This window comes from Dendropsophus ebraccatus, chromosome 1, assembly GCF_027789765.1.
Source record: "Dendropsophus ebraccatus isolate aDenEbr1 chromosome 1, aDenEbr1.pat, whole genome shotgun sequence".
Lineage (NCBI taxonomy): Eukaryota > Metazoa > Chordata > Amphibia > Anura > Hylidae > Dendropsophus > Dendropsophus ebraccatus.
In genome coordinates, this window is record NC_091454.1 from 231,392,150 (window position 1) to 231,464,238 (window position 72,089).

The 72,089-nt window shown below is 51.4% G+C and overlaps 4 protein-coding genes across 5 annotated transcripts in view; 2 read left to right on the forward strand and 2 right to left on the reverse strand.

The window, feature by feature from the left end:
• LOC138786494 (uncharacterized) overlaps window positions 1-2,293 on the reverse strand; it is a 17,132-nt gene extending 14,839 nt beyond the window's left edge. The window contains exon 1 of the mRNA XM_069963480.1: window positions 2,166-2,293. Coding sequence (XP_069819581.1) covers window positions 2,166-2,293 — 128 coding nt within the window. The remainder of the gene's footprint in view (window positions 1-2,165) is intronic.
• TMEM102 (transmembrane protein 102) overlaps window positions 1-4,727 on the forward strand; it is a 5,795-nt gene extending 1,068 nt beyond the window's left edge. Inside the window, exons 2-3 of the mRNA XM_069950727.1 lie at window positions 2,795-2,995; window positions 3,615-4,727. Of these exons, the coding sequence (XP_069806828.1) occupies window positions 2,824-2,995; window positions 3,615-4,630 (1,188 nt within the window). The 5' untranslated portion in view covers window positions 2,795-2,823 and the 3' untranslated portion in view covers window positions 4,631-4,727. The remainder of the gene's footprint in view (window positions 1-2,794; window positions 2,996-3,614) is intronic.
• A 3,977-nt stretch (window positions 4,728-8,704) lies between these two features.
• Window positions 8,705-10,183, reverse strand: LOC138786498 (cell surface glycoprotein 1-like). Its single transcript, XM_069963484.1, has 2 exons — window positions 9,197-10,183; window positions 8,705-9,088 (listed from the first exon to the last, which is right to left on the reverse strand). The coding sequence occupies exons 1-2, from the start codon at window positions 10,181-10,183 to the stop codon at window positions 8,705-8,707; spliced, it is 1,371 nt and encodes a 456-aa protein (XP_069819585.1).
• Window positions 10,184-17,191: 7,008 nt separating this feature from the next.
• FGF11 (fibroblast growth factor 11) lies at window positions 17,192-48,705 on the forward strand. 2 transcript variants are annotated; one of them, XM_069950907.1, is made up of 5 exons: window positions 17,192-17,653; window positions 27,695-27,805; window positions 45,471-45,574; window positions 47,574-47,772; window positions 48,198-48,705. In XM_069950907.1, the coding sequence occupies exons 1-5, from the start codon at window positions 17,461-17,463 to the stop codon at window positions 48,296-48,298; spliced, it is 708 nt and encodes a 235-aa protein (XP_069807008.1). In that variant the 5' UTR covers window positions 17,192-17,460; the 3' UTR covers window positions 48,299-48,705. The 2 variants fall into 2 exon arrangements, with proteins under 2 accessions (XP_069807008.1, XP_069806931.1); XM_069950830.1 differs by lacking the exon at window positions 27,695-27,805.
• Window positions 48,706-72,089: the final 23,384 nt, after the last annotated feature.

Genomic DNA, 72,089 nt, shown 5'->3' on the forward strand with positions numbered 1-72,089 from the left:
CGCTCCTTAGTTGTCCCAGCTGTGTCTCCTCCTTAGTTGTCCCGGCTGTGTGTCTCCTCCTTAGTTGTCCCGGCTGTGTCTCCTCCTTAGTTGTCCCGGCTGTGTGTTTCCTTCTTAGTTGTCCCGGCTGGGGGTCTCCTCCTTAGTTGTCCCGGCTGTGTGTTTCCTCCTTAGTTGTCCCGGCTGTGGGTCTCCTCCTTAGTTGTCCCGGCTTTGTGTTTCCTTCTTAGTTGTCCCAGCTGTGTCTCCTCCTTAGTTGTCCCGGCTGTGTGTTACCTCCTTAGTTGTCCCGGCTGTGTCTCCTCCTTAGTTGTCCCGGCTGTGTGTCTCCTCCTTAGTTGTCCCGGCTGTGGGTCTCCTCCTTAGTTGTCCCGGCTGTGTGTTTCCTCCTTAGTTGTCCCGGCTGTGTGTTTCCTCCTTAGTTGTCCCGGCTGTGTGTTTCCTCCTTAGTTGTCCTGGCTGGGGGTCTCTTCCTTAGTTGCCCCGGCTGTGTGTTTCCTCCTTAGTTGTCCTGGCTGGGTGTCTCCTCCTTCGTTGTCCCGGTAGGGGGTCTCCTCCTTAGTTGTCCCGGTAGGGGGTCTCCTCCTTAGTTGTCCTGGCTGGGGGTCTCCTCCTTCGTTGTCCCGGCTGGGGGTCTCCTCCTTAGTTGTCCCGGCTGTGGGTTTCCTCCTTAGTTGTCCCGGCTGTGGGTCTCCTCCTTGGTTGTCCCGGCTGTGTGTTTCCTCCTTCGTTGTCCCGGTCTCCTCCTTAGTTGTCCCGGCTGGGGGTCTCCTCCTTAGTTGTCCCGGCTGGGGGTCTCCTCCTTAGTTGTCCCGGCTGGGGGTCTCCTCCTTAGTTGTCCCGGCTGGGGGTCTCCTCCTTAGTTGTCCCGGCTGTGTGTTTCCTCCTTAGTTGTCCCGGCTGTGTGTTTCCTCCTTAGTTGTCCTGGCTGGGGGTCTCTTCCTTAGTTGCCCCGGCTGTGTGTTTCCTCCTTAGTTGTCCTGGCTGGGTGTCTCCTCCTTCGTTGTCCCGGTAGGGGGTCTCCTCCTTAGTTGTCCCGGTAGGGGGTCTCCTCCTTAGTTGTCCTGGCTGGGGGTCTCCTCCTTCGTTGTCCCGGCTGGGGGTCTCCTCCTTCGTTGTCCCGGTAGGGGGTCTCCTCCTTAGTTGTCCCGGCTGTGTGTTTCCTCCTTAGTTGTCCCGGCTGTTACTGAGGGAAGGAGGCTGTTGGTGATACATGGTGTCCGGGACCCGCGGGCCAACCTGCACCAGCCTGACCGTCCCGTGACAAGGGGGAGGAGAAGCTTAACCCAAAACAAGGGGAAAGGACCTAAACAAGGATCAAATGGGGGAGAGGACACAAGACAAGATCAGAGGAATTTGGGGGCTCTGGACAGGGGGGCCCGGACATGTGCCGTGGTGTGAGCAGGGGGGCCCGGACATGTGCCGTGGTGTGAGCAGGGGGGCCCGGACATGTGCCGTGGTGTGAGCAGGGGGGCCCGGACATGTGCCGTGGTGTGAGCAGGGGGGCCCGGACATGTGCCGTGGTGTGAGCAGGGGGGCCCGGACATGTGCCGTGGTGTGAGCAGGGGAGCCCGGACATGTGCCGGTGGGAGCAGGGGGGCCCGGACATGTGTCGGTGGGAGCAGGGGGGCCCGGACGTGTGTCGGTGGGAGCAGGGGGGCCCGGACGTGTGCCGGTGGGAGCAGGGGGGCCCGGACGTGTGCCGGGGGGAGCAGGGGGGCCCGGACGTGTGTCGGTGGGAGCAGGGGGGCCCGGACGTGTGCCGCCGGGGGGACCAGGGGGGCCCGGACGTGTGTCGGTGGGAGCAGGGGGGCCCGGACATGTGCCGGGGGGACCAGGGGGGCCTTGTGTCTCCTGCAGGATTATAATCCATGACGGTGCATTGTTAGGGCCCGATCGCACCAACAGATTATCTGACAGATTCTTTCAGCCAAAGCCAGGACGGCTATGAACAGAGAAGAGGTGATAAAAGAAAGACTGAGATTTCTCCTCTTTTTAAATCCATTCCTGGCTTTGGCTGAAAAAATGTGTCAGATGTCTCTAGGTGTAATAGGGCCCTTAGTAACAGTAACCTATGAGACTGCGGGCCAGCTCTCTTCGGGTCAGTGACCAGCTCCTCCCGTGTAGATCTGGACTGATTCCTGACCTTCCAGAATCCTCCTTACCCCACAGGGTGAGATCCTTCATGGAGCTCCAGACTGAAGAAGACTGCGGTCATGTAGCCCATCCCAGCCTTGTGCAGGTCTGCAGTGTTGTCCCTGTTGTCCTTAGACAGCTCTTTGGTCTTGGGCATGGTGGAGAGGGTGGGGTGTGATGAGGACAGGTGATTGTTATACAGGTAACGAGATGTCATGTAATAAAACAGTGATGAATTCCTTATAAATCCTACAATGTGATTATCCGGAAGGTTCTACAGATTCTGTCTCACACAGGTGACGTATTACATTATTACACCCCTGACCTCTGCAGCACATCGCTCTGTCCATTCCTCCTGCAGATTATTACACCCTGACCTCTCTGCAGAACATCGCTCTGTCCTCTACTCCTGCAGACTATTATACCCCTGACCTCTCTGCAGCACATTGCTCTGTCCACTCCTCCTGCAGATTATTACACCCCTGACCTCTGCAGCACATCGCTCTGTCCTCTCCTCCTGCAGATTATTACACCCCTGACCTCTCTGCAGAACATCGCTCTGTCCTCTCCTCCTGCCAGATACACAGTGAGAGATGGTGCAGATTACTGCACCTCTGCAGAACATTGCTCTGCTCCTAACGTCTGCCGCCCTCTTCAGGTTGATGGTCACATGACACTGGCCGCAGGATGGCGTCTCCCGCACGACCTCTGACTGATCTGGATTTCTGCTCCGGGTCTCGCATTGAGGAGCTGAATAAACTTCTGGAGGAGCTGGAGCGGAGGGGGAGCATCGCTCTGCAGGGGAAGGAGGTCGTCCAGGCCTGTGCACAAGCCAAGGACCTCGTCTTCTCCCTCGTAGGTAGGTACCAGAAGAATACGTCCTCTGAGGAGGGAGGAGATCCAGGGGCGGCCGCAGGGGGAGGGAGGAGATCCAGGGGCGGCCGCAGGGGGAGGGAGGAGACCCAGGGGCGGCCGCAGGGGGAGGGAGGAGACCCAGGGGCGGCCGCAGGGGGAGGGAGGAGATCCAGGGGCGGCCGCAGGGGGAGGGAGGAGATCCAGGGGCGGCCGCAGGGGGAGGGAGGAGATTCAAGGGCGGCCGCAGGGGGAGGGAGGAGACCCAGGGGCGGCCGCAGGGGGAGGGAGGAGATTCAAGGGCGGCCGCAGGGGGAGGGAGGAGACCCAGGGGCGGCCGCAGGGGGAGGGAGGAGACCCAGGGGCGGTCGCAGGGGGAGGGAGGAGATCCAGGGGCGGCCGCAGGGGGAGGGAGGAGACCCAGGGGCGGCCGCAGGGGGAGGGAGGAGACCCAGGGGCGGCCGCAGGGGGAGGGAGGAGACCCAGGGGAGCATAGTCAGGGGGAGGAGAGGAGTTCCAGCGGCGGGGGAGGGGAGATCCAGTGGCAGTGGATGATGGGCAGTAGTAGGGAGGGGTCTGTGTAACATGATTTGGGGGTCTTATCCCTCATTCTCTCTCTCTTCCAGCTCAGGTCCATCCTCTGCCGTCTCCCAACGTGTTTCTCCTCCTGTCTGGTGGTCTGTGTTCCGGTTCCCTGGACGTCTCCCCCACGGACCTGGGGTCCAGCACCCCCTTTGTGTGTCCCTCCATATCTTACACCTTGTTAGTGCCCATCATGCGTCTTCCGTCTGCCGAGCTCCTATGCCAGTGCGGCCCTTGCCACTACCTGGTGCCCGCCTCAGCCTGGGAGCCTGCCCCCCTGCAGCCGCCCGGCCCTCACCTCTCCTCCCATCAGGCATCCCTGTGGTTTGGCACTGCCCTCCTGTCGGTGGTGCTGAACCTCTCGGAGTCTTCTCTGCCCCTGACCTTGGAGCGGGCCGAGCCCTGGGGTCACAGCGTCTCCATCCTGCTCTCAACCCCGACTCTCTTCATCCGCTTTGACCTTGTTCCTGTGGTGGAGGTCCAGGGTTGGCCCCCAGGGGTCCAGTACCTGGATGAGTGGGTAGCGGAGGACGGGCTCCCTCCTAGGGTCTTCCACCTCTTCCCCTGGGGTCCTGGTGGGCAGTGGCGTGTGGGCTTCCCGGGTGTGGAGCTGTACATGAGGAGGTCCCTTCATCCGGCCCTCTCGCGGGTGCTCCGAGCCTCCACCGCTGTCCTGGAAGAGATCCTGCAGAAGGAGGGGGCCCCGGGGCCCTACATTGTGTGGGTGACCCTTCTGCAGGCCTGTCAGAGGTTGCCCCGGGGTTACCTGAGTCAGGGTCACAATGCAGCCCTGTGCTTCTTGGGGCTCTTGGAGGAGCTGTCCCGCTTGTTCCTCAGGGGGGTCTGTCCTAACCCCTTCCTGCCCGGCTGCGACCTCCTCCTGGGCAGCACCCATGGGCCCTGCCTGGCACGACACATCTCCGAGGTGAGAGCCCACCCGGGCCGGTACCTGCGGGCCGTCATCAGGCAGGCCAAGGAGGTGGTGAGAGGAGGCGACAAGGGGGAGAAAGAGGAGACTGAGGAGAAGGAGGAGAGGGGCTCAGGGTGTTACCCCAGCTAGCTGCAGCCTCCATGTTCTTACAGTGATGTAGCAGAGCTGAGCGGGTGCCCTTGTATCCATCCTCCATGTTATTACACTGATGTAGCAGAGCTGAGCGGGTGCAGTTGTATCCATCCTCCATGTTATTACAGTGATGTAGCAGAGCTGAGCGGGTGCGGTTGTATCCATCCTCCATGTTATTACACTGATGTAGCAGAGCTGAGCGGGTATGGTTGTATCCATCCTCCATGTTATTACAGTGATGTAGCAGAGCTGAGCGGGTGCCCTTGTATCCATCCTCCATGTTCTTACGGTGATGTAGCAGAGCTGAGCGGGTGCCCTTGCATCCATCCTCCATGTTATTACACTGATGTAGCAGAGCTGAGCGGGTATGGTTGTATCCATCCTCCATGTTATTACAGTGATGTAGCAGAGCTGAGCGGGTGCCCTTGTATCCATCCTCCATGTTCTTACGGTGATGTAGCAGAGCTGAGCGGGTGCCCTTGTATCCATCCTCCATGTTATTACAGTGATGTAGCAGAGCTGAGCGGGTGCGGTTGTATCCATGCTCCATGTTCTTACACTGATGTAGCAGAGCTGAGCGGGTGCGGTTGTATCCATGCTCCATGTTCTTACGGTGATGTAGCAGAGCTGAGCGGGTGCCCTTGTATCCATCCTCCATGTTCTTACGGTGATGTAGCAGAGCTGAGCGGGTGCCCTTGTATCCATCCTCCATTTTATTACAGTGATGTAGCAGAGCTGAGCGGGTGCCCTTGTATCCATCCTCCATGTTATTACAGTGATGTAGCAGAGCTGAGCGGGTGCGGTTGTATCCATCCTCCATGTTATTACACTGATGTAGCAGAGCTGAGCGGGTGCCCTTGTATCCATCCTCCATGTTATTACAGTGATGTAGCAGAGCTGAGCGGGTGCCCTTGTATCCATCCTCCATGTTATTACAGTGATGTAGCAGAGCTGAGCGGGTGCGGTTGTATCCATCCTCCATGTTATTACAGTGATGTAGCAGAGCTGAGCGGGTGCCCTTGTATCCATCCTCCATTTTATTACAGTGATGTAGCAGAGCTGAGCGGGTGCCCTTGTATCCATCCTCCATTTTATTACAGTGATGTAGCAGAGCTGAGCGGGTGCCCTTGTATCCATCCTCCATGTTATTACAGTGATGTAGCAGAGCTGAGCGGGTGCGGTTGTATCCATCCTCCATGTTATTACACTGATGTAGCAGAGCTGAGCGGGTGCCCTTGTATCCATCCTCCATGTTATTACACTGATGTAGCAGAGCTGAGCGGGTATGGTTGTATCCATCCTCCATGTTCTTACAGTGATGTAGCAGAGCTGAGCGGGTGCGGTTGTACCCATCCTCCATGTTATTACGGTGATGTAGCAGAGCTGAGCGGGTGCCCTTGTATTCATCCTCCATGTTATTACAGTGATGTAGCAGAGCCGAGCGGGTGCGGTTGTATCCATCCTCCATGTTCTTACACTGATGTAGCAGAGCTGAGCGGGTGCCCTTGTATCCATCCTCCATGTTCTTACACTGATGTAGCAGAGCTGAGCGGGTGCCCTTGTATCCATCCTCCATGTTCTTACACTGATGTAGCAGAGCTGAGCGGGTGCGGTTGTATCCATCCTCCATGTTCTTACACTGATGTAGCAGAGCTGAGCGGGTGCGGTTGTATCCATCCTCCATATTATTACAGTGATGTAGCAGAGCTGAGCGGGTGCCCTTGTATCCATCCTCCATGTTATTACAGTGATGTAGCAGAGCTGAGCGGGTGCTCTTGCATCCATCCTCCATGTTATTACAGTGATGTAGCAGAGCTGAGCGGGTGCCCTTGTATCCATCCTCCATGTTATTACAGTGATGTAGCAAAGCTGAGCGGGTGCCCTTGTATTCATCCTCCATGTTATTACAGTGATGAAGCAGAGCTGAGCGGGTGCGGTTGTATCCATCCTCCATGTTATTACAGTGATGTAGCAGAGCTGAGCGGGTGCCCTTGTATCCATCCTCCATGTTATTACACTGATGTAGCAAAGCTGAGCGAGTGCGGTTGTATCCATCCTCCATGTTATTACAGTGATGTAGCAGAGCTGAGCGGGTATGGTTGTATTCATCCTCCATGTTATTACAGTGATGTAGCAGAGCTGAGCGGGTGTGGTTGTATCCATCCTCCATGTTATTACAGTGATGTAGCAGAGCTGAGCGGGTGTGGTTGTATCCATCCTCCATGTTATTACAGTGATGTAGCAGAGCTGAGCGGGTGCGGTTGTATCCATCCTCCATGTTATTACAGTGATGTAGCAGAGCTGAGTGGGTGCCCTTGTATTCATCCTCCATGTTATTACAGTGATGTAGCAGAGCTGAGCGGGTGCCCTTGCATCCATCCTCCATGTTATTACAGTGATGTAGCAGAGCTGAGCGGGTGCGGTTGTATCCATCCTCCATGTTATTACAGTGATAGAGCTGAGCGGGTGCGGTTGTATCCATCCTCCATGTTATTACAGTGATGTAGCAGAGCTGAGCGGGTGCCCTTGTATCCATCCTCCATGTTATTACAGTGATGTAGCAGAGCTGAGCGGGTGCCCTTGTATTCATCCTCCATGTTATTACAGTGATGTAGCAGAGCTGAGCGGGTGCCCTTGTATCCATCCTCCATGTTATTACACTGATGTAGCAGAGCTGAGCGGGTGCGGTTGTATCCATCCTCCATGTTATTACAGTGATGTAGCAGAGCTGAGCGGGTGTGGTTGTATCCATCCTCCATGTTATTACAGTGATGTAGCAGAGCTGAGTGGGTGCCCTTGTATTCATCCTCCATGTTATTACAGTGATGTAGCAGAGCTGAGTGGGTGCCCTTGTATTCATCCTCCATGTTATTACAGTGATGTAGCAGAGCTGAGCGGGTGCCCTTGCATCCATCCTCCATGTTATTACAGTGATGTAGCAGAGCTGAGCGGGTGCGGTTGTATCCATCCTCCATGTTATTACAGTGATGTAGCAGAGCCGAGCGGGTGTGGTTGTATCCATCCTCAATGTTATTACGGTGATGTAGCAGAGCCGAGCGGGTGTGGTTGTATCCATGCTCCATGTATGCAGTGACACACACTCAGCTCTGCTGTTCCTCCTGCAGTGGACCCCTCCTTTATGTCTGCAGAGGATGCGTGGCTTGTTTACCGGATTCTTGTCTGCCGGCGGCTGCAGAGCATTGCACCATTAACCCCCGTGGTGCCGGAGACCTGCAGAGCGGCTGTACATGAAGGATTCTCCTCACGTCACGCCGCCCCTCCCTTAATTCTGATCAATTTTGTGATTAGCTCAGTGGCTGGCAGCGGCGGGGGGTATATATTATATCTGGCAGGACACAGAGAGCCTGCAGCCAGCCTATATATCTATAGTGGATGAAGCCGCACCATCCGCAGATCCCTTCACATAGACTGCTCACAGCCAGGAGGACAGTGCGGTCATCTCTCCCCCCCCCCCCCCCCCCCCCCCCAAATGTCAGTCACCTGCCAGCACCGGCCCAAGGACACCAAAGCGGCATCAGCAGGATGCTGACACTGCCCTTCTTACAGCAGGACAGAGATGGCATGGCTTCTATAGATCCTGAGTCTGCCTATAGATCCCCAGTCTATAGATCCTGAGTCTGCCTATAGACCCCCTGCCTATAGACCCCCTGCCTATAGATCCTCTGCCTATAGATCCCCTGCCTATGGATCCCCAGCCTATAGATCCCCAGCCTATAGATCCCCAGCCTATAGATCCCCAGCCTATAGATCCCCAGCCTATAGATCCCCAGCCTATAGATCCCCAGCCTATAGATCCCCAGCCTATAGACCTCCTGCCTATAGACCCCCTGCCTATAGATCCCCTGCCTATAGATCCCCTGCCTATAGATCCCCTGCCTATAGATCCCCTGCCTATAGACCCCCTGCCTATAGACCCCCTGCCTATAGACCCCCTGCCTATAGATCCCCAGCCTATAGATCCCCATAGTGTACGGGGCCCCAGGCTATATCTATCCTGGATCGGCAGGGACATTACACAGTAGTCGTCTGGGCCCCCGATCATCGTTCCTGTTACCGTGTGCAGTAAAAGATGAGATGATCCTCAGATGGCAAAAACTTAAACGTAACCCCTTTACTTGAGGCGTCCTCCCTTCTCTGTGAGGGTTCGGGGGCGTCCTCTCTGCTCTGTGAGGGTCCGGGGGCGTCCTCTCTGCTCTGTGAGGGTCCGGGGGCCTCCTCTCTGCTCTGTGAGGGTCCGGGGGCGTCCTCTCTGCTCTGTGAGGGTCCGGGGGCCTCCTCTCTGCTCTGTGAGGGTCCGGGGGCCTCCTCTGTGCTCTGTGAGGGTCCGGGGGCCTCCTCTGTTCTCTGTGAGGGTCCGGGGGCGTCCTCTCTGCTCTGTGAGGGTCCGGGGGCCTCCTCTCTGCTCTGTGAGGGTCCGGGGGCCTCCTCTCTGCTCTGTGAGGGTCCGGGGGCCTCCTCTCTGCTCTGTGAGGGTCCGGGGGCCTCCTCTCTGCTCTGTGAGGGTCCGGGGGCCTCCTCTCTGCTCTGTGAGGGTCCGGGGGCCTCCTCTGTGCTCTGTGAGGGTCCGGGGGCCTCCTCTCTGCTCTGTGAGGGTCCGGGGGCATCCTCCCTTCTCTGTGAGGGTCCGGGGGCCTCCTCTCTGCTCTGTGAGGGTCCGGGGGCGTCCTCTCTGCTCTGTGAGGGTCCGGGGGCATCCTCCCTTCTCTGTGAGGGTCCGGGGGCCTCCTCTCTGCTCTGTGAGGGTCCGGGGGCCTCCTCTGTTCTCTGTGAGGGTCTGGGGGCCTCCTCTCTGCTCTGTGAGGGTCCGGGGGCGTCCTCCCTTCTCTGTGAGGGTCCGGGGGCGTCCTCTCTGCTCTGTGAGGGTCCGGGGGCCTCCTCTCTGCTCTGTGAGGGTCCGGGGGCCTCCTCTGTTCTCTGTGAGGGTCCGGGGGCCTCCTCTCTGCTCTGTGAGGGTCCGGGGGCCTCCTCTCTGCTCTGTGAGGGTCCGGGGGCGTCCTCTGTGCTCTGTGAGGGTCCGGGGGCGTCCTCTGTGCTCTGTGACGGTCCGGGGGCGTCCTCTCTGCTCTGTGAGGGTCCGGGGGCCTCCTCTCTGCTCTGTGAGGGTCCGGGGGCCTCCTCTCTGCTCTGTGAGGGTCCGGGGGCCTCCTCTCTGCTCTGTGAGGGTCCGGGGGCCTCCTCTCTGCTCTGTGAGGGTCCGGGGGCCTCCTCTCTGCTCTGTGAGGGTCCGGGGGCCTCCTCTGTTCTCTGTGAGGGTCCGGGGGCCTCCTCTCTGCTCTGTGAGGGTCCGGGGGCCTCCTCTCTGCTCTGTGAGGGTCCGGGGGCGTCCTCTGTGCTCTGTGAGGGTCCGGGGGCGTCCTCTGTGCTCTGTGACGGTCCGGGGGCGTCCTCTCTGCTCTGTGAGGGTCCGGGGGCCTCCTCTGTGCTCTGTGAGGGTCCGGGGGCCTCCTCTCTGCTCTGTGAGGGTCCGGGGGCCTCCTCTCTGCTCTGTGAGGGTCCGGGGGCCTCCTCTCTGCTCTGTGAAGCATCCATACCTCTGCCTACCTGTAAAATGTTCCTGACACAGCCTGAAGGCCTGACTGATCCCGCCGCCATGTTACTGGTTGCTGATCGTGGAGAGATGTTTTTGTAAATTTCTTCCTTGTGGAGATGATCTGCTGATCTCTACAGGGATTGGGGGCCCAGACTATTACAGATCCCTGTGGATCCTGATCCTGTATTCACTAAGTCCTGGAGGTGTATGGGCAGATCAGAGATATGGAGGATAGCAGACGATCAGTCACTGACCAATCCGTACCCACTATAGATCTGCAGTCGGGAAACAGATCCTATTGCTATAGATTCCCTATAGATCCCAGGCCGGCCTGAGGGTCACCTCTCTATATGCTAAACATAAAGGTCTGCTGTCAGAAAGTTATATAGTTCTGTCATTTACGTCTAATAAAACATCTCCAGTCTTCTAGTACTTATCAGCTGCTGTATGTCTTGCAGGAAGTGGTGTATTCTCTCCAGTCTGACACAGTGCTCTCTGCTGCCATCTCTGTCCATGTCAGGGACTGTCCAGAGCAGGAGATGTTTTCTATGGGGATTTGCTGCTGCTCTGGACAGTTCCTGGCATGGACAGAGGTGGCAGCAGAGAGCACTGTGTCAGACTGGAGAGAATACACCACTTTCTGCAGGACATACAGCAGCTGATAAGTACTGGAAGATTGGAGATTTTTTATTACAATAAAATTACAAATCTGTATAACTTTCTGGTTCTAGTTGTTTGCACCAGACTATGCTGTTAAATGGATTTTGCTGCTATTCCTGTGCCATGTAATAAAGGTCACCAGAGCTCCTGTGCCCATCAGTGCAGTCTGAGGATCCTAAACGTGTTAGCTGTGTATTCTGCCTACAGCTCTGGGATCTATAAGGTCTCCTCCTGTGTATAGTGGATCACCTGCCTGGGGTTCCCTTTTATACAGAATCTCTGCCAGATGGACAGCCTCCTACTGCGGTGACCCCCTTGTGTCCCATGGGTGACGGCCAAAAAGAAGTGTACCCCCAGGACTAATATGAGACATCAAGATGTCACTGCGTCCCCCACCTCCTCCTCCTCCTCACCCCCAGACAACACGACACAAAGAAGAAGCTGGAACATCCCCAGACCGACCCTCCCCGCTGTCCTTGTGTGCGGCACAGCTCTGCCAAACTGGCCCCCGGCCCATCCCAGAATATACACCAATAATAAATGTGTCCAACTGAAAACGGTGCAGTGTGGTGACAGATGTAGCAGAGGGGAGCGCAGAGCAAGTGTGCTGAGAGGAGTCTGTAAGAAGAGCTGATACATACAGGACAGGATGGAGGTGTCAGGAGGATACAGGATGGAGGTGGGGTGTGAGGAGGATACAGGATGGAGGTGTAGTGTAGGAGGTGTGAGGAGGATACAGGATGGAGGTGTAGTGTAGGGGTGTGAGGAGGATACAGGATGGAGGTGTAGTGTAGGGGGGTGTGAGGAGGATACAGGATGGAGGTGTAGTGTAGGGGGGTGTGAGGAGGATACAGGATGGAGGTGTAGTGTAGGGGTGTGAGGAGGATACAGGATAGAGGTGTAGTGTAGAGGGGTGTGAGGAGGATACAGGATGGAGGTGTAGTGTAGGGGGTGTGAGGAGGATACAGGATGGAGGTGTAGTGTAGGGGCGTGTGAGGAGGATACAGGATGGAGGTGTGAGGAGGATACAGGATGGAGGTGTAGTGTAGAGAGGTGTGAGGAGGAGACAGGATGGAGGTGTAGTGTAGGGGGTGTGAGGAGGATACAGGATGGCGGTGTAGTGTAGAGGGGTGTGAGGAGGATACAGGATGGAGGTGTAGGGGGTGTGAGGAAGATACAGGACAGGATGGAGGTGTAGTGTAGGGGTGTGTGAGGAGGATACAGGATGGCGGTGTAGTGTAGGGGGGTGTGAGGAGGATACAGGATGGAGGTGTAGTGTAGAGGGGTGTCAGGAGGATACAGGATGGAGGTGTAGTGTAGGGGGGTGTGAGGAGGATACAGGATGGAGGTGTAGTGTAGGGGTGTGAGGAGGATACAGGATGGAGGTGTAGTGTAGGGGTGTGAGGAGGATACAGGATGGAGGTGTAGTGTAGGGGGTGTGAGGAGGATACAGGATGGAGGTGTAGTGTAGGGGGTGTGAGGAGGATACAGGATGGAGGTGTAGTGTAGGGGTGTGAGGAGGATACAGGATGGAGGTGTAGTGTAGGGGTGTGAGGAGGATACAGGATGGAGGTGTAGTGTAGGGGTGTGAGGAGGATACAGGATGGAGGTGTAGTGTAGGGGGTGTGAGGAGGATACAGGATGGAGGTGTAGTGTAGGGGGGTGTGAGGAGGATACAGGATGGAGGTGTAGTGTAGGAGTGTGAGGAGGATACAGGACAGGATAGAGATGTAGTGTAGAGGGGTATGAGGAGGATACAGGATGGAGGTGTAGTGTAGAGGGGTGTGAGGAGGATACAGGATGGAGGTGTAGTGTAGGGGTGTGAGGAGGATACAGGATGGAGGTGTGAGGAGGATACAGGACAGGATGGAGGTGTAGTGTAGAGAGGTGTGAGGAGGAGACAGGATGGAGGTGTAGTGTAGGGGTGTGAGGAGGATACAGGATGGAGGTGTAGTGTAGGGGGTGTGAGGAGGATACAGGATGGAGGTGTAGTGTAGGGGTGTGAGGAGGATATAGGATGGAGGCGTAGTGTAGGGGGTGTGAGGAGGATACAGGATGGAGGTGTAGTGTAGGGGGTGTGAGGAGGATACAGGATGGAGGTGTAGTGTAGAGGGGTGTGAGGAGGATACAGGACAGGATGGAGGTGTAGTGTAGGGGTGTGAGGAGGATATAGGATGGAGGTGTAGTGTAGGGGGTGTGAGGAGGATACAGGATGGAGGTGTAGTGTAGGGGTGTGAGGAGGATACAGGATGGAGGTGTAGTGTAGGGGTGTGAGGAGGATACAGGATGGAGGTGTAGTGTAGGGGTGTGAGGAGGATACAGGATGGAGGTGTAGTGTAGGGGGGTGTGAGGAGGATACAGGACAGGATGGAGGTGTAGTGTAGGGGTGTGAGGAGGATATAGGATGGAGGTGTAGTGTAGGGGGTGTGAGGAGGATACAGGATGGAGGTGTAGTGTAGGGGTGTGAGGAGGATACAGGATGGAGGTGTAGTGTAGGGGTGTGAGGAGGATACAGGATGGAGGTGTAGTGTAGGGGTGTGAGGAGGATACAGGATGGATCTGTAGTGTAGAAGGGTGTGAGGAGGATACAGGATGGAGGTGTAGTGTAGAGAGGTGTGAGGAGGATACAGGATGGAGGTGTAGTGTAGAGGGTGTGAGGAGGATACAGGATGGAGGTGTAGTGTAGAGGGGTGTGAGGAGGATACAGGATGGAGGTGTAGTGTAGAGGGGTGTGAGGAGGATACAGGATGGAGGTGTAGTGTAGGGGGTGTGAGGAGGATACAGGATGGAGGTGTAGTGTAGGGGGGTGTGAGGAGGATACAGGATGGAGGTGTAGTGTAGGGGTGTGAGGAGGATACAGGATGGAGGTGTAGTGTAGGGGTGTGAGGAGGATACAGGATGGAGGTGTAGTGTAGGGGTGTGAGGAGGATACAGGATGGAGGTGTAGTGTAGAGGGGTATGAGGAGGATACAGGATGGAGGTGTAGTGTAGAGGGGTGTGAGGAGGATACAGGACAGGATGGAGGTGTAGTGTAGATGGATGTGAGGAGGATACAGGACAGGATGGAGGTGTAGTGTAGGGGTGTGAGGAGGATACAGGATAGAGGTGTATTGTAGGGGTGTGAGGAGGATACAGGATGGAGGTGTAGTGTAGGGGGTGTGAGGAGGATACAGGATAGAGGTGTGAGGAGGATACAGGATGGAGGTGTGAGGAGGATACAGGACAGGATGGAGGTGTAGTGTAGAGAGGTGTGAGGAGGAGACAGGATGGAGGTGTAGTGTAGGGGGTGTGAGGAGGATACAGGATAGAGGTGTGAGGAGGATACAGGATGGAGGTGTGAGGAGGATACAGGATGGAGGTGTAGTGTAGGGGCGTGTGAGGAGGATACAGGATGGAGGTGTAGTGTAGGGGGTGTGAGGAGGATACAGGATGGAGGTGTAGTGTAGGGGGTGTGAGGAGGATACAGGATGGAGGTGTAGTGTAGGGGGTGTGAGCAGGATACAGGACAGGATGGAGGTGTAGTGTAGGGAGGTGTGAGGAGGATACAGGATGGAGGTGTAGTGTAGAGGGTGTGAGGAGGATACAGGATGGAGGTGTAGTGTAGGGGTGTGAGGAGGATACAGGATGGAGGTGTAGTGTAGGGGTGTGAGGAGGATACAGGATGGAGGTGTAGTGTAGGGGTGTGAGGAGGATACAGGATGGAGGTGTAGTGTAGAAGGGTGTGAGGAGGATACAGGATGGAGGTGTAGTGTAGGGGTGTGAGGAGGATACAGGATGGAGGTGTAGTGTAGAAGGGTGTGAGGAGGATGGAGGTGTAGTGTAGAAGGGTGTGAGGAGGATACAGGATGGAGGTGTAGTGTAGAAGGGTGTGAGGAGGATACAGGATGGAGGTGTAGTGTAGGGGTGTGAGGAGGATACAGGACAGGATGGAGGTGTAGTGTAGGGGTGTGAGGAGGATACAGGATGGAGGTGTAGTGTAGAGGGGTGTGAGAAAGATACAGGATGGAGGTGTAGTGTAGAGGTTTGTGAGGAGGATACAGGATGGAGGTGTAGTGTAGAGGGGTGTGAGGAGGATACAGGACAGGATGGAGGTGTAGTGTAGGGGTGTGAGGAGGATACAGGATGGAGGTGTAGTGTAGAGGGGTGTGAGGAGGATACAGGATGGAGGTGTAGTGTAGGGGTGTGAGGCGGAAACAGGACAGGATGTAGGTGTAGTGTAGGGGGGGTGTGAGGAGGATACAGGATGGAGGTGTAGTGTAGGGGTGTGAGGAGGATACAGGACAGGATAGAGGTGTAGTGTAGAGGGGTGTGAGGAGGATACAGGATGGAGGTGTAGTGTAGGAGTGTGAGGAGGATACAGGACAGGATAGAGGTGTAGTGTAGAGGGGTGTGAGGAGGATACAGTATGGAGGTGTAGTGTAGAGGTTTGTGAGGAGGATACAGGATGGAGGTGTAGTGTAGAGGGGTGTGAGGAGGATACAGGATGGAGGTGTAGTGTAGGGGTGTGAGGAGGATACAGGATGGAGGTGTAGTGTAGAGGAGTGTGAGGAGGATACAGGATGGAGGTGTAGTGTAGGGGGGTGTGAGGAGGATACAGGATGGAGGTGTAGTGTAGGGGTGTGAGGAGGATACAGGATGGAGGTGTAGTGTAGGGGGGTGTGAGGAGGATACAGGATGGAGGTGTAGTGTAGGGGTGTGAGGAGGATACAGGATGGAGGTGTAGTGTAGGGGTGTGAGGAGGATACAGAATGGAGGTGTAGTGTAGAGGGTGTGAGGAGGATACAGGATGGAGGTGTAGTGTAGAGGGGTGTGAGGAGGATACAGGATGGAGGTGTAGTGTAGGGGTGTGAGGAGGATACAGGATGGCGGTGTAGTGTAGAGGGGTGTGAGGAGGATACAGGATGGAGGTGTAGTGTAGAGAGGTGTGAGGAGGATACAGGATGGAGGTGTAGTGTAGGGGGTGTTAGGAGGATACAGGACAGGATGGAGGTGTAGTGTAGGGGTGTGAGAAGGATACAGGATGGAGGTGTAGTGTAGGGGTGTGAGGAGGATACAGGATGGAGGTGTGAGGAGGATACAGGACAGGATGTAGGTGTAGTGTAGAGGGGTGTGAGGAGGATACAGGATGGAGGTGTAGTGTAGGGGTGTGAGGAGGATACAGGATGGAGGTGTAGTGTAGAGGGGTGTGAGGAGGATATAGGATGGAGGTGTAGTGTAGGGGGGTGTGAGGAGGATACAGGATGGAGGTGTAGTGTAGGGGGGTGTGAGGAGGATACAGGATGGAGGTGTAGTGTAGGGGTGTGAGGAGGATACAGGATGGAGGTGTAGTGTAGAGGGGTGTGAGGAGGATACAGGATGGAGGTGTAGTGTAGGGGTGTGAGGAGGATACAGGATGGAGGTGTAGTGTAGGGGTGTGAGGAGGATACAGGATGGAGGTGTAGTGTAGGGGGGTGTGAGGAGGATACAGGATGGAGGTGTAGTGTAGAGGGGTGTGAGGAGGATACAGGATGGAGGTGTAGTGTAGGGGTGTGAGGAGGATACAGGATGGAGGTGTAGTGTAGAGGGGTGTGAGGAGGATACAGGATGGAGGTGTAGTGTAGGGGGGTGAGGAGGATACAGGACAGGATGGAGGTGTAGTGTAGAGAGGTGTGAGGAGGATACAGGATGGAGGTGTAGTGTAGGGGGGTGTGAGGAGGATACAGGATGGAGGTGTGAGGAGGATACAGGACAGGATGGAGGTGTAGTGTAGAGGGGTGTGAGGAGGATACAGGACAGGATGGAGGTGTAGTGTAGAGGGGTGTGAGGAGGATACAGGACAGGATGGAGGTGTAGTGTAGAGGGGTGTGAGGAGGATACAGGATGGAGATGTAGTGTAGAGAGGTGTGAGGAGGATACAGGATGGAGGTGTAGTGTAGAGTTGTGAGGAGGATACAGGATGGAGGTGTATTGTAGGAGGTGTGAGGAGGATACAGGATGGAGGTGTAGTGTAGGGGGTGTGAGGAGGATACAGGATGGAGGTGTAGTGTAGGGGGTGTGAGGAGGATACAGGATGGAGGTGTAGTGTAGAGTTGTGAGGAGGATACAGGACAGGATGGAGGTGTAGTGTAGAGTTGTGAGGAGGATACAGGATGGAGGTGTAGTGTAGAGGGGTGTGAGGAGGATACAGGATGGAGGTGTAGTGTAGGGGGGTGTGAGGAGGATACAGGATGGAGGTGTAGTGTAGAGGGGTGTGAGGAGGATACAGGATGGAGGTGTAGTGTAGGGGTGTGAGGAGGATACAGGATGGAGGTGTAGTGTAGAGTTGTGAGGAGGATACAGGATGGAGGTGTAGTATAGAGTTGTGAGGAGGATACAGGAATAGCAGAGTTAAGTCTGTGGATGTAATGTCACTGTCTGCCTCACACTCTCTGATGCATGTAGCAGAGGAGGAGGGGACACGAGGAGGAGACGGTGATTGTGTCAGACACTGATGTACTTTGAGTTTGTGTCGGTGAAATGAGGAGCCAGCAGGACACCAGGAGATGAATAGCAATGAGACTGTAGGATTATAAGGATCATTGTTTGAGGTGAAGGCACATGGGTGTCACAACGGGGAAAGCAGGAGTGTTTGGGGGACATGGCTGCGCTCGCCAGTTCCCTAATTCGACAAAAGCGAGAAGTTAAAGAGACTGGAGGAACCAGACCTGCCCCCCCACAGAGGAAGGTCTGTCCCCGGGGAACTAAGTCCCTGTGCCAAAAGCAGCTGCTATTCCTGGTGTCAAAGGTCCGACTGTTGGGAAGTCAACGGAGATCCATAAACAAGGACCCAGGTAACGCACCAATACCAATACCTATACACAACACCTCCATCCTGTCCTGCATCTCTACTATTTCTGTATCCTCCTCACACCCCCTACACTACACCTCCATCCTGTATCCTCCTCACACCCCCTACACTACACCTCCATCCTGTATCCTCCTCACACCCCTACACTACACCTCCATCCTGTATCCTCCTCACACCCCTACACTACACCTCCATCCTGTATCCTCCTCACACGCCCCTACACTACACCTCCATCCTGTATCCTCCTCACACCCCCTACACTACACCTCCATCCTGTATCCTCCTCACACCCCTACACTACACCTCCATCCTGTATCCTCCTCACACCCCTACACTACACCTCCATCCTGTATCCTCCTCAAAACCCCTACACTACACCTCCATCCTGTATCCTCCTCACACCCCTACACTACACCTCCATCCTGTATCCTCCTCACACCCCCCTACACTACACCTCCATCCTGTCCTGTATCCTCCTCACACCTCCATCCTGTATCCTCCTCACACCCCCCTACACTACACCTCCATCCTGTATCCTCCTCACACCCCTACACTACACCTCCATCCTGTATCCTCCTCACACCCCTACACTACACCTCCATCCTGTATCCTCCTCACACCCCTCTACACTACACCTCCATCCTGTATCCTCCTCACACCCCCCTACACTACACCTCCATCCTGTATCCTCCTCACACCTCTCTACACTACACCTCCATCCTGTATCCAACTCACACCCCCCCTACACTACACCTCCATCCTGTATCCTCCTCACACCTCTCTACACTACACCTCCATCCTGTATCCTCCTCACACCTCTCTACACTACACCTCCATCCTGTATCCTCCTCACACCTCTACACTGCACCTCCATCCTGTATCCTCCTCACACCCCCCTACACTACACCTCCATCCTGTATCCTCCTCACACCCCCCTACACTACACCTCCATCCTGTATCCTCCTCACACCTCTCTACACTACACCTCCATCCTGTATCCAACTCACACCCCCCTACACTACACCTCCATCCTGTATCCTCCTCACACCCCTACACTACACCTCCATCCTGTATCCTCCTCACACCCCCTACACTACACCTCCATCCTGTATCCTCCTCACACCTCTACACTGCACCTCCATCCTGTATCCTCCTCACACCCCCTACACTACACCTCCATCCTGTATCCTCCTCACACCTCTCTACACTACACCTCCATCCTGTCCTGTATCCTCCTCACACCCCTGTACACTACACCTTCATCCTGTCCTGTATCCTCCTCACACCCCTCTACACTACACCTCCATCCTGTATCCTCCTGACCCCCCCCCTACACTACACCTCCATCCTTTATCCTCCTCACACCTCTACACTACACCTCCATCCTGTATCCTCCTCACACCCCTCTACACTACACCTCCATCCTATATCCTCCTCACACCCCTCTACACTACACCTCCATCCTGTATCCTCCTCACACCCCTCTACACTACACCTCCATCCTATATCCTCCTCACACCCCTCTACACTACACCTCCATCCTGTATCCTCCTCACACCCCCCTACACTACACCTCCATCCTATATCCTCCTCACACCCCTCTACACTACACCTCCATCCTATATCCTCCTCACACCCCTCTACACTACACCTCCATCCTGTATCCTCCTCACACCCCCCCTACACTACACCTCCATCCTGTATCCTCCTCACACCCCTCTACACTACACCTCCATCCTGTATCCTCCTCACACCTCTCTACACTACACCTCCATCCTGTATCCAACTCACACCCCCTACACTACACCTCCATCCTGTATCCTCCTCACACCTCTCTACACTACACCTCCATCCTGTATCCTCCTCACACCCCTCTACACTACACCTCCATCCTGTATCCTCCTCACACCCCTACACTACACCTCCATACTGTCCTGTATCCTCCTCACACCCCTACACTACACCTCCATCCTGTATCCTCCTCACACCCCCTACACTACACCTCCATCCTGTATCCTCCTCACACCCCTCTACACTACACCTCCATCCTGTATCCTTCTCACACCTCTCTACACTACACCTCCATCCTGTATCCTCCTCACACCTCTCTACGCTACACCTCCATCCTGTATCCTCCTCACACCCCCTACACTACACCGCCATCCTGTATCCTCCTCACACCCCTACACTACACCTCCATCCTGTATCCTCCTCACACCCCCTACACTACACCGCCATCCTGTATCCTCCTCACACCCCTACACTACACCTCCATCCTGTATCCTCCTCACACCCCCTACACTACACCTCCATCCTGTATCCTCCTCACACCCCTCTACACTACACCTCCATTCTGTATCCTCCTCACACCCCTCTACACCTCCATCCTGTCCTGTATCCTGTTCACACCCCCTACACTACACCTCCATCCTGTATCCTCCTCATACACCCTACACTACACCTCCATCCTGTATCCTCCTCACACCTCTCTACACTACATCTCCATCCTATATCCTCCTCACACCCCCTACACTACACCTCCATCCTGTATCCTCCTCACACCCCCCTACACTACACCTCCAACCTGTATCCTCCTCACACCCCCTACACTACACCTCCATCCTGTATCCTCCTCACACCCCTCTACACTACACCTCCATCCTGTATCCTCCTCACACCCCCTACACTACACCTCCATCCTGTATCCTCCTCACACCCCTCTACACTACACCTCCATCCTGTATCCTCCTCACACCCCCTACACTACACCTCCATCCTGTATCCTCCTCACACCCCTACACTACACCTCCATACTGTATCCTCCTCACACCTCCACACTACACCTCCATCCTGTATCCTCCTCACACCCCTCTACACTACACCTCCATCCTGTATCCTCCTCACACCCCCTACACTACTCCTCCATCCTGTATCCTCCTCACACCCCTCTACACTACAACTTCATCCTGTATCCTCCTCACACCCCTACACTACACCTCCATCCTGTATCCTCCTCACACACCTCTACACTACACCTCCATCCTGTATCCTCCTCACACACCTCTACACTACACCTCCATCCTGTATCCTCCTCACACCCCTCTACACTACACCTCCATCCTGTATCCTCCTCACACGCCTACACTACACCTTCATCCTGTCCTGTATCCTACTCACACACCCCTACACTACACCTCCATCCTGTATCCTTCTCACACCCCTACACTACACCTCCATCCTGTATCCTTCTCACACCCCTACACTACACCTCCATCCTGTATCCTCCTCACACCCCTACACTACACCTTCATCCTGTATCCTCCTTACACCCCTACACTACACCTCCATCCTGTATCCTCCTCACACCCCTACACTACACCTCCATCCTGTATCCTCCTCACACCTCCTATACTACACCTCCATCCTGTCCTGTATCCTCCTCACACCCCCCTACACTACACCTCCATCCTATATCCTCCTCACACCCCTCTACACTACACCTCCATCCTATATCCTCCTCACACCCCTCTACATTACACCTCCATACTGTATCCTCCTCACACCCCTCTACACTACACCTCCATCCTATATCCTCCTCACACCCCCTACACTACACCTCCATCCTGTATCCTCCTCACACCCCTCTACACTACACCTCCATCCTGTCCTGTATCCTCCTCACACCCCTCTACACTACACCTCCATCCTGTATCCTCCTCACACCCCTCTACACTACACCTCCATCCTATATCCTCCTCACACCCCCTACATTACACCTCCATCCTGTATCCTCCTCACACCCCTCTACACTACACCTCCATCCTGTATCCTCCTCACACCCCTCTACACTACACCTCCATCCTATATCCTCCTCACACCCCCTACATTACACCTCCATCCTGTATCCTCCTCACACCCCTCTACACTACACCTCCATCCTGTATCCTCCTCACACCCCTCTACACTACACCTCCATCCTATATCCTCCTCACACCCCCTACATTACACCTCCATCCTGTATACTCCTCACACCCCTCTACACTACACCTCCATCCTGTATCCTCCTCACACCCCCCCTACACTACACCTCCATCCTGTATCCTCCTCACACCCCTACACTACACCTCCATCCTGTATCCTCCTCACACCCCTACACTACACCTCCATCCTGTATCCTCCTCACACCCCTCTACACTACACCTCCATCCTGTATCCTCCTCACACCCCTCTACACTACACCTCCATCCTGTCCTTTATCCTCCTCACACCCCTACACTACACCTCCATCCTGTATCCTCCTCACACACCTCTACACTACACCGCCATCCTGTATCCTCCTCACACCCCTACACTACACCGCCATCCTGTATCCTCCTCACACCCCTACACTACACCTCCATCCTGTCCTGTATCCTCCTCACACCCCTACGCTACACCTCCATCCTGTGTCCTCCTCACACCCCTTACGCTACACCTCCATCCTGTATCCTCCTCACACCCCTCTACACTACACCTCCATCCTGTATCCTCCTCACACCCCCTACACTACACCTCCATCCTGTATCCTCCTCACACCCCCTACACTACACCTCCATCCTGTATCCTCCTCACACCCCTCTACACTACACCTCCATCCTGTATCCTCCTCACACCCCTCTACAATACAGCTCCATCCTGTCCTGTATCCTCCTCACACCCCCCTACACTACACCTTCATCCTGTATCCGCCTCACACCCCTACACTACACCTCCATCCTGTAATCTCCTCACACCCCTCTACAATACACAACCATCCTGTCCTGTATCCTCCTCACACCCCTCTACACTACAACTCTATCCTGTCCTGTATCCTCCTCACACCCCTCTACACTACACCTCCATACTGTATCCTCCTCACACCCCTCTACACTACACCTCCATCCTGTATCCTCCTCACACCCCCCCTACACTACACCTCCATACTGTATCCTCCTCACACCCCTCTACACTACACCTCCATCCTGTATCCTCCTCACACCCCTCTACACTACACCTCCATACTGTATCCTCCTCACACCCCCCTACACTACACCTCCATCCTGTATCCTCCTCACACCCCCCTACACTACACCTCCATCCTGTATCCTCCTCACACCTCTCTACACTACACCTCCATCCTGTCCTGTATCCTCCTCACACCCCTCTACACTACACCTCCATCCTGTATCCTCCTCACACCCCTCTACACTACACCTCCATCCTGTATCCTCCTCACACCCCTCTACACTACACCTCCATCCTGTCCTGTATCCTCCTCACACCCCTCTACACCTCCATCCTGTATCCTCCTCAAACCCCCTACACTACACCTCCATCCTGTATCCTCCTCACACCCCTCTACACTACAGCTCCATCCTGTCCTCTATCCTCCTCATACCCCTACACTACACCTCCATCCTGTATCCTCCTCACACCCCTACACTACACCTCCATCCTGTATCCTCCTCACACCTCTCTACACTAAACCTCCATCCTGTATCCTCCTCACACCCCCCTACACTACACCTCCATCCTGTATCCTCCTCACACCCCTGTACACTACACCTCCATCCTGTATCCTCCTTACACCCCCTACACTACACCTCCATCCTGTATCCTCCTCACACCCCTCTACACTACAGCTCTATCCTGTCCTGTATCTTCCTCACACCCCTCTACACTACACATCCATCCTGTATCCTCCTCACACCCCTCTACACTACACCTCCATCCTGTATCCTCCTCACACCCCTACACTACACGTCCATCCTGTATTCTCCTCACATCCCTCTACACTACACCTCCATCCTGTCCTGTATCCTCCTCACACCCCTCTACACTACACCTCCATCCTGTCCTGTATCCTCCTCACACCCCTCTACACTACACCTCCATCCTGTCCTGTATCCTCCTCACACCCCTACACTACACCTCCATCCTGTATCCTCCTCACACCCCTCTACACTACACCTCCATCCTGTATCCTCCTCACACCCCTCTACACTACACCTCCATCCTGTATCCTCCTCACACACCTCTACACTACACCTCCCTCCTGTATCCTCCTCACACCCCTCTACACTACACCTCCATCCTGTATCCTCCTCACACCCTCTACACTACACCTCCATCCTGTATCCTCCTCACACCCCCCTACACTACACCTCCATCCTGTATCCTCCTTACACCCCCCTACACTACACCTCCATCCTGTATCCTCCTCACACCCCTCTACACTACACCTGCATCCTGTATCCTCCTTACACCCCTCTACACTACACCTCCATCCTGTATCCTCCTCACACCCCCCTACACTACACCTCCATCCTGTATCCTCCTCACACCCCTACACTACACCTCCATCCTGTATCCTCCTCACACCCCCTACACTACACCTCCATCCTGTATCCTCCTCACACCCCTCTACACTACACCTCCATCCTGTATCCTCCTCACACCTCCATCCTGTATCCTCCTCACACCCCTACACTACAACTCCATCCTGTATCCTCCTCACACCCCCTACACTACACCTCCATCCTGTCCTGTATCCTCCTCACACCCCTCTACACTACACCTCCATCCTGTATCCTCCTCACACCCCCTACACTACACCTCGATCCTGTCCTGTATCCTCCTCACACCCCTCTACACTACACCTCCATGCTGTATCCTCCTCACACCCCTACACTACACCTCCATCCTGTCCTGTATCCTCCTCACACCCCCCTACACTACACCTACATCCTGTATCCTCCTCACACCCCCTACACTACACCTCCATCCTGTATCCTCCTCACACACCTCTACACTACACCTCCATCTTGTATCCTCCTTACACACCTATACTACACCTCCATCCTGTATCCTCCTCACACCCCTAGACTACACCTCCATCCTGTATCCTCCTCACACCCCTCTACACTACACCTCCATCCTGTATCCTCCTCACACCCCTCTACACTACACCTTCATCCTGTATCCTCCTCACACCCCTACACTACACCTCCATCCTGTATCCTCCTCACACCCCCTACACTACACCTCCATCCTGTATCCTCCTCACACCCTTACACTACACCTCCATCCTGTATCCTCCTCACACCCCTCTACACTACACCTCCATCCTGTATCCTCCTTACACCCCCCTACACTACACCTCCATCCTGTATCCTCCTCACACCCCTCTACACTACACCTCCATTTTGTATCCTCCTCACACCCCTCTACACTACACCTCCATCCTGTATCCTCCTCACACCCCCTACACTACACCTCCATCCTGTCCTGTATCCTCCTCACACCCCTCTACACTACAGCTCCATCCTGTCCTGTATCCTCCTCACACCCCTCTACACTACAGCTCCATCCTGTCCTGTATCCTTCTCACACCCCTACACTACACCTCCATCCTGTATCCTCCTCACACCCCTACACTACACATCCATCCTGTCCTGTATCCTCCTCACACCCCTACGCTACACCTCCATCCTTTATCCTCCTCACACCCCTCTACACTACACCTCCATCCTGTATCCTCCTCACACACCCCTACACTACACCTCCATCCTTTATCCTCCTCACACCCCTCTACACTACACCTCCATCCTGTATCCTCCTCACACCCCTCTACACTACACCTCCATCCTGTATCCTCCTCACACCCCCCTACACTACAACTCCATCCTGTATCCTCCTCACACCTCCATCCTGTATCCTCCTCACACCCTTCTACACTACACCTCCATCCTGTATCCTCCTCACACCCCCTACACTACACCTCCATCCTGTATCCTCCTCACACCCCTCTACACTACACCTCCATCCTGTCCTGTATCCTCCTCACACCCCTACACTACACCTCCATCCTGTATCCTCCTCACACCCCCCTACACTACACCTCCATCCTGTATCCTCCTCACACCCCCTACACTACACCTCCATCCTGTCCTGTATCCTCCTCACACCTCCTACACTACACCTCCATCCTGTATCCTCCTCACACCCCTCTACACTACACCTCCATCCTGTATCCTCCTCACACCCCTACACTACACCTCCATCCTGTATCCTCCTCACACCCCTACACTACACCTCCATCCTGTATCCTCCTCACACCTCTCTACACTACACCTCCATCCTGTATCCTCCTCACACCCCCTACACTACACCTCTATCCTGTCCTGTATCCTCCTCACACCCCTACACTACACCTCCATCCTGTATCCTCCTCACACCCCTCTACACTACACCTCCATCCTGTATCCTCCTCACACCCCTACACTACACCTCCATCCTGTATCCTCCTCACACACCCCTACACTACACCTCCATATTGTGTCCTCCTCACACCCCTACACTACACCTCCATCCTGTATCCTCCTCACACCCCCTACACTACACCTCCATCCTGTATCCTCCTCACACCCCTTACACTACACCTCCATCCTGTATCCTCCTCACACCCCTACACTACACCTCCATCCTGTATCCTCCTCACACCCCCTACACTACACCTCCATCCTGTATCCTCCTCACACCCCCTACACTACACCTCCATCCTGTATCCTCCTCACACACCCCTACACTACACCTCCATATTGTATCCTCCTCACACCCCTACACTACACCTCCATCCTGTATCCTCCTCACACCCCCTACACTACACCTCCATCCTGTATCCTCCTCACACCCCCTACACTACACCTCCATCCTGTATCCTCCTCACACCCCTACACTACACCTCCATCCTGTATCCTCCTCACACCCCCTACACTACACCTCCATCCTGTATCCTCCTCACACCCCCTACACTACACCTCCATCCTGTATCCTCCTCACACCCCTACACTACACCTCCATCCTGTATCCTCCTCACACACCCCTACACTACACCTCCATATTGTATCCTCCTCACACCCCTACACTACACCTCCATCCTGTATCCTCCTCACACCCCCTACACTACACCTCCATCCTGTATCCTCCTCACACCCCCTACACTACACCTCCATCCTGTCCTGTATCCTCCTCACACCCCTCTACACTACACCTCCATCCTGTCCTGTATCCTCCTCACACCCCTCTACACTACACCTCCATCCTGTATCCTCCTCACACCCCTACACTACACCTCCATCCTGTATCCTCCTCACACACCCCTACACTACACCTCCATATTGTATCCTCCTCACACCCCTACACTGCACCTCCATCCTGTATCCTCCTCACACCCCCTACACTACACCTCCATCCTGTATCCTCCTCACACCCCTACACTACACCTCCATCCTGTATCCTCCTCACACCCCTACACTACACCTCCATCCTGTATCCTCCTCACACCCCCTATACTACACCTCCATCCTGTATCCTCCTCACACCCCCCTACACTACACCTCCATCCTGTATCCTCCTCACACACCCCTACACTACACCTCCATCCTGTATCCTCCTCACACCTCTCTACACTACACCTCCATCCTGTATCCTCCTCACACACCCCTACACTACACCTCCATCCTGTATCCTCCTCACACACCCCTACACTACACCTCCATATTGTATCCTCCTCACACCCCTACACTACACCTCCATCCTGTATCCTCCTCACACCCCCTACACTACACCTCCATCCTGTATCCTCCTCACACCCCTACACTACACCTCCATCCTGTATCCTCCTCACACCCCCTACACTACACCTCCATCCTGTCCTGTATCTCTACTATTCTTGTGTACACACACACACACACACACACACACACACGGAGCTCTGCTATTTCTGTGCTGTCATTAGTCTCTCACTTTCTTGGGTCCTTGGCTGTCAGGATAATGGATGAGTTCTTGCTCCCGGAGGATGCAGGAATGAGGTCAGGGACAGTTCGAGGAGAGAAGTGTAGAGTATTTTTCTGGGATAGATAGAGGGGGGGGGGGGGGTTATTCTCGGAGAAGTGTTACATTCTGTGAATTTCTTAGGAAATTATATTCATGTTGTCTTCTTCAGAACCGCAGTTGAAGGGTATAGTGACGCGCTTGCTCAGCAGGATGGGTTTCTACCTCCAGTTTCTTCCAGATGGGACGATATCAGGATCCAAGGAAGAGCTTAGCCCTTACAGTGAGTATCGAGACCACAGATCGTATATATTACTGGTGGAGACCATGGAACAGTCTTGGTATTAATCTTCTTGATTTCTCCGTCTTGGCTGCTGCTGGAGCTTTGGCTACTTGTTTGGTGCATGGGCGGAGGAGCAATACCTCAGAGGTCTGGGCCTTCCCCTGGTCATTCCTGTAAAAAGTCCCTGTCCTCCTCATATCCTCATTGTTCTCCCTTTCCTACAGTATATGATCTGGGAGATTTCTGCCACATCATTGAGGACTCTTCCTTTAATAGAAATATCTGGAAGATGACATGGTTGTCGCAACTCTCAAACTTGGTGCCTCTTTAAAGGTGTGGAGTAGGTGACAGATGTCCCTGATGAGCTGCCTGAGCCGATATACATTGACACGGGGGGAAGTGATGACATGTCTCTGGCAGTGAGCGCTGCTCCAGACATCCATGGTGACGTACTTGGACACAGGCTGAAATATAATAGCACTGTGTAATTGCGATGCCCTGGCCCCTGGGGGCCACTTCCGCAGTGCTGGTGTTATGAGCGGGCAATGACCGGGGCAGCTGCAGGGGTTATACTTGTCACGGTATAGGCCTGAGGGCAGCACAGCTGTAGGGCCGGTCTGTGGAATCTGTGGGTGATGATGGGCATGCGATTCTTCGCTGCACTTAGTCAGGGCACCAGTTAGTGGACACCAATGCCAGGGTTCAGTAACAGCGGTTTTATTATAGATGAGGTAACTAGTAGCAACAGTTCTGTCCGGATGCAACCGGGTATATAGCAGGCTTTGACAAATAAGGCAGGAGTGGGGCTGCATAGGCTGTGAGAATAGGTGCCGGATGATGGGAGTAGGAGTATGAGAGAAATAGCGTTGCTGGGTGGATTAGCTTGAGAGTAAAACTTGCTGTGAATCCTTGCAGCGATGAGGAGAGATAACGGAATGACACCCAGATGAGAGAGAAGAATCCGGTCACTTGAGCAGGCAGATACAGCCGAAGACTTGAATACAGCAGCAGACTCAGTCACTCTTCTGAGGGAGAGGACAGAACAACACAAACTCCTTGCTTGGAAGCAGGGGGAAGACTAACTTGTTAGGAGGAAGTGGGAGGTCACATGGTTGTTCCTGGCCAGAGCTAGTCGGCCATTGGAGGAACCATGGTTACAGGTCACGTGATCAACAGCCTTGCATACCACTGTACAATGCAATAATACACAGGAATACATGAGAATGCACATTACCAGAGAATACTAGGGGAAAACCAGCAGCAGTTGCAGTGCAAACACTTACCAGAACAGGCATTGACACAGCAATAGAAATGGCCATAATAGGAGTAGTAGTCTGCATGTTCTGGGACACTGCATACCTCCCTAGCAAATTTGAGCTGACCTCGGCGAATCTAGAAGGCAGCAAACATGAATAGACTGGACAATCAAACAACAGGAATGAATGATGAGAGTGAGTGTGATGAGGTGTGTGTTTCCCACGCCCAAGGCACAGGTGAAAAGAGAGAGAGAATGAGAAACCCTAGTGGCAGGACTTCACCTAGGGGTGCCTAACGTACTCTGGCGACCAGGTAGCTAGTGCGTGAACCATCTGACGTGTAAGCCAGGACAACTTAACTGCTGGCGGGTGACCCTCAATATTCCAGCCAGTTAGACAGTAGGTCTTCTGTTAAATGTGTTACCCTACTGGAGGAGAACGTGAAGACCTGTGTACTATCTTGGCGTGTTTGTGAAATGTCTTGGATACCTGAAAGAGAATAGAACAAAATAATAAAAGCAAGCATACATCTGGGCGCCCATGCATACGGGTCAATCATACACCACAATTACTCAATAGGCCAAACACACGAAAGGGTATCCAAGGTGCAATATGTATGGACAAGTGTGAATGTTAAGTAAGACTATGTGTGATTACTACTGTGTTGGGACAAGACAGAGGTGAACAAATACTGGAAACAAAAGGAAGGGAAACACAAAAGACAACAAATACTGCGAGGTCTTGAGGAGAACTGGCTCACATGAATCTGAATGAAACCTGAGAAAAATCTGCATACGAACTGGCTCAACTAAATCTTTCCAGCTATAGATATGATAATAATACACAATAATGAGACTGGATGAGAAAATACACTCCTACATAAACTGGACTTTCTCTGAGGTATATGTAAACTGACTTCTCTTACTCAGAGGAGGAGCTATCTGACTTAGACACTGGAAAATATACTGTTTTACAAAAGAGGCGCTCTACTCTGAGGCAATCTATGTAACCTTGTGCTTACTCAGAGGAGGAAATACAAAGACTTCGATAACACTGGAATACAATAGTAGAATAAGTGCAATAATGAAATAAGTGCAATAATACCCTGTGTGGAACACACAATCACAGGAAAGTGCATTAGGAAGGAATGGGTTAAGTGTCTGTTAGGTAGAGTCTCTTTTAGGCAATTAGAACATCGTCCATGTAAAAGGCTCTGGGACAGGCACTAGAGAACCTTTTGTTAGTGTAAAAGTCCATCAGCTCATGGCTGGTTAGTACAGGGAACTTGGTCAGGAGGACCAGGCACGAACCTTGAACGTTGCATAGCAGGAACCTGAAACAATTAAACAGTTAGACCACAGAAACAGTTAAGGACTCATCTCTGGAGCGGAGTGGAGGAATTCCTCTGGTAGAGCGCTCAGACCGTCTCAGCGGAGGATCCTCTTCAACAGTGATTGGTGCAGGTACAGGTCGAAGATCACCCCCAGTGTCTGGTTGTAGAGATGGAGTTGTTGGAGGCACAATTGGAAGTGGAGGGGCCACTGGAATGTGCACAGGGACCGCTGGATAGTCTATGGCCATGAGGAACGGTTCAACTTGGAACATTTCTTCCAGAGAGAGAGGTTTAGCTGGAGCTGCTGGGGGAGCCGGAGGTGTGGATGCAGGTACCGGACCCGGTGCTGTAAGGCCCTGTAGGTCCTCCTTAGTGCAACGTTTTATCCTATTCCGGTGCACCGTCTGTGGGGCTAGCCCTGGCTTTTTTACTTCATACACATCAGTCTCTGGGTAAGGGATAGAAGAGATGACATAGGGCTCAGGCTCCCAAAGGCTTTCAAGTTTGTGAGAGCGATGATATTTCTTTAGCCAAACTTTATCTCCCACTTGTAGTGGTGTGGCATTCGCCCTTTGGTTGTAGGCATCCTCTTGGCGCTGCTGAGCTTCCCCCATCCTCCGGTCAACAATTTCCCGGGCATCCTGGATTCTCCTCTGATGCTCCCGAACCCATTCAGTTTCAGGTAGGGGGTTGAAGGTGTCAGGAGCTTGGACTCCAAGAGCACGGTCCTGAGGAAGTTGGCCTTGGCGGCCGAACATCAGGTAGAACGGGGAGTAGCCAGTGGAACAATGAGTGGTATTGTTATAGATCTCCACTAGTTCATCCAACAAGTGGGGCCACTCTACTCTCTTCGTCACTGAAGCCGTTCGGAGCATGTTGATAAAGACCTGGTTAACTTTTTCACACAGACCATTCCCTTGAGGGTGATAGGCCGTGGTACGGAGTTTCTTACATTCATGGTAGGCACACAGCTCCTGGAAAAGTTGCGACTCGAAGGCCGGACCCCGGTCCGTCAGCAGAGACTCTGGGCACCCATAGTGCTTTACATACTCCTTGTAAAAAGTAAGGGCGGTGGTCTTGGCGGTCAAGTCCCTGACAGGTACCACGACTACCCACTTGGAGTAATGGTCGACCATGGTGAGGGCGTAGGTATACCCGCATCTTGTAGGGGCCAGCTTCACATGGTCCAGGGCGACTAGCTGATTCGGCCGGTGGGAGGTGATTGGATGCAAAGGGGCCCTGACTTCTCTTCCCCCAGCTTTGGAGATATTACAGGCAGGGCACTCGGCACACCAGTTCTCGATGTCAGCCCTCATCCCGATCCAGTAGAACCGCTGTCGGATAGTGGCCTCCGTCTTGTGTACCCCGAAATGACCGGACCGGTCATGGTAGGCATCCAGCACCATCTTAGTGTCTCGTCGGGGAATGAGGATCTGGTGGCACCTCTCCCCGGAGACCGGGTCAAGAGAGTTTCGCAGGATCAGTCCCTTCTGTAGGAAGAGCCTCTTTCTTTGCCTCCAGAGTCGCCTTAGCTCGACATCAGGATAGGGCCTCTTTATCCGCATGGGGACCCGACCAGTAGAGAGGTAGTCATAGATCTCCCCCAGGACGCGGGACTCTTCCTGGATGGTCTGCCACCTGGCCAAGTCTTGCGGGGCCCTAGGTGGAGGCGAAGGCGTTTCAGGCCTAGCTGCATCAATAGCACTCTGGGTAGCGAACCTTTGGTAGAAGGGAGGCATTTCTACATCTTCCCAATCGCTGTCCTCTGGGGCCTCTTCGCCCTTGGGTAGTCGGGACAGGAGGTCTGCATTGACGTTAGCCTTGCCACTGCGGTACTTAATTTCAAACTGGAAATTGGCCAGTCGAGAAGCCCACCGCTGTTCCAGGGCGCCCAGCCGAGCAGTGTTGAGATGCGCCAACGGGTTGTTATCCGTATAGATGGCAACAGGGGTGGCAGCCAGGTAGTCCTTGAACTTTTCGGTGACTGCCCACACTAGGGCTAGTAACTCCAACTTGAAGGAGCTATAATTGTTGTCGTTCTTTTCAGCGCCCCGAAGACTCCGGCTGGCATAAGCTACAACTCTCTCTTGGCCATCTTGAACCTGGGACAGCACAGCTCCCAGGCCTTGGAAGCTGGCGTCCGTGTAGAGCCGGAAAGGAAGGTTATAGTCCAGGTAGGCCAGGATAGGAGGCGTAGTCAACAGGCGTTTCAGGGTTTGAAAGGCAACCTCCTGCCGTTCGGACCACTCGACGGGGAGCCGTCGGTTGTAGCTTTCTCGAGGGCAACCCCGGAGTAACTCATTGAGGGGCTCGGCCACTTGGGCAAAGTGGGGAATAAAGCGGCGGTAATAGCCGGCAAATCCCAGGAAACTTCTCACCTCCTTGACGGTCTTAGGGGTATCCCAGTGTTCCACAGCCGAGATCTTCTCTGGATCGGGTTGTATCCCCTCAGCACTCACAACATGCCCCAGATAGTTCACTTGGGGTTTGAGAAGGTGGCACTTGGAAGGCTTGATTTTCAGGCCGTGATCGATTAGGACCTGGAACACTTCAGCCAGATGATGGACGTGATCTTCGTAGGTACGTGAATAGACAATCACATCATCTAGGTAGAGCAGGACACTCTGAAAGTTGAGATGGCCGAGACACCTTTCCATCAACCGCTGGAAGGTAGCGGGGGCGTTGCACAGACCGAAGGGCATGCTGGTGAATTCAAAGAGCCCCATGGGGGTGGTGAAGGCCGTCTTCTCACGGTCTTCGGGTGCCATGGGCACCTGCCAGTACCCACTGGTGAGGTCCAAGGTGGAGAAGTAGGCGGCTGACCCCAAAGCAGCTATAGACTCTTCGATCCGGGGCAAAGGATAGGCATCCTTGTGGGTGATTGTGTTTATCTTCCTATAATCCACGCAGAACCGGATGTTACCGTCTTTCTTTTTCACAAGGACAATAGGGGCAGCCCACGGACTTTCTTGGATAACGTTAGAGTCTTTCATCTCCTTGAGCAGTTTCTTGACCTGCTGATAGCTGGCAGGGGGGATTGGCCGATGTTTCTCTTTGATAGGCAAATGGTCCCCAGTGTTGATCCGATGCTGGACCAGATTGGTCTTTCCGAAATCGAGGGAGTGTTTGCTGAAGGCCTCGTGATACCTTTTGGCCACCTTGAGGATGCCGTGGAGGTATTCAAGTGGGGTATTGGCATCGCCAATATGGAGCTCGTCCCACCAAGGGGCGAGAGCCCTGTTTGAGTCCCTTTGAGTGCCACGGATGGATCTCTGATAGGCAATGGTCTCCTCACAGACGATGTCCTCAGGATCGAGTTGGTATAGCATGGCCACGGTGGTGAACTTGGGTAGGTCAGCTGGGGAGTCTCCAAGGTTCACCAGACGGACAGGGACCTGACCATTGGAGACGGTCACCAGGCTTCTAGCGGCCCTGACAAGAGGTTGCCCCTCAATTTCAATAGCATCCAGAAGGGCCACATAGTCAGCATTGTTAAGGCCCGGACGGACCCTGCACCAGATGAGGAACTCACTGTTAGCTGGGATGGTGATCGGACGAGCATCTCTAGTGCGGACACGGCAGATTTCTCCTCGAGGATTGGCAAACTTCCGCTGAGCACTTTAATGGTCTTCTGGACGGCTTGCCTGTACTGAGGAGAAGCACAAGACATAGAGGCATTCAAGGCATCCAACACTTCAGTGAATACATGACGGATAATATTCATGCCTAATACCACGGTCCCACTATCTCCCTGAGCCTCAGTAACAATGATACCCTGACGTGCTAGCTCTTGCTTCCCTATGCAGACAGTGGGTTCCCAGTAACCTAGTTGCACAATAGGACGACCATTACTAGCAATAAGTTTCAGACGGTATTTCTCAACTGGACCTAGGGTTCTCAGATCCCAATGTTCTTCAAACACATGCCTCGGGATAGTGGTAACCTGGGAACCTGTATCTACCAGAGCCTCCAGGGGGACTCCGTCCACCCAGAGAGTCACATGCGGGCATTGTGAGAGGAACCTTGAGAACCACTGTGCTTCCTGCGGGCCTGGATCTCGACCTCCTGGGTGTTGGCCCTCGGACCCAGGGGTAGCCCGTTTAACTGATAGCATTGGGAGTGGTAGTGTCCATGTCGCCTACAGTGGCGGCAATAGGGGCGCTCAGGGGATCTAAGTCTCTGTGGAGGAGGCCGATCGGGAACTGCATACTCAGGGCAGGGGTCCTGTGGTGGTGGAGGTGTTGGATAGGCTCCTTGTAGCCCCCTTAGGGCTTGGCAGAGAGAGTCAACCACTTGCGTAAGGAGAGCAGGGATCGCTGGTGAGCTAGCCGGGATAGACTGTTGGGCAGCTTGTATAGCGGAAACCGGCGGAACCATAGTGGGCACTGGAGGTGAGGGTATAGATCCCACCGGGTCCGGGCAATCTGAAACTGGAGTACAGCCGGCACAGGGATTGTCAATGCCAACCACCCTCAGAGCCAGAGTCTTGAAGTCCAGGAAAGGCATTGTAGGGTTTTGGGCAGCTAGCATACGCAATTGGCTCTGGATGAGTCTAGAGTCCACCCCCTCTATGAAGCGGTCAGTGATCATACTCTCCACAGCCGAGGGGTCTATGGTATCAACCTGTCTCAGGGCCCGGTAGGCAGATTGGAGTGCTAGTGCATAGTCTCTGAGGGTCTCACCTGGCCTTTGTCGTCGGTCATAAAACTTAAGGCGGACCTCCGTGGGTGACTGTACCTCAAATTCTTTACTCAGCCGGGCCAGGATCTGTTGTACATTAGCTTTTTCCGTAGCTGGCCATGACCGCACCTCCTCTGCAGCGGGACCCTCCAGTTGTACAAGCAGCAACTGCACCTGCTGAGTGGGAGAGAGTGAGACAAGTTCAAGGGTGCGGGAATTTTTTTCCTTGAAATCAGCCAACGTGTGGGGTTCTCCTTTATAACTGGGAAGGTTGTTGGGCCCAATGAAGAACGGAACCGCTGCGGTAGCCATAGCAACGGGAGCCGCGGGTGGCGCCCGGGCCATCGGCGGACTGCCGGAGCCGTCAGAGTCACTGTGATGGCCGGTGGACATGATGAGGGGTTCTGGTGCAAAGCGCCTGGAAGAAAGCAGGGGCGAGGAGAGCTAGCGGGAACAGCAGGCACCGATAGGCAGGGTGTCCGGGGCCGGGGAGGGATAGGCCGGAAGTCAGCACCAACACTTCCGGTGGTCCGGGCACAATCTCCTTCCTTCCTGCAACAGAGGCTTGGATACCGCAGGGCCGGGGCGGAGCTGGGGCGGAGCTTGAGCGGAGCGCGCGCGCGAAGACAGTGCGTCACCAGCTGACTTGACCCCTTAGCAGGCCGCAGCCCGGCAATAGCAGAGTCTCTGAGGATGATGAGGGGTAGCAAATATGAACACCGCGGGGTGTACGGATCCTGTTCGTGATGCCAAAAATGCGATGCCCTGGCCCCTGGGGGCCACTTCCGCAGTGCTGGTGTTATGAGCGGGCAATGACCGGGGCAGCTGCAGGGGTTATACTTGTCACGGTATAGGCCTGAGGGCAGCACAGCTGTAGGGCCGGTCTGAGGAATCTGCGGGTGATGATGGGCATGCGATTCTTCGCTGCACCTAGTCAGGGCACCAGTTAGTGGACACCAATGCCAGGGTTCAGTAACAGCGGTTTTATTATAGAAAAGGTAACTAGTAGCAACAGTCTCTCCGGATGCAACCGGGTATATAGCAGGCTTTGACAAATAAAGCAGGAGTGGTGCTGCATAGGCTGTGAGAATACGTGCCGGATGATGGGAGTAGGAGTATGAGAGAAATAGCGTTGCTGGGTGGATTAGCTTGAGAATAATACTTGCTGTGAATCCTTGTAGCGATGAGGAGAGATAACGGAATGACACCCAGATGAGAGAGAAGAATCCGGTCACTTGAGCAGGCAGATACAGCCGAAGACTTGAATACAGCAGCAGACTCAGTCACTCTTCTGAGGGAGAGGACAGAACAACACAAACTCCTTGCTTGGAAGCAGGGGGAAGACTAACTTGTTAGGAGGAAGTGGGAGGTCACATGGTTGCTCCTGGCCAGAGCTAGTCGGCCATTGGAGGAACCATGGTTACAGGTCACGTGATCAACAGCCTTGCATACCACTGTACAATGCAATAATACACAGGAATACATGAGAATACACATGAGAATGCACATTACCAGAGAATACTAGGGGAAAACCAGCAGCAGTTGCAGTGCAAACACTTACCAGAACAGGCATGGACACAGCAATAGAAATGGCCATAATAGGAGTAGTAGTCTGCATGTTCTGGGACACTGCATAATCACTGTCTAATCTGCCATTTGGTGTCAGGCTGAAGTGTAACAGTGCACTATGAATGCTTGACACAGGTATCCATTTATTATTGGAGTAGATTGCTGGCTCCCAAATCGTATGTTGTTCCTGCTGTAAGCAATGGCTGCATGTAATATTATCATATAAACAATGCAACTATTCACTCCCAGGTCTTATATGGAAAATCTTGCGGAGCAGATTACACACTACAGGGATGAGCTAGGAACAGGCTACAGGTACTACAGGGTGGAGAACATGAAATGAAGTACCCTGAAAGCCCCGACACAGACTAGGCAGAACAGGGTGGATCAGACTAAGCCCAACATTGAGAAAAATCTGGAATCTATTTGCTTCTATGTTCTCCACCCTGTAATGCCTAAGTACTATGGACCTAATAGTACTATGGACAATCTAAGACCAGGCTGGGCATTGCATGTTGGAGAGCACAGGCACAGACTAAGAAAGAGGGTTGTATCTAGGAACAGACATGTACAACATGAAGGAGGAAAAAAATAGGTGCTACGGGTGGAGAACATACGAGAAGATAGAGGGAGGATTTTACCAAACTTGCCGCAGGGTACTTTTCTGAAGTTTGCACTGCTTGATGGGTGGGGGGTGATGGAGGGATGGTGCAGCAAGGCAGGGAGGATGCATGGCCTCCTACCACACTTGGTATATTAGATTTACGTCTGGTGGCAGGCAAAATTCTACACCAGCCTCAGATCTGACACCTTCTGAAACAGTTTTCCCTGCTGCACGATGTTACAGTGGGCTCCACTTTTCTCACACCACTCACCCTGGCAATAAACAGGGTGGAGGAATTGGCCTGTTGCTATCAGACAGCTGGGACCAGGGCATGAAAACTTATAGCCAGCGATCAGGAACTGACCGCTGGCTCTTTAAATACAGGACCAGGAGCCCGGACCAGAATGCAATTGGTCTGGACTCCTGAGTCCTGATACAAAGCACCTGAGTAGGTGCAGGCTGGGTGGCAGCAGCTTCTGCCACTCAGCCTAAGCTTAATACTGCTCAGCTGAGCGAGACTTCGCTGTGCGTCACTGAAGCCCGCGGCGCCCCTAGTGACCAGGGACGCCGTCGGGTCTCCATGACGTCACACGTCCCCGGACCGGAAGATGGCGCTGTGCTCCAGACGACGCTGGGGCGCGGTCAGGTAAGTTCCTGACAACCTCTATCCCATATCTGACCTGACTAACACACCTCTCCACATCTCTGGCAATAACCTCCTAACATTCTTTTCTTTCTTTTCCTCAACTGGGGGCCCCCAGTCCAGAACCTTGGCCACCCTCGCAGGAACCTTAGACACCTTAACATTCAAACACTCTTTGACACCTTCCTGTCACTCTCCACCATATCTACTCTCAAACTAATGCACCCACATATCCACCATATCTACTCTCAAACTAATGCACCCACATATCCACCATATCTACTCTCAGACTAATGCACCCACATATCCACCATATCTACTCTCAGACTAATGCACCCACATATCCACCATATCTATTCTCAATGAAACTAATGCACCCACATATCCACCATATCTGCTCTCAGACTAATGCACCCACATATCCACCATATCTACTCTCAAACTAATGCACCCACATATCCACCATATCTACTCTCAATGAAACTAATGCACCCACATATCCACCATATCTACTCTCAAACTAATGCACCCACATATCCACCATATCTACTCTCAGACTAATGCACCCACATATCCACCATATCTACTCTCAATGAAACTAATGCACCCACATATCCACCATATCTACTCTCAAACTAATGCACCCACATATCCACCATATCTACTCTCAATGAAACTAATGCACCCACATATCCACCATATCTACTCTCAAACTAATGCACCCACATATCCACCATATCTACTCTCAATGAAACCAATGCACCCACATATCCACCATATCTACTCTCAAACTAATGCACCCACATATCCACCATATCTACTCTCAATGAAACTAATGCACCCACATATCCACCATATCTACTCTCAAACTAATGCACCCACATATCCACCATATCTACTCTCAATGAAACTAATGCACCCACATATCCACCATATCTACTCTCAAACTAATGCACCCACATATCCACCATATCTACTCTCAATGAAACTAATGAACCCACATATCCACCATATCTACTCTCAATGAAACTAATGCACCCACATATCCACCATATCTACTCTCAATGAAACTAATGCACCCACATATCCACCATATCTACTCTCAGACTAATGCACCCACATATCCACCATATCTACTCTCAATGAAACTAATGCACCCACATATCCACCATATCTACTCTCAAACTAATGCACCCACATATCCACCATATCTACTCTCAGACTAATGCACCCACATATCCACCATATCTACTCTCAGACTAATGCACCCACATATCCACCATATCTACTCTCAATGAAACTAATGCACCCACATATCCACCATATCTACTCTCAAACTAATGCACCCACATATCCACCATATCTACTCTCAATGAAACTAATGCACCCACATATCCACCATATCTACTCTCAATGAAACTAATGCACCCACATATCCACCATATCTACTCTCAAACTAATGCACCCACATATCCACCATATCTACTCTCAGACTAATGCACCCACATATCCACCATATCTACTCTCAGACTAATGCACCCACATATCCACCATATCTACTCTCAAACTAATGCACCCACATATCCACCATATCTACTCTCAATGAAACTAATGCACCCACATATCCACCATATCTACTCTCAAACTAATGCACCCACATATCCACCATATCTACTCTCAATGAAACTAATGCACCCACATATCCACCATATCTACTCTCAATGAAACTAATGCACCCACATATCCACCATATCTACTCTCAAACTAATGCACCCACATATCCACCATATCTACTCTCAAACCAATGCACCCACATATCCACCATATCTACTCTCAAACCAATGCACCCACATATCCACCATATCTACTCTCAAACCAATGCACCCACAACCTTTTACAACTCCACAATGTCCTCAGTTCTTGTCTGTCACCTCTCTCACATCCAACAAAACATGACACATCAACAGACAGCCCCGGCACACCGACCGAACCAAACAACTAAGATGAGTGTCCAGGGCTGCTGAATGGCACTGGAAAAGTTCCAAGGAAGACTATGCACTCCTTAACTTTAAATCTGCCCTTACCTCTGCTAAACAGGACTACTTTACTTCACCACCCTAGGCAACTGTTTAACACCATTAACTCTCTTAACCCCTGCTGGAGGGTTCTAAAGGGAAGGTGCTGAAGATGCTGGAAGGTTCTAAAGGTAGGGTGATGGACAGACTAGAGAAGTGGTTATGGAACAGCGGGAGGCGATATTTAGAGGGTCCTAAAGCGAAGTTGGTGGATGGGCTAGAGGAAGGCGGTGGAATAACTGGAGAAGACATAATAGTGGGTTCTAAAGGGAATGGGGGGGATGGGCTAGAGGAGAGGAGGTGGATAGGCTGGAGGAGACATGGTAGATGGCTCTGAAGGGAAGGTGCTGGATAGACTAGAAGAAATGTGTGGAGGGGTTAGAAGCAAGGTACAGTAGTTAAGGGTTCTGTTGTATGCTACTCTAATTGTGTAGTATGCTGTGTAATGTATGTAGGGAGTCCCTCCTCTGTAATGTATGTAGGGAGTCCCTCCTCTGTAATGTATGTAGGGAGTCCCTCCTCTGTAATGTATATATGTAGGGAGTCCCTCCTCTGTAATGTATATATGTAGGGAGTCCCTCCTCTGTAATGTATGTATGTAGGGAGTCCCTCCTCTGTAATGTATGTATGTAGGGAGTCCCTCCTCTGTAATGTATGTAGGGAGTCCCTCCTCTGTAATGTATGTATGTAGGGAGTCCCTCCTCTGTAATGTATGTATGTAGGGAGTCCCTCCTCTGTAATGTATGTATGGAGTCCCTCCTCTGTAATGTATGTATGTAGGGAGTCCCTCCTCTGTAATGTATGTAGGGAGTCCCTCCTCTGTAATGTATGTATGGAGTCCCTCCTCTGTAATGTATGTAGGGAGTCCCTCCTCTGTAATGTATGTAGGGAGTCCCTCCTCTGTAATGTATGTAGGGAGTCCCTCCTCTGTAATGTATGTAGGGAGTCCCTCCTCTGTAATGTATGTAGGGAGTCCCTCCTCTGTAATGTATGTAGGGAGTCCCTCCTCTGTAATGTATGTAGGGAGTCCCTCCTCTGTAATGTATGTAGGGAGTCCCTCCTCTGTAATGTATGTATGTAGGGAGTCCCTCCTCTGTAATGTATGTATGGAGTCCCTCCTCTGTAATGTATGTAGGGAGTCCCTCCTCTGTAATGTATGTATGGAGTCCCTCCTCTGTAATGTATGTAGGGAGTCCCTCCTCTGTAATGTATGTAGGGAGTCCCTCCTCTGTAATGTATGTATGTAGGGAGTCCCTCCTCTGTAATGTATGTAGGGAGTCCCTCCTCTGTTATGTATGTATGTAGGGAGTCCCTCCTCTGTAATGTATGTATGTAGGGAGTCCCTCCTCTGTAATGTATGTAGGGAGTCCCTCCTCTGTAATGTATGTAGGGAGTCCCTCCTCTGTAATGTATGTATGTAGGGAGTCCCTCCTCTGTAATGTATGTATGTAGGGAGTCCCTCCTCTGTAATGTATGTAGGGAGTCCCTCCTCTGTAATGTATGTATGTAGGGAGTCCCTCCTCTGTAATGTATGTAGGGAGTCCCTCCTCTGTAATGTATGTATGTAGGGAGTCCCTCCTCTGTAATGTATGTAGGGAGTCCCTCCTCTGTTATGTATGTATGTAGGGAGTCCCTCCTCTGTAATGTATGTAGGGAGTCCCTCCTCTGTAATGTATGTAGGGAGTCCCTCCTCTGTAATGTATGTAGGGAGTCCCTCCTCTGTAATGTATGTAGGGAGTCTGCTGCAGGTCACTGGGGGATGGCTTAATTTCATTGCAAGCCACCTGCATTAGAACCTGCTCCTATCCAAGTTTAGAAGCACATGCAGTGAGTAAAGAGGTCCCAGCACTGGAGTGGAGTGGGATTTTTTTTTTTTATTATTTGGTGGGACCTAGGGGCATCCTAGAGAGGGTGGCGAAACATAAACATACTGGGGCATGGGGGGAGGTTAACTACATAATAATAATAATAATACTGCTGTTATTTGTATAGCGCACACAGATTCCGCAGCACTTTACATAGTTTGCCAAATATTGTTCCCTGTCCCCATTAGGGCTCACAATCTAAATTCCCCTATCTGTATGTTTTGGGTGTGGAAGGAAACCGGATACCCGGAGGAAACCCAGGCAAACACGGAGAGAACATACAAACTCTTTGCAGATGTTGCCCTTGGTGCTAACCACTGAGCCACCATGCTGCCATCTGAGGGCAGCTACTACATTAGGGAGTTAGCTACTTACTGGGGGGGGGTATCTTTATGATGTGTAGTTATCTACCTAATGAGTTTATTACATACCTACTGGAAGCATCTTTTCAACTGGAGGGGGGTGGTTGCCTACCCACCAGAGGCATCAACCTTATTTATGGAGAGATTATCTAATAATGCCTGTCCAGTGCTCTTCCCCACTAACCACCTCTCCACCATTACCGAAGAACGCCTCTCCAAACTACTCTCCACATCACACCTCACCACCTCCGCACTTGACCCAATCCTATTCCACCTGATTCCCAACCTCTCCTCAGCCCTTGTCCCAGCACTAACCCATCTCTTCAATCTATCACTAACAACTAGAATCTTCTCATCTCCATATGAACATGCAACCATCACACCTATCCTTAAAAAGCCATCCCCTGAGCCTACCTCCTTATCCAGCTACCGCCCCATATCACTTCTCCCCTTTGCATAGAAACACCTTGAACAAAATTTCTATGCTCCCTCTTTTTATCACACTCATTTTTCGACTCCCTGCAATCTGTCTTTGGCCCCCACCACTCCACAGAAACTGCCCTCACCAGCGACCAATGACCTGCTAACCACCAAAGCCTCACGCCAATACTCTGTGCTCCTTCTCCTTTACCTATCTTCTGCCTTCCACACGGTTGACCATTCCATCCTCCTACAAACTCTTTCATCCCTTGGTGTCACTAGCCTAGCCCTCTCCTGGATCTCCTCTTACCTCTCCAACCGCACTTTTAGTGTCTCCCCTTTCCACACCACCTCCTCTCCTCGCTCCCACAACACCTCCTCTCCTCGCTCCCACACCACCTCCTCTCCTCGCTCCCACAACACCTCCTCTCCTCGCTCCCACACCACCTCCTCTCCTCGCTCCCACACCACCTCCTCTCCTCGCTCCCACACCACCTCCTCTCCTCGTCCGGTCACTGTTGGTGTTCCCCAAGGCTCTGTACTCGGGCCTCTTCTCCATCTAAACCTCTGGCCTGGGACATATCATAGAGTCCCACGGCTTCAGGTACCATCTCTACGCTGATGACACTCAGATCTACCTCTCCGGTCCGGATGTCACCTCTCTGCTATCCAGGATTCCAGAGTGTCTATCGGCCATATCTTCTCTCTTCTCCTCCTGCTTTCTAAATCTTAACATGGAAAGAACAGAACTAATCATCTTTCCCCCATCTCGCTCCACCCCGCCGTCTAATCTCTCAATCACTATCAATGGCTGCACTCTGCCTTCTTTGGGTTACCTATGACTGCCCTGACTTTTAAACCACATATTCAGACCCCAAACACCTCCTGCCGCCTTCAACTCAAAAACTTTTCCAGAATCTGCTCTTTTCTCATCCCTGACTCCACAAAACTGCTGGTCCATGCTCTCATTATCTCCTGCTTGGACTACTGTAACATCCTCCTCTCTGGCCTCCATCTAACACCCTTGCTGGTCTCCAGTCTATCCTTATCTCTGCTGCCCGACTAATCCACCTTTCCCCTTGCTCTGCCTCTCCCCTCTGCCAATCCCTTCACTTGCTCCCATTGCCCAACATACTCTTTTTAAATTGTTGACCATGACATACAAGGCCGTCCGCAACCTGACTCCTCCGTATATCTCTAACCTGATATCCTGCTACCGTCCCTCACACAACCTTCCATCCTCCAATGACCTCCATTTATGCCCCCCTTGTTCGTACTAGGTTCTACAAGTACTACTAGGAACAGAATCTAGGATCTGATTAGGTACTATAGAGTGGAGCACACACAAACAGACTGGAGGATAGAGAACACAGAAGCAGAGTAGGTAGAGTATGATGGAGAATCTAGGAGCAGGTCAGATACTTCTGGATTGAGAACTCAGGAAAGGGCTAGGTACTACAGGGGGGAAATGCCAACACTAGACTAGGTACTACAACATGGAGAAGCTAGGAATAGACTAGGTACCACAGGGTGGAGAAGCTAGCAGCAGACTAGGTACCGTACCAAAGGGTGGAGAAACTAGCAGCAGACTAGGTACCGTACCACAGGGTGGAGAAGCTAGCAGCAGACTAGGTACTACAGAGTGGAGAAGCTAGCAGCAGACTAGGTACTACAGAGTGGAGAAGCTAGCAGTAGACTAGGTACTACAGGGTGGAGAAGCTAGGAATAGACTAGGTACTACAGGGTGGAGAAGCTAGCAGCAGACTAGGTACTACAGGGTGGAGAAGCTAGGAATAGACTAGGTACCACAGGGTGGAGAAGCTAGCAGCAGACTAGGTACTACAGGGGGGAGAAGCTAGGAATATTCTGGGTACTAGAAGTTGGAGAAGCTAGAAACAGACTACATGAAGATTCTCCAGGGAGAAGATCGGGTGCTACAGCATGGAGACATTTAGAAGAGACTAGGCAGCACAGGGTAAAGAACATAGTCTGTTTCTGTTTTCTCCACCATGTAGTCTGTTCCTCAGTACCAGGGTGGAGAACACAAGCTTAACTTCTTCCTTGGATACTGATCTTCTGCTCAGATTTTTGTATTAACATTGTCCTACACATCATAGGGTTCACCTCTAGACCTGTCCTAGCCAGGAGGAGTGCTCCTACTTTGTACTATGTATTGGACTATGTACAATGAATGTCGAGCTAGAACTATACTAGACTTTTTATAGTTTGGACTTACGGCTTTTGTGAGATTTTCATTCAATATAGTCTTATAGGGCTGACCTGATAATAAGGAGGGGAGATGCCAAAAAATCTGTTGTCCAACCTTTAAAAACAGAGGTTCCTAAATAGAGATGAATGGACCAGGTTCGGGTTCGAGTCGATCCGAACCCGAACGTTCGGTATTTGATTAGCTGGGGCTGCTGAACTTGGATAAAGCTCTAAGGTTGTCTGGAAAACATGGATACAGCCAATGACTATATCCATGATTTCCACATAGCCTTAGGGCTTTATCCAACTTCAGCAGCCACCGACTCGAGCATGCTCCAGGTTCGCTTATCTCTATTCCTAACCCTTAAGACAGCATGGCCAAACCTTTAGGCTACCATAGTACATGGGACTTCATTGATGGTATGAGGACACGGCTCCAGCTCTCGGTACTAGACACGTAGAACAGTTTTGTCTCTGTTTTATAGCTGCTTTCTATGAAGATCTTATTGAGCTCTTCCTAGATTCTCAGGTGTCGAGAACTACACAGCCACCATCTCCAGATCAGGTCTTACCAGCAGAAGGACTTTTACATTTGTGACTCTTCTTTTCAGTGAACCTTTTTCTCTCTCTCTGTTTTCTCCCCACCCAAGCTCTCTTTAATGTTATCCCTGTGGGTCTCCGGGTTGTTGCGATACAGAGTTCAGCCTGTGGTCAGTATGTGGCAATGAATTCAGAGGGACGTCTCTACAACTCAGTGAGTGGCATTTATTTTCTCCTCCATTGCCCATGTATAACCTCCTATCTCCTGTGTAGCCTCTCTAGGTATCTGTTGGTTATTTACAGGCTTAGGACATCCCTGTTGCTAGTAAACGTGATAGAGAAGAATTAACTCTGTGTGCTATCACTAGTAGTGGCAGAGAATGGATGTACCTCCTTGGGGGAAATAGAGTGTTACAATTTAGTCTTGGTCGTGTGCTTTACCAAGGTACACTTTATAAGTATGGGCTTTGGTGTAGTGTCTTAATATAGTCACCACATGCCATGGTGATGACCAATAGAATAGAATTTTGATGGACTTATCTTGCAAAACGTTAAACATCTTAGTGTGCTGGTGAAAGCTCTTGTTTTGGGTTTATCTTGGGCTTGGCTTCTTGGGGAAGACTTCTGTTGAATGTTGTGTCATCTTGCAGGCTCCTGCTGGATGGTTTGTTTTAGGTTAAGGTCTTTAAAGTAGACTTGCATTGGGCTCAGCATCATGGAGAAGGCTTTTCTTGTCCATGTTGCCTTGGTGGAAACTTCGATTGAGTGTATTATGTTAGGTTAATGAATGTCTTGGGATTAGTGTGCTGGTGATGGATCCAAGTGAATATCTTGTCTTGGCTCAACTACTCTGTGACAGAGCTTATTGAATGTCTTTTTTCATTATCTTTAACAAGACTACTTTTTGGAGAAGGCTCCTGCTGAATGTCTTGGCTTCAAGAGGGCTCCTATTGTGGCTGTGCTTCTTGGAGAAGGCTCCTGCTGAATAATTTGGCTTAAGAGGGCTTCTCCTTTGGCTATGCTTCTCAAAGAAGGCTCTTATTGAATATCTTTACTTGGAGAAGGCTCTTGTGGAATATCTTCACTTGGAGAAGGTTTCTCTTGTGGCCATGCTTCTCAGACAAGGCTCTTATTGAACATCTTTCCTTGGAGAGGGCTTCACTTTTGGCCATGCTTCTTGAAGAAGGTTCCTCTTGTGTCAATGCTCCTTGGATAAGGCTGTTATTGAAAGTTTTTACATGAAGAAGGCTTCTATTGTGGCCATGCTTCCTGGAGAAAGCTCATGTTGAATGCTTTGTCTTGGGCTTAGTGCCTGGAGTAAGGTTTCAGAGGAGTGTCTTGACGCCCTATTACACAGAGCGAATATTGTGCAAAGACCCACCAAAATGATCGATCACTGGCTTTAGGTGTAATAGGGTTAAACAAGTGCATGAGTAACACAAAATTGTAAGGTTGTCACTGACTGTGATTTTTCATTTAAAAAAAAAAATCATCCTTGGTCTGCATGTTAATTGCTCCATGTAACAAGGCCTTTAGTCTGCTCTTAGCACCATAGAAAAGGACCGCAAAAGTTTTTATTAAAGTATTGTATTGCCCTCCAAAAGTTGTACAAATCCCCAATATACACTTGTTACGGGAAATGCTTATAAAGTGTTTTTTTCCCTGCACTTACTACTGTATCAAGGCTTCACTTCCTGAAAAACGTGGTGATGTCACTTCCTGGATAACATGGTGATGTCAATTCCCGGATAACATGGTGATGTCACTTCCTGCATAACATGGTGATGTCAATTCCCGGATAACATGGTGATGTCACTTCCTGGATAAAATGGTGATGTCACGACTCCCAGAGCTTTGCGGGCTGTGGCTGCTGGAAAGGATGATGGCAGAGGGATGCTCAGTGTCCCTCCAGAGCCCTGTGTCCCTCAGACATCAACCTTTTTATCCAGGAAGTGACATCACCACCAAATCTCAGGATTTCTCCTTTAGGTTCTGGAGAAAGATCTCCAAGTAGTAGTAGTAGTAGGCAGGTCCACCATGAAGGAATGTTCCATCTTAATAAGGCACAATAACCTGTTCAATCACGGTGACCAATAATGTCTTATTGCTATGTTATGTAGCAGATTGCAAATTGTCTCCAAACTGTTTAGAGATGATTGATTCATAAAGCCCATAGTCCCACAGATAATCCATCGCTCCTTCTTTTCTTTTAGGTTCATTTTACAGCTGAATGTCGCTTTAAAGAGAGTGTTTTTGACAATTATTTTGTCACTTACTCCTCAACTCTCTACCGCCAACGTGGCTCTGGGCGGGGATGGTACCTGGGTCTAAACAAAGATGGACGGGCGATGGAGGGGAACAGAGTGAAGAAACACAGACCGGCTGGTCACTTCCTGCCAAAACTAAGTGAAGGTGGGGAAAGAGGAGCTCACACTCAAAGGTGGTCTATGACCTGGGGTGGGAGGGGGTGTGTGACATGAGGGTTGCCTATGACTTGGGGAGGGTGACGCGAGAGTGGCCTATGACTTGGGGAGGGTGACGCGAGAGTGGCCTATGACTTGAGGAGGTTGGCACAAGGGTAGCCTATGACTTGGGGAGGGTAACACGAGAGTAGCCTATGACTTGGGGAGGGTGACACGAGGGTGGCCTATGTCTTTGGGGAGGGTGACATGAGGGTGGCCTATGTCTTTGGGGGGTAAACACAAGGGTTGCCTCTGACTTTGGCAGGGGTGTGAGGATGGGCTTTGACTGGTGAGTATAAGGGTGGGCTATGATTCGGGGGTAGAGTTAGCATGAGGGTGTCCTGTGATTGATGAACTTTCCCTTCTGTCCTACAGTCGCTCTTTACAAGGAGCCTTCCCTTCATGACGTCATTAAAGTATCCCCCAAGAGAAGACTGACACCTAAACCGAGTGCTCGGATCCGAGGGGCCCGATGAAAACACCAGGAGGATAGTGGACACTACAGCCCTGAAGACCAGCTTACAAAGTGTCTGGTGAAGAGAAGAAGATCTGCGGACGTACAGGGTGTTCTTCTAAGGAAAAAACTCTCGAGACTTCTTGAACTAATCCTGGATCTCTTAAGACCTTGGGTTGAAGGGGCCACCACGCTGTATCTGAGGTGGTCAGATTACCAGGAGACCTCTAGGACCACTTAAAGGAGTAGACCGTGGTCTGCATCTCAGGAAGCCTAAAAACCGTCTTCCAGCATATGTACATAGTATATACTATTTTAGGCAGAAGAACCTTGTATCCAATCATGTATCTATGTATACCACTAACCTGCTCTCCTAATATACAAAGATCCCACATATTGTAAGACCCCCAGCCCCCACCCCCGAGATGAGACGCCTGTTTACTAACCAATTATATACAAATAAAGGACACAACAAAAAGACTTCCGACTGCTCAGAACTCACCAACCCATACATATTACAGGGCTACAGGGCGTGTGTGATACTCCTATGTAATATCACACATGTAATACAGACCCCTCCATGTTAGATCACACATGTAATACAGACCCCTCCATGTAATATCACACATGTAATACAGACGCTATGCATGTAATATCACACATGTAATACTGACCCCTCCATGTTATCACACATGTAATACAGACACTATCCATGTAATATCACACATGTAATACAGACACTATCCATGTTATCACACATGTAATACAGACACTATCCATGTTAGATCACACATGTAATACAGACCCCTCCATGTAATATCACACATGTAATACAGACGCTATGCATGTAATATCACACATGTAATACTGACCCCTCCATGTTATCACACATGTAATACAGACACTATCCATGTAATATCACACATGTAATACAGACCCCTCCATGTAATATCACACATGTAATACAGACACTATCCATGTAATGCAATCAATGGAGATCCAGCAGCACTAGACGGTCCCTCTAAATAGGCACGATATGTGGATGCACGCAGGAGCCCACTATCTCAGTAGGTGGGTGTATAAGCGGAAATAACAAGAAAGTCCAACAGCATCCAATCTTCTAAAGAGCCTTCAAACCTTTATTATGCTCACAAGCAATACGACGTTTCGACTCGCGATGAGTCTTTGTCAAGTATACATTAACAGTGAGTAAGTGCTGTATAAAAAGGAGTCCCAACCCACCAGCAACCAATAAACCCAGGCAGGGGGTGTGGATACCCAAACGAGAAGGGTGTGGCTGGTTCCAGGTCTAGCATAAAGACCGGGTGAGGTTCCAGGGCGTTATATAGGTAACAGAAACAATGTAAACAAGGATAAAACCTAAACATCAGGGCATAATAAATCACAATTGCAAACAACCTGTTGTACCCTGACATCTACCCCCAACCAGAGTGTGGTGATGGTCGTCAGATCGGCGTTGCTCCAGGTAGACAACTGTACAATAATGGGTATAAGTCCAGGTCACTAGAACTGTTTACCTGTTAGCACAATGGGGCGGGTGTCCAGACTCCATGCCAGATTGTCCTCTGCGGCCCACGTGCCCAGTGTATGTACTGGGCTGGAGACGCAGACGCCGGATGTGACGTCACGCGGGACACCGCACGTGGCAGGGATCCCGGAAGTGTAGTGACGTATGTCCGTTCAGCACCGCCCAGAGGGGAGGGCCCAACCGCGCAACCATGACAACCAGGACGCGAGCGTCCAGCGGCAGCACAAAAGCTGTCAGTGGGCGCACGCATCCGACGGGGAGATAGACTCCAACCGGCAGCCGGACAGACAGAAGCAGATATGGAAGAGGGATGAAAAGACGGGTGAAAAGAGATAGAGGGAAAAGGCACTCGTGCGGACCCAGATACATTACCCTAATAGGCATGGTCCAAGTACAGAGGACAAACACTGCCGTAGCGCAGGTCCAGTGGGGGCCAGTCCCACCAAAAGTGTACAGTAGCCCGGTCCAACAACCTGTGATGTATCATGTGGATGTACTTGGCCAGTGGGCTAGATGTGACCGGGAGTAAAGCTAGTTGCTATAAGTGATGCCACCCGGGCTAGGCATAAGCCGGGTATGCCACAAATGCTAAGTTGGGTACCAACACAGACAGTGGGCAATCCCACCCACATCAAAGACACTGACCATCCAGCAAAAGCTGGAATACGTCAGACCCGATGGGGGGTCGCCACTACAACTGGGATCCCTTTGTAAGGACACCAGGAGTGGCTTCCAGAGGTGATCCCCGATTAAACTCACACAGTCGCTGACTAGGGAGAATCTGGTGTGTAAAGCCAGAGTCCCCCTGTCAAGGAGTACACATCAACCCAAGGTTAGCTGCTAGCAAACGTGTTTATTGAGTTAACAGGATAACACAAGTAAAGAGGCCGGGCATGGACAGGATGAGGGAAGATCGGGTCTGCAGTGCAGAAGATAGGGGATCAGGATGAGTAGGTGAAGGAAACCATCCATCGCCAGAGAGCCCGTCCCCGGGAAGCAAGGACACGCCGGCAAGGGCCCAACCTATGGGGTAATGCGAAAGAACACAGTATTAAGCAATGTCGTAGTCAGCAATCCGTAGACAGTCAAAAGGGAGGGGCTTGGGTATGGGAACAAAAACAAGTGTATAAGTGGTCTAAAAACAGTTAATGTAATCCTACTATACATCTGACAATGCCAGCAGGACCAATGGGGAAGCAATAGGGGGGGCAAAACCGGTTAGAAGTGCCATCTAAGTTCATGGTTGAGTCCCCTGGGGTGGAGTGTGTCCAGCTTAAAGATCCATTTGCTCTCTCTCATTTTCAAAAGTTGCTGTCTGTTGCCACCCCTCCTAGGGGGTGGGATGTAATCTATGACCCTAAATTTGAGTTGACTAATGGCGTGTTTGGCTGTATGAAAATGTTGTGGGATCGGGAGGTCCAGCATCTCATTTCTGATAGTACTTTTATGTTTACTAATTCTGGACCTAATCTCCATGGTAGTTTCCCCTACATACCCTAAACCACAAGGGCAGGTGATCAAATAGATGACATAACGTGACGAGCATGTATATCTATGTTTGATAGAGTATCTGTGTCCAGTATGTGGGTGTGAAACCTGGAACCAGCCACACCCTTCTTGTTTGGGTATCCACACCCCCTGCCTGGGTTTATTGGTTGCTGGTGGGTTGGGACTCCTTTTTATACAGCACTTACTCACTGTTAATGTATACTTGACAAAGACTCATCGCGAGTCGAAACGTCGTATTGCTTGTGAGCATAATAAAGGTTTGAAGGCTCTTTAGAAGATTGGATGCTGTTGGACTTTCTTGTTATTTCCGCTATGCATGTAATATCACACATGTAATACAGACCCCTCCATGTAATATCACACATGTAATACAGACACTATCCATGTAATATCACACATGTAATACAGACCCCTCCATGTAATATCACACATGTAATACAGACCCCTCCATGTAATATCACACATGTAATACAGACCCCTCCATGTAATATCACACATGTAATACAGACCCCTCCATGTAATATCACACATGTAATACAGACCCCTCCATGTAATATCACACATGTAATACAGACCCCTCCATGTAATATCACACATGTAATACAGACACTATCCATGTAATATCACACATGTAATACAGACACTATCCATGTAATATCACACATGTAATACAGACACTATCCATGTAATATCACACATGTAATACAGACCCCTCCATGTAATATCACACATGTAATACAGACACTATCCATGTAATATAACACATGTAATACAGACACTATCCATGTAATATCACACATGTAATACAGACACTATCCATGTAATATCACACATGTAATACAGACACTATCCATGTAATATCACACATGTAATACAGACACTATCCATGTAATATAACACATGTAATACAGACCCCTCCATGTAATATCACACATGTAATACAGACACTATCCATTTTATATCACACATGTAATACAGACACTATCCATGTAATATCACACATGTAATACAGACCCCTCCATGTAATATCACACATGTAATACAGACCCCTACATGTAATATCACACATGTAATACAGACACTATTCATGTAATATCACACATGTAATACAGACACTATCCATGTAATATCACACATGTAATACAGACCCCTCCATGTAATATCACACATGTAATACAGACACTATCCATGTAATATAACACATGTAATACAGACACTATCCATGTAATATCACACATGTAATACAGACACTATCCATGTAATATAACACATGTAATACAGACCCCTCCATGCAGTAGCGGTCTTTGGCACCCAGCACACCAAGCAATCGCTTGGGTCCCCCAACATCCAGGGGGGCCCCCACGCCCCGCTCTTCTCTTGTGCTAAAGACCGCTGGACAGGGCCGCTGCCCCGCTCGCTGCTGTGATCTGAACTGTAACTATGAGCACTCGTAATGAGCGCTCACAGTTGCATACAGCAGCAGCACTGACAGGGCGGGAGCCATTGGCTCCCTTCCTGTCAGTCACTCGTGGCCGCAGGAAGTGTTTTCCCTGCGGTGACAAGTGGCCACTCAGCCCTTGTGGCGCCAGGACAAGGGGAGTGCGGCCTCTTGTGACTGCAGGGAAAACCATTGCGGCCACAAGAGTGAAGAGAAGAGGAGACGCCCGGACCCAGGTGAGTATAAGTGTTTGTTTTATTGTGTTATATACTATATGGGAGGGGAAGCACACAAGGGCCTGTGTAACTGGGGGAGCGCACAGCGGGGGTCTATATAAATGGGGGGAGCACATAGTGGGGCTATATAATGGGGAAGACACAGGGGGGCTATATATAACTGGGGGAACACACAGGGCTGCTATAGACTACTGGGGCTTCACAGAGGGGTCTATATACTACTTGGGTCAGCACACAGGGGGTCTATATACTACTTGGGGCAGCAGAATGGTGTCTATATACAACTGGGGGAGCACACAGGAGGTCTATATCCAAGTGGGGGAGCACACAGGGGGGCTATGTACTACTGGGGGAGCACACAGGGGGTCTATATACTACTGGGGTAGCACACAGGGGGTCTATATACTACTGGGGTAGCACACAGGGGGTCTATATACTACTGGTGGGGCACACAGGGGGTCTATATACTACTGGTGGGGCACACAGGGGGTCTATACACTACTGGTGGGGCACACAGGGGGTCTATACACTACTGGTGGGGCACACAGGGGGTCTATACACTACTGGTGGGGCACACAGGGGGTCTATATATAACAGGGAGCACACAGGGGGTCTATATATAACTGGGGAAGCACACAGGGGGTCTATATATAACTGGGGGCAGCACACAAGGGGTCTATATACTGCTAAAGGAGCACACAGTGGTCTATATACTACTGGGGGAGCACACAGGGATCTATATAATACTGGTGGAGCACACAGGGGGTCAATATACCTCTGGGGGGCAGGGGGTCTATATATAACGGGGAGCACACAGGTGGTCTATATATAACTGGGGGCAGCACACAAGGGGTCTATATACTGCTGGAGGAGCACACAGGGGTCTATATCCAAGTGGAGGAGCACACAGGAGGTCTGTATCCAAGGGGGGGAGCACACAGGGGGGGCTATATTCCACTGAGGGAGCACACAGGCGAGCTACATACAAGTGGGGGAGCACACAGGGGGTCTATATACTAGTGGGGGAGCACACAGGGGGTATATGCAACTGGGGGCAGCACACAGGGTATATACGGCTGGGGGCAGCACCCAGGGGGTCTATATACAACTGGGACAGAACACACAGGGGGCTATATATAACTAGGGGAACACACAGGCGTCTATACACTACTGGGGGAAGCACACAAGGGGTGTATCTAACTGAGGTGAATCACAAGAGAGGTATATACTACTGGCGGCTGCGCACAAGGGGTATATACTACTGGGAGCAGCACACAGCGGTCTTTTGTTGTGGAGTGCGTGTCGAGGGGGGGGCCCAGACATAACGTCTCTTGGGGCCCCAGAAATGCCAAGACTGCCCCTGCCTCCATGTAATATCACACATGTAATACAGACACTATCCATGTAATATCACACATGTAATACAGACACTATCCATGTAATATCACACATGTAATACAGAACCCTTCATGTAATATCACACATGTAATACAGACACTATCCATGTAATATCACACATGTAATACAGACCCCTCCATGTAATATCACACATGTAATACAGACACTATCCATGTAATATCACACATGTAATACAGACCCCTCCATGTAATATCACACATGTAATACAGACACTATCCATGTAATATCACACATGTAATACAGACCCCTCCATGTAATATCACACATGTAATACAGAACCCTTCATGTAATATCACACATGTAATACAGACACTATCCATGTAATATCACACATGTAATACAGACCCCTCCATGTAATATCACACATGTAATACAGACCCCTCCATGTAATATCACACATGTAATACAGACACTATCCATATAATATCACATGTAATACAGACACTATCCATATAATATCACATGTAATACAGACACTATCCATGTAATATCACACATGTAATACAGACACTATCCATGTAATATCACACATGTAATACAGACCCCTCCATGTAATATCACACATGTAATACAGACCCCTCCATGTAATATCACACATTTAATACAGACACTATCCATATAATATCACATGTAATACAGACACTATCCATGTAATATCACACATGTAATACAGAAACTATCCATGTAATATCACACATGTAATACAGACACTATCCATGTAATATCACACATGTAATACAGACCCCTCCATGTAATATCACACATGTAATACAGAACCCTTCATGTAATATCACACATGTAATACAGACACTATCCATGTAATATCACACATGTAATACAGACCCCTCCATGTAATATCACACATGTAATACAGACCCCTCCATGTAATATCACACATTTAATACAGACACTATCCATATAATATCACATGTAATACAGACACTATCCATGTAATATCACACATGTAATACAGACACTATCCATGTAATATCACACATGTAATACAGACCCCTCCATGTAATATCACACATGTAATACAGACCCCTCGATGTAATATCACACATGTAATACAGACACTATCCATTTTATATCACACATGTAATACAGACACTATCCATGTAATATCACACATGTAATACAGACCCCTCCATGTAATATCACACATGTAATACAGACACTATCCATGTAATATCACACATGTAATACAGACCCCTCCATGTAATATCACACATGTAATACAGACCCCTCGATGTAATATCACATGTAATACAGACACTATCCATGTAATATCACACATGTAATACAGACACTATCCATGTAATATCACACATGTAATACAGACCCCTTCATGTAATATCACACATGTAATACAGACCCCTCCATGTAATATCACACATGTAATACAGACACTATCCATGTAATATCACACATGTAATACAGACCCCTCCATGTAATATCACACATGTAATACAGACACTATCCATGTAATATCACACATGTAATACAGACACTATCCATGTAATATCACACATGTAATACAGACCCCTCCATGTAATATCACACATGTAATACAGTCTAGAGCGGTGCTTCTCTCCTTTTTCTCTCTGGTTACAGTCTGGTTGGTTTTCTGGGGTCTTCCTTCGGCTGTTCTCCCCCTATATACAGTGAGAGGACACTTAGCTGCAGCAACATAGATGCCAATGCTGGGAGCTGAGGTGATGGCGGTGTGAACCAAGGGGAGGAGCCTGTAATAAGCCCCATTCCACTTTCAAAAGTCTGCATGAGATGACTATTGCCCTGCCCACATTTCCTGCTATCTGAGGAGAGCATTGCCCCGCCCACACTTCCTGCTGTCTGAGGAGAGCATTGCCCCGCCCACACTTCCTGCTGTCTGAGGAGAGCATTGCCCCGCCCACACTTCCTGCTGTCTGAGGAGAGCATTGCCCCGCCCACACTTCCTGCTGTCTGAGGAGAGCATTGCCCCGCCCACACTTCCTGCTGTCTGAGGTGAGCATTGCCCCGCCCACACTTCCTGCTGTCTGAGGTGATAATTGTCCCGCCCACACTTCCTGCTGTCTGAGGTGAGAATTGCCCCGCCCACATTTCCTGCTGTCTGAGGAGAGCATTGCCCGCCCACACTTCCTGCTGTCTGAGAGCAATGCCCCGCCCACACTTCCTGCTGTCGGAGAGCATTGCCCCGCCCACACTTCCTGCTGTCTGAGAAGAGCATTTCCCCGCCCACACTTCCTGCTGTCGGAGAGCATTGCCCCGCCCACACTTCCTGCTGTCTGAGAGCATTGCCCCGCCCACACTTCCTGCTGTCTGAGGTGAGCATTACCCCGTCCACACTTCCTGCTGTCTGAGACTATGGCCCTGCCCACACTTCCTGCAGTCTGATAAGCATTGCCCCGCCCACACTCCCTGCTGTCTGAGGTGATAATTGCCCCGCCCACACTTCCTGCTGTCTAAGAAGAGCATTGCCCCGCCCACACTTCCTGCTGTCTGAGAGCATTGCCCCGCCCACACTTCCTGCTGTCTGATAAGCATTGCCCCGCCCACACTTCCTGCTGTCTGAGAAGAGCATTACCCCGCCCACACTTCCTGCTGTCTGAGAGCATTGCCCCGCCCACACTTCCTGATGTCTGAGAGCATTGCCCCGCCCACACTTCCTGCTGTCTGAGAGCATTGCCCCGCCCACACTTCCTGCTGTCTGAGGTGAGCATTGCCCCACCCACACTTGCTGCTGTCTGAGAGCATTGCCCCGCCCACACTTCCTGCTGTCTGAGGTGAGAATTGCCCCGCCCACACTTCCTGCTGCCTGAGGAGAGCATTGCCCCGCCCACACTTCCTGCTGTCTGAGGTGAGAATTGCCCCGCCCACACTTCCTGCTGTCTGAGAAGAGCATTGCCCCGCTCACACTTCCTGCTGTCTGAGAGCATTGCCCCGCCCACACTTCCTGCTGTCTGAGAGCATTGCCCCGCCCACACTTCCTGCTGTCTGATAGCATTGCCCCGCCCACACTTCCTGCTGTGTGATAAGCATTGCCCCGCCCACACTTCATGCTGTCTGAGAAGAACATTGCGCCGCCCACACTTCCTGCTGTCTGAGAAGAGCATTGCCCCGCCCACACTTCCTGCTGTCTGAGGTGAGCATTGCCCCGCCCACACTTCCTGCTGTCTAAGCATTGCCCCGCCCACACTTCCTGCTGTCTGAGGTGAGAAGTGCCCCGCCCACACTTCCTGCTGTCTGAGGTGAGAATTGCCCTGCCCACACTTCCTGCTGTCTGAGGTGAGCATTGCCCCGCCCACACTTCCTGCTGTCTGAGGTGAGCATTACCCCGCCCACACTTCCTGCTGTCTGAGAGCATTGCCCCGCCCACACTTCCTGCTGTCTGAGAAGAGCATTGCCCCGCCCACACTTCCTGCTGTCTGATAAGCATTGCCCCGCCCACACTTCCTGCTGTCTGAGAGCATTGCCCCGCCCACACTTCCTGCTGTATGAGGTGAGCATTGCCCCGCCCACACTTCCTGCTGTCTGAGGAGAGCATTGTCCCGCCCACACTTCCTGCTGTCTGAGGTGAGCATTGCCCTGCCCACACTTCCTGCTGTCTGAGAGCATTGCCCCGCCCACACTTCCTGCTGTCTGAGAAGAGCATTGCCCCGCCCACACTTCCTGCTGTCTGAGGAGAGCATTGCCCTGCCCACACTTCCTGCTGTCTGAGAGCATTGCCCCGCCCACACTTCCTGCTGTCTGAGAGCATTACCCCGCCCACACTTCCTGCTGTCTGAGAGCATTGCCCCGCCCACACTTTCTGCTGTCTGAGAGCATTGCCCCGCCCACACTTCCTGCTGTGTGATAAGCATTGCCCCGCCCACACTTCATGCTGTCTGAGAGCATTGCCCCACCCACACTTCATGCTGTCTGAGACCATTGCCCCGCCCACACTTCCTGCTGTCTGAGAGCATTGCCCCGCCCACACTTCCTGCTGTGTGATAAGCATTGCCCCGCCCACACTCCATGCTGTCTGAGAGCATTGCCCCGCCAACACTTCCTGCTGTCTAAGCATTGCCCCGCCCACACTTCCTGCTGTCTAAGAAGAGCATTGCCCCGCCCACACTTCCTGCTGTCTAAGCATTGCCCCGCCCACACTTCCTGCTGCCTGAGGTGAAAATTTCCCCGCCAACACATCCTGCTGTCTGAGGTGAGAATTGCCCCGCCCACACTTCCTGCTGTCTGAGAGCATTGCCCCGCCCACACTTCCTGCTGTCTGAGAGCATTGCCCCGCCCACACTTCCTGCTGTCTGAGAAGAGCATTGCCCCGCCCACACCTCCTGCTGTCTGAGGAGAGCATTGCCCCGCCCACACTTCCTGCTGTCTGAGGTGAGCATTGCCCCGCCCACGCTTCCTGCTGTCTGAGAGCATTGCCCCGCCCACACCTCCTGCTGTCTGAGAGCATTGCCCCGCCCACACTTCCTGCTGTCTGAGAAGAGCATTGCCCCGCCCACACTTCCTGCTGTCTGAGAGCATTGCCCCGCCCACACTTCCTGCTGTCTGAGGAGAGCATTGCCCGCCCACACTTCCTGCTGTCTGAGGAGAGCATTGCCCCGCCCACACTTCCTTCTGTCTGAGAGCATTGCCCCGCCCACACTTCCTGCTGTCTGAGAGCATTGCCCCGCCCACACTTCCTGCTGTCTGAGGTGAGAATTGCCCCGCCCACACTTCCTGCTGTCTGAGGTGAGAATTGCCCCGCCCACACTTCCTGCTGTCTGAGGTTGGCATTGCCCCGCCCACGCTTCCTGCTGTATGAGGTTGGCATTGCCCCGCCCACGCTTCCTGCTGTATGAGGTTGGCATTGCCCCGCCCAGGCTTCCTGCTGTATGAGGTTGGCATTGCCTCAATACATAGAAATAAGGGGCAGCAGAGTAGTTGGTAGTGCCCCCTGCTGGCCGGAGGATTACACATTGTTACAGGGAAAGGAAGTAACACATGGATGATAGAGAGAAGGAGGAGTCCTGACCATAGGAGCTTACACTCTATAAGGAGGAGGAGGAGGAGTCCTGACCATAAGAGCTTACACTCTATAAGGAGGAGGAGGAGTCCTGACCATAGGAGCTTACACTCTATAAGGAGGAGGAGGAGGAGGAGGAGTCCTGACCATAGGAGCTTACACTCTATAAGGAGGAGGAGGAGGAGGAGTCCTGACCATAGGAGCTTACACTCTATAAGGAGGAGGAGGAGGAGTCCTGACCATAGGAGCTTACACTCTATAAGGAGGAGGAGGAGTCCTGACCATAGGAGCTTACACTCTATAAGGAGGAGGAGGAGGAGTCCTGACCATAGGAGCTTACACTCTATAAGGAGGAGGAGGAGTCCTGACCATAGGAGCTTACACTCTATAAGGAGGAGGAGGAGTCCTGACCATAGGAGCTTACACTCTATAAGGAGGAGGAGGAGTCCTGACCATAGGAGCTTACACTCTATAAGGAGGAGGAGGAGGAGTCCTGACCATAGGAGCTTACACTCTATAAGGAGGAGGAGTCCTGACCATAGGAGCTTACACTCTATAAGGAGGAGGAGGAGTCCTGACCATAGGAGCTTACACTCTATAAGGAGGAGGAGGAGTCCTGACCATAGGAGCTTACACTCTATAAGGGGGAGGAGGAGTCCTGACCATAGGAGCTTACACTCTATAAGGAGGAGGAGTCCTGACCATAGGAGCTTACACTCTATAAGGAGGAGGAGGAGTCCTGACCATAGGAGCTTACACTCTATAAGGAGGAGGAGGAGGAGGAGGAGTCCTGACCATAGGAGCTTACACTCTATAAGGAGGAGGAGGAGTCCTGACCATAGGAGCTTACACTCTATAAGGAGGAGGAGGAGTCCTGACCATAGGAGCTTACACTCTATAAGAGGAGGAGGAGGAGGAGTCCTGACCATAGGAGCTTACACTCTATAAGGAGGAGGAGGAGTCCTGGCCATAGGAGCTTACACTCTATAAGGAGGAGGAGGAGTCCTGGACATAGGAGCTTACACTCTATAAGGAGGAGGAGGAGGAGGAGGAGTCCTGACCATAGGAGCTTACACTCTATAAGGAGGAGGAGGAGTCCTGACCATAGGAGCTTACACTCTATAAGGAGGAGGAGTCCTGACCATAGGAGCTTACACTCTATAAGGAGTAGGAGGAGTCCTGACCATAGGAGCTTACACTCTATAAGGAGGAGGAGGAGTCCTGACCATAGGAGCTTACACTCTATAAGGAGGAGGAGGAGTCCTGACCATAGGAGCTTACACTCTATAAGGAGGAGGAGGAGGAGTCCTGACCATAGGAGCTTACACTCTATAAGGAGGAGGAGGAGTCCTGACCATAGGAGCTTACACTCTATAAGGAGGAGGAGGAGTCCTGACCATAGGAGCTTACACTCTATAAGGAGGAGAGGGAGGAGTCCTGACCATAGGAGCTTACACTCTATAAGGAGAAGGAGGAGGAGGAGTCCTGACCATAGGAGCTTACACTCTATAAGGAGGAGGAGGAGTCCTGACCATAGGAGCTTACACTCTATAAGGGGGAGGAGGAGTCCTGACCATAGGAGCTTACACTCTATAAGGAGGAGGAGGAGTCCTGACCATAGGAGCTTACACTCTATAAGGAGGAGGAGGAGTCCTGACCATAGGAGCTTACACTCTATAAGGAGGAGGAGGAGTCCTGACCATAGGAGCTTACACTCTATAAGGAGGAGGAGGAGGAGGAGGAGTCCTGACCATAGGAGCTTACACTCTATAAGGAGGAGGAGGAGTCCTGACCATAGGAGCTTACACTCTATAAGGAGGAGGAGGAGTCCTGACCATAGGAGCTTACACTCTATGAGGAGGAGGAGGAGTCCTGACCATAGGAGCTTACACTCTATAAGGAGTAGGAGGAGGAGGAGTCCTGACCATAGGAGCTTACACTCTATAAGGAGGAGGAGTCCTGACCATAGGAGCTTACACTCTATAAGGAGGAGGAGGAGGAGGAGTCCTGACCATAGGAGCTACACTCTATAAGGAGGAGGAGGAGTCCTGACCATAGGAGCTTACACTCTATAAGGAGGAGGAGGAGGAGGAGTCCTGACCATAGGAGCTTACACTCTATAAGGAGGAGGAGGAGTCCTGACATAGGAGCTTACACTCTATAAGGAGGAGGAGGAGGAGGAGTCCTGACCATAGGAGCTTACACTCTATAAGGAGGAGGAGGAGGAGTCCTGACCATAGGAGCTTACACTCTATAAGGAGGAGGAGGAGTCCTGACCATAGGAGCTTACACTCTATAAGGAGGAGGAGGAGGAGTCCTGACCATAGGAGCTTACACTCTATAAGGAGGAGGAGGAGCCCTGACCATAGGAGCTTACACTCTATAAGGAGGAGGAGGAGTCCTGATCATATTAGCTTACACTCTATAAGGAGGAGGAGGAGTCCTGACCATAGGAGCTTACACTCTATAAGGAGGAGGAGGAGGAGTCCTGACCATAGGAGCTTACACTCTATAAGGAGGAGGAGGAGTCCTGACCATAGGAGCTTACACTCTATAAGGAGGAGGAGGAGTCCTGACCATAGGAGCTTACACTCTATAAGGAGGAGGAGGAGTCCTGACCATAGGAGCTTACACTCTATAAGGAGGAGGAGGAGTCCTGACCATAGGAGCTTACACTCTATAAGGAGGAGGAGGAGGAGGAGTCCTGACCATAGGAGCTTACACTCAATAAGGAGGAGGAGGAGGAGGAGGAGTCCTAACCATAGGAGCTTACACTCTATAAGGAGGAGGAGGAGTCCTGACCATAGGAGCTTACACTCTATAAGGAGGAGAAGGAGGAGTCCTGACCATTGGAGCTTACACTCTATAAGGAGGAGGAGGAGGAGGAGGAGGAGTCCTGACCATAGGAGCTTACACTCCATAAGGAGGAGGAGAAAGAGTCCTGACCATAGGAGCTTACACTCTATAAGGAGGAGGAGGAGTCCTGACCATAGGAGCTTACACTCTATAAGGAGGAGGAGTCCTGACCATAGGAGCTTACACTCTATAAGGAGGAGGAGGAGGAGGAGTCCTGACCATAGGAGCTTACACTCTATAAGGAGGAGGAGGAGTCCTGACCATAGGAGCTTACACTCTATAAGGAGGAGGAGTCCTGACCATAGGAGCTTACACTCTATAAGGAGGAGGAGGAGTCCTGACCATAGGAGCTTACACTCTATAAGGAGGAGGAGGAGGAGGAGTCCTGACCATAGGAGCTTACACTCAATAAGGAGGAGGAGTCCTGACCATAGGAGCTTACACTCTATAAGGAGGAGGAGGAGGAGTCCTGACCATAGGAGCTTACACTCTATAAGGAGGAGGAGGAGTCCTGACCATAGGAGCTTACACTCTATAAGGAGGAGGAGGAGTCCTGACCATAGGAGCTTACACTCTATAAGGAGGAGGAGGAGTCCTGACCATAGGAGCTTACACTCTATAAGGAGGAGGAGGAGTCCTGACCATAGGAGCTTACACTCTATAAGGAGGAGGAGGAGGAGGAGTCCTGACCATAGGAGCTTACACTCTATAAGGAGGAGGAGGAGTCCTGACCATAGGAGCTTACACTCTATAAGGAGGAGGAGGAGTCCTGACCATAGGAGCTTACACTCTATAAGGAGGAGGAGGAGTCCTGACCATAGGAGCTTACACTCTATTAGGAGGAGGAGGAGTCCTGACCATAGGAGCTTACACTCTATAAGGAGGAGGAGGAGTCCTGACCATAGGAGCTTACACTCTATAAGGAGGAGGAGGAGGAGTCCTGACCATAGGAGCTTACACTCTATAAGGAGGAGGAGGAGGAGGAGTCCTGACCATAGGAGCTTACACTCTATAAGGAGGAGGAGTCCTGACCATAGGAGCTTACACTCTATAAGGAGGAGGAGTCCTGACCATAGGAGCTTACACTCTATAAGGAGGAGGAGGAGGAGTCCTGACCATAGGAGCTTACACTCTATAAGGGGGAGGAGGAGGAGGAGTCCTGACCATAGGAGCTTACACTCTATAAGGAGGAGGAGGAGTCCTGACCATAGGAGCTTACACTCTATAAGGAGGAGGAGTCCTGACCATAGGAGCTTACACTCTATGAGGAGGAGGAGTCCTGACCATAGGAGCTTACACTCTATAAGGAGGAGGAGTCCTGACCATAGGAGCTTACACTCTATAAGGGGGAGGAGGAGTCCTGACCATAGGAGCTTACACTCTATAAGGAGGGAGGAGGAGTCCTGACCATAGGAGCTTACACTCTATAAGGAGGAGGAGGAGTCCTGACCATAGGAGCTTACACTCTATAAGGAGGAGGAGGAGTCCTGACCATAGGAGCTTACACTCTATAGAGGAGGAGGAGGAGTCCCTGACCATAGGAGCTTACACTCTATAAAGGAGGAGGAGTCCTGACCATAGGAGCTTACACTCTATAAGGAGGAGGAGTCCTGACCATAGGAGCTTACACTCTATAAGGAGGAGGAGGAGGAGTCCTGACCATAGGAGCTTACACTCTATAAGGAGGAGGAGGAGGAGGAGTCCTGACCATAGGAGATTACAATCTATAAGGAGGAGGAGTCCTGACCATAGGAGCTTACACTCTATGAGGAGGAGGAGGAGTCCTGACCATAGGAGCTTACACTCTATAAGGGGGAGGAGGAGTCCTGACCATAGGAGCTTACACTCTATAAGAAGGAGGAGTCCTGACCATAGGAGCTTACACTCTATAAGGAGGAGGAGGAGTCCTGACCATAGGAGCTTACACTCTATAAGGAGGAGGAGGAGGAGGGGTCCTGACCATAGGAGCTTACACTCTATAAGGAGGAGGAGGAGGAGGAGGAGTCCTGACCATAGGAGCTTACACTCTATAAGGAGGAGGAGGAGTCCTGACCATAGGAGCTTACACTCTATAAGGAGGAGGAGGAGGAGTCCTGACCATAGGAGCTTACACTCTATAAGGAGGAGGAGTCCTGACCATAGGAGCCTACACTCTATAAGGAGGAGGAGGAGTCCTGACCATAGGAGCTTACACTCTATAAGGAGGAGGAGGAGGAGTCCTGACCATAGGAGCTTACACTCTATAAGGGGGAGGAGGAGTCCTGACCATAGGAGCTTACACTCTATAAGGAGGAGGAGGAGTCCTGACCATAGGAGCTTACACTCTATAAGGAGGAGGAGGAGGAGGAGTCCTGACCATAGGAGCTTACACTCTATAAGGAGGAGGAGTCCTGACCATAGGAGCTTACACTCTATAAGGAGGAGGAGGAGGAGACCTGACCATAGGAGCTTACACTCTATAAGGAGGAGGAGGAGTCCTGACCATAGGAGCTTACACTCTATAAGGAGGAGAGGGAGGAGGAGTCCTGACCATAGGAGCTTACACTCTATAAGGAGGAGGAGGAGTCCTGACCATAGGAGCTTACACTCTATAAGGAGGAGGAGGAGTCCTGACCATAGGAGCTTACACTCTATAAGGAGGAGGAGTCCTGACCATAGGAGCTTACACTCTATAAGGAGGAGGAGGAGTCCTGACCATAGGAGCTTACACTCTATAAGGAGGAGGAGGAGTCCTGACCATAGGAGCTTACACTCTATGAGGAGGAGGAGGAGTCCTGACCATAGGAGCTTACACTCTATAAGGAGGAGGAGGAGTCCTGACCATAGGAGCTTACACTCTATAAAGAGGAGGAGGAGTCCTGACCATAGGAGCTTATACTCTATAAGGAGGAGGAGGAGTCCTGACCATAGGAGCTTACACTCTATACGGAGGAAGAGGAGCAGTCCTGACCATAGGAGCTTACACTCTATAAGGAGGAGGAGGAGTCCTGACCATAGGAGCTTACACTCTATAAGGAGGAGGAGAGTCCTGACCATAGGAGCTTTCACTCTATAAGGAGGGAGGAGGAGTCCTGACCATAGGAGCTTACACTCTATAAGGGGAGGAGGATGAGAGGAGTCCTGACCATAGGAGCTTACACTCTATAAGGGGGAGGAGGAGTCCTGACCATAGGAGCTTACACTCTATAAGGAGGAGAGGAGGAGTCCTGACCATAGGAGCTTACACTCTATAAGGAGGAGGAGGAGTCCTGACCATAGGAGCTTACACTCTATAAGGAGGAGGAGGAGGAGTCCTGACCATAGGAGCTTACACTCTATAAAGGAAGAGGAGGAGTCCTGACCATAGGAGCTTACACTCTATAAGGAGGAGGAGGAGGAGGAGGAGTCCTGACCATAGGAGCTTACACTTTATAAGGAGGAGGAGGAGGAGGAGTCCTGACCATAGGAGCTTACACTCTATAAGGAGGAGGAGGAGGAGTCCTGACCATAGGAGCTTACACTCTATAAGGAGGAGGAGGAGTCCTGACCATAGGAGCTTACACTCTATAAGGAGGAGGAGGAGGAGTCCTGACCATAGGAGCTTACACTCTATAAGGAGGAGGAGGAGTCCTGACCATAGGAGCTTACACTCTATAAGGAGGAGGAGGAGGAGGAGTCCTGACCATAGGAGCTTACACTCTATAAGGAGGAGGAGGAGGAGTCCTGACCATAGGAGCTTACACTCTATAAGGAGGAGGAGGAGTCCTGACCATAGGAGCTTACACTCTATAAGGAGGAGGAGGAGTCCTGACCATAGGAGCTTACACTCTATAAGGAGGAGGAGGAGTCCTGACCATAGGAGCTTATACTCTATAAGGAGGAGGAGGAGGAGGAGTCCTGACCATAGGAGCTTACACTCTATAAGGAGGAGGAGGAGTCCTGACCATAGGAGCTTACACTCTATAAGGAGGAGGAGTCCTGACCATAGGAGCTTACACTCTATAAGGAGGAGGAGGAGGAGTCCTGACCATAGGAGCTTACACTCTATAAGGAGGAGGAGGAGTCCTGACCATAGGAGCTTACACTCTATAAGGAGGAGGAGGAGTCCTGACCATAGGAGCTTACACTCTATAAGGAGGAGGAGGAGTCCTGACCATAGGAGCTTACACTCTATAAGGAGGAGGAGTCCTGACCATAGGAGCTTATACTCTATAAGGAGGAGGAGGAGTCCTGACCATAGGAGCTTACACTCTATAAGGAGAAGGAGGAGGAGTCCTGACCATAGGAGCTTACACTCTATAAGGAGGAGGAGTCCTGACCATAGGAGCTTACACTCTATGAGGAGGAGGAGGAGGAGTCCTGACCATAGGAGCTTACACTCTATAAGGAGGAGGAGGAGTCCTGACCATAGGAGCTTACACTCTATGAGGAGGAGGAGGAGTCCTGACCATAGGAGCTTACACTCTATAAGGAGGAGGAGGAGTCCTGACCATAGGAGCTTACACTCTATAAGGAGGAGGAGGAGTCCTGACCATAGGAGCTTACACTCTATAAAGAGGAGGAGGAGTCCTGACCATAGGAGCTTACACTCTATAAGGAGGAGGAGGAGTCCTGACCATAGGAGCTTACACTCTATAGGGAGGAAGAGGAGCAGTCCTGACCATAGGAGCTTACACTCTATAAGGAGGAGGAGGAGTCCTGACCATAGGAGCTTACACTCTATAAGGAGGAGGAGTCCTGACCATAGGAGCTTACACTCTATAAGGGGGAGGAGGAGTCCTGACCATAGGAGCTTACACTCTATAAGGGGGAGGAGTCCTGACCATAGGAGCTTACACTCTATAAGGGGGAGGAGGAGTCCTGACCATAGGAGCTTACACTCTATAAGGAGGAGGAGGAGTCCTGACCATAGGAGCTTACACTCTATAAGGAGGAGGAGGAGTCCTGACCATAGGAGCTTACACTCTATAAGGAGGAGGAGGAGTCCTGACCATAGGAGCTTACACTCTATAAGGAGGAGGAGGAGGAGGAGGAGGAGTCCTGACCATAGGAGCTTACACTCTATAAGGAGGAGGAGTCCTGACCATAGGAGCTTACACTCTATAAGGAGGAGGAGGAGGAGGAGTCCTGACCATAGGAGCTTACACTCTATAAGGAGGAGGAGGAGGAGTCCTGACCATAGGAGCTTACACTCTATAAGGAGGAGGAGGAGTCCTGACCATAGGAGCTTACACTCTATGAAGGAGGAGGAGGAGTCCTGACCATAGGAGCTTACACTCTATAAGGAGGAGGAGGAGGAGTCCTGACCATAGGAGCTTACACTCTATAAGGAGGAGGAGGAGTCCTGACCATAGGAGCTTACACTCTATAAGGAGGAGGAGGAGGAGTCCTGACCATAGGAGCTTACACTCTATATGGAGGAGGAGGAGTCCTGACCATAGGAGCTTACACTCTATGAGGAGGAGGAGGAGTCCTGACCATAGGAGCTTACACTCTATAAGGGGGAGGAGGAGTCCTGACCATAGGAGCTTACACTCTATAAGGAGGAGGAGTCCTGACCATAGGAGCTTACACTCTATAAGGAGGAGGAGGAGTCCTGACCATAGGAGCTTACACTCTATAAGGAGGAGGAGGAGTCCTGACCATAGGAGCTTACACTCTATAAGGAGGAGGAGTCCTGACCATAGGAGCTTATACTCTATAAGGAGGAGGAGGAGTCCTGACCATAGGAGCTTACACTCTATAAGGAGGAGGAGGAGGAGTCCTGACCATAGGAGCTTACACTCTATAAGGAGGAGGAGTCCTGACCATAGGAGCTTACACTCTATGAGGAGGAGGAGGAGGAGTCCTGACCATAGGAGCTTACACTCTATGAGGAGGAGGAGGAGTCCTGACCATAGGAGCTTACACTCTATAAGGAGGAGGAGGAGTCCTGACCATAGGAGCTTACACTCTATAAGGAGGAGGAGGAGTCCTGACCATAGGAGCTTACACTTTATAAGGAGGAGGAGGAGTCCTGACCATAGGAGCTTACACTCTATAAAGAGGAGGAGGAGTCCTGACCATAGGAGCTTATACTCTATAAGGAGGAGGAGGAGTCCTGACCATAGGAGCTTACACTCTATAGGGAGGAAGAGGAGTCCTGACCATAGGAGCTTACACTCTATAAGGAGGAGGAGGAGAAAGAGTCCTGACCATAGGAGCTTACACTCTATAAGGAGGAGGAGGAGTCCTGACCATAGGAGCTTACACTCTATAAGGAGGAGGAGGAGGAGTCCTGACCATAGGAGCTTACACTCTATAAGGGGGAGGAGGAGTCCTGACCATAGGAGCTTACACTCTATAAGGAGGAGGAGGAGTCCTGACCATAGGAGCTTACACTCTATAAGGAGGAGGAGGAGTCCTGACCATAGGAGCTTACACTCTATAAAGAGGAGGAGGAGTCCTGACCATAGGAGCTTACACTCTATAAGGAGGAGGAGGAGTCCTGACCATAGGAGCTTACACTCTATAGGGAGGAAGAGGAGCAGTCCTGACCATAGGAGCTTACACTCTATAAGGAGGAGGAGGAGTCCTGACCATAGGAGCTTACACTCTATAAGGAGGAGGAGTCCTGACCATAGGAGCTTACACTCTATAAGGGGGAGGAGGAGTCCTGACCATAGGAGCTTACACTCTATAAGGAGGGGAGGAGTCCTGACCATAGGAGCTTACACTCTATAAGGGGGAGGAGGAGTCCTGACCATAGGAGCTTACACTCTATAAGGAGGAGGAGGAGTCCTGACCATAGGAGCTTACACTCTATAAGGAGGAGGAGGAGTCCTGACCATAGGAGCTTACACTCTATAAGGAGGAGGAGGAGTCCTGACCATAGGAGCTTACACTCTATAAGGAGGAGGAGGAGGAGGAGGAGGAGTCCTGACCATAGGAGCTTACACTCTATAAGGAGGAGGAGTCCTGACCATAGGAGCTTACACTCTATAAGGAGGAGGAGGAGGAGGAGTCCTGACCATAGGAGCTTACACTCTATAAGGAGGAGGAGGAGGAGTCCTGACCATAGGAGCTTACACTCTATAAGGAGGAGGAGGAGTCCTGACCATAGGAGCTTACACTCTATAGAGGAGGAGGAGGAGTCCTGACCATAGGAGCTTACACTCTATAAGGAGGAGGAGGAGGAGTCCTGCACCATAGGAGCTTACACTCTATAAGGAGGAGGAGGAGTCCCTGACCATAGGAGCTTACACTCTATAAGGAGGAGGAGGAGGAGTCCTGACCATAGGAGCTTACACTCTATATGGAGGAGGAGGAGTCCTGACCATAGGAGCTTACACTCTATGAGGAGGAGGAGGAGTCCTGACCATAGGAGCTACACTCTATAAGGAGGAGGAGGAGTCCTGACCATAGGAGCTTACACTCTATAAGGAGGAGGAGTCCTGACCATAGGAGCTTACACTCTATAAGGAGGAGGAGGAGTCCTGACCATAGGAGCTTACACTCTATAAGGAGGAGGAGGAGGAGTCCTGACCATAGGAGCTTACACTCTATAAGGAGGAGGAGTCCTGACCATAGGAGCTTATACTCTATAAGGAGGAGGAGGAGTCCTGACCATAGGAGCTTACACTCTATAGGGAGGAAGAGGAGTCCTGACCATAGGAGCTTACACTCTATAAGGAGGAGGAGGAGAAAGAGTCCTGACCATAGGAGCTTACACTCTATAAGGAGGAGGAGGAGTCCTGACCATAGGAGCTTACACTCTATAAGGAGGAGGAGGAGGAGTCCTGACCATAGGAGCTTACACTCTATAAGGGGGAGGAGGAGTCCTGACCATAGGAGCTTACACTCTATAAGGAGGAGGAGGAGTCCTGACCATAGGAGCTTACACTCTATAAGGAGGAGGAGGAGTCCTGACCATAGGAGCTTACACTCTATAAGGAGGAGGAGGAGTCCTGACCATAGGAGCTTACACTCTATAAGGAGGAGGAGGAGGAGGAGGAGTCCTGACCATAGGAGCTTACACTCTATAAGGAGGAGGAGTCCTGACCATAGGAGCTTACACTCTATAAGGAGGAGGAGGAGGAGGAGTCCTGACCATAGGAGCTTACACTCTATAAGGAGGAGGAGGAGGAGTCCTGACCATAGGAGCTTACACTCTATAAGGAGGAGGAGGAGTCCTGACCATAGGAGCTTACACTCTATGAGGAGGAGGAGGAGTCCTGACCATAGGAGCTTACACTCTATAAGGAGGAGGAGGAGGAGTCCTGACCATAGGAGCTTACACTCTATAAGGAGGAGGAGGAGTCCTGACCATAGGAGCTTACACTCTATAAGGAGGAGGAGGAGGAGTCCTGACCATAGGAGCTTACACTCTATATGGAGGAGGAGGAGTCCTGACCATAGGAGCTTACACTCTATGAGGAGGAGGAGGAGTCCTGACCATAGGAGCTTACACTCTATAAGGGGGAGGAGGAGTCCTGACCATAGGAGCTTACACTCTATAAGGAGGAGGAGTCCTGACCATAGGAGCTTACACTCTATAAGGAGGAGGAGGAGGAGTCCTGACCATAGGAGCTTACACTCTATTTGGAGGAGGAGGAGTCCTGACCATAGGAGCTTACACTCTATAAGGAGGAGGAGGAGTCCTGACCATAGGAGCTTACACTCTATAAGGAGGAGGAGTCCTGACCATAGGAGCTTACACTCTATAAGGAGGAGGAGTCCTGACCATAGGAGCTTACACTCTATAAGGAGGAGGAGGAGTCCTGACCATAGGAGCTAACACTCTATAAGGAGGAGAGGGAGGAGGAGTCCTGACCATAGGAGCTTACACTCTATAAGGAGGAGGAGGAGTCCTGACCATAGGAGCTTACACTCTATAAGGAGGAGGAGGAGTCCTGACCATAGGAGCTTACACTCTATAAGGAGGAGGAGGAGGAGTCCTGACCATAGGAGCTTACACTCTATAAGGAGGAGGAGGAGTCCTGACCATAGGAGCTTACACTCTATAAGGAGGAGGAGGAGTCCTGACCATAGGAGCTTACACTCTATAAGGAGGAGGAGGAGTCCTGACCATAGGAGCTTACACTCTATAAGGAGGAGGAGGAGTCCTGACCATAGGAGCTTACACTCTATAAGGGGGAGGAGGAGTCCTGACCATAGGAGCTTACACTCTATAAGGAGGAGGAGGAGTCCTGACCATAGGAGCTTATACTCTATAAGGAGGAGGAGGAGTCCTGACCATAGGAGCTTACACTCTATAAGGAGGAGGAGGAGGAGTCCTGACCATAGGAGCTTACACTCTATAAGGAGGAGGAGTCCTGACCATAGGAGCTTACACTCTATGAGGAGGAGGAGGAGTCCTGACCATAGGAGCTTACACTCTATGAGGAGGAGGAGGAGTCCTGACCATAGGAGCTTACACTCTATAAGGAGGAGGAGGAGTCCTGACCATAGGAGCTTACACTCTATAAGGAGGAGGAGGAGTCCTGACCATAGGAGCTTACACTCTATAAAGAGGAGGAGGAGTCCTGACCATAGGAGCTTATACTCTATAAGGAGGAGGAGGAGTCCTGACCATAGGAGCTTACACTCTATAGGGAGGAAGAGGAGCAGTCCTGACCATAGGAGCTTACACTCTATAAGGAGGAGGAGGAGTCCTGACCATAGGAGCTTACACTCTATAAGGAGGAGGAGTCCCTGACCATAGGAGCTTACACTCTATAAGGGGGAGGAGGAGTCCTGACCATAGGAGCTTACACTCTATAAGGAGGAGGAGGAGTCCTGACCATAGGAGCTTACACTCTATAAGGAGGAGGAGGAGTC

Coding starts and splice junctions, on each gene's coding strand:
- LOC138786498 (XM_069963484.1), bottom strand. CDS start 10,183: ATGGATGCTTCACAGAGCAGAGAGGAGGCCCCCGGACCCTCACAGAGC. Junction 9,089..9,196: donor CCTCACAGAGCACAGAGGAG/GCCCCCGGACCC, acceptor GGACCCTCACAG/AGCAGAGAGGAGGCCCCCGG.
- FGF11 (XM_069950907.1), top strand. CDS start 17,461: ATGGCTGCGCTCGCCAGTTCCCTAATTCGACAAAAGCGAGAAGTTAAA. Junction 27,806..45,470: donor GGAAGAGCTTAGCCCTTACA/GTGAGTATCGAG, acceptor TCCCCACCCAAG/CTCTCTTTAATGTTATCCCT. Junction 45,575..47,573: donor AGGGACGTCTCTACAACTCA/GTGAGTGGCATT, acceptor CTTTTCTTTTAG/GTTCATTTTACAGCTGAATG.